The sequence below is a fragment of the Thermobia domestica genome, chromosome 8 (genome assembly GCF_964235325.1).
Source record: "Thermobia domestica chromosome 8, izTheDome1.hap1.1, whole genome shotgun sequence".
Classification (NCBI taxonomy): Eukaryota; Metazoa; Arthropoda; class Insecta; order Zygentoma; family Lepismatidae; genus Thermobia; species Thermobia domestica.
In genome coordinates this window covers 79,329,844-79,401,932 of record NC_137461.1, presented here as the reverse complement: position 1 = coordinate 79,401,932, position 72,089 = coordinate 79,329,844, and the positions used below count along the sequence as shown (strand labels likewise).

The 72,089-nt window shown below is 34.1% G+C and overlaps 1 long non-coding RNA gene across 1 annotated transcript; it reads right to left on the bottom strand.

Annotated features, from left to right (window-relative positions):
• Positions 1-25,237: 25,237 nt before the first annotated feature.
• LOC145692999 (uncharacterized) lies at positions 25,238-63,971 on the bottom strand. The gene is made up of 4 exons (XR_014132678.1): positions 63,862-63,971; positions 40,792-40,887; positions 27,855-27,939; positions 25,238-25,399 (listed from the first exon to the last, which is right to left on the bottom strand). It is a non-coding gene; the product is annotated as an uncharacterized LOC145692999 (long non-coding RNA).
• Positions 63,972-72,089: the final 8,118 nt, after the last annotated feature.

Here is a 72,089-nt window from a genome sequence, read left to right as displayed (position 1 = left end):
CGGCCTGTCCTTCCGCCACAGTAGGCCGGGTAGGCGAGAGTTTACTGTAAGTACTCTACCGTATATGAAGTTGTTGATGTACGTATTTGCATCAACTCCAGGCTCTCTTCTTTCCCTTCAGTCTTACCATTATTATTATATTAGCTGAAATCCGTTCCCCGCTCAAAGATAATAGGGCTATGGAGGGATGAATAGGGCCTCAAACGGTATCGAGGTTATCACTATTCATCTCAAGGACACCGAAAACTATAAATTTGTACACTAATATCGGTCATTTTTGATTATCCTTTACATGGCACCCCTTTCTACTCCTCGCCCCTATGCCAATATGTATGAGTTTGGAATTCACCTCTCAGTCTCCATAAACTATGAATTAGACACAGATTATTTTTACATATCAACCCCTTCACACTCCCCATCCCTCACTCCCATGCCGATGGGAATGAAATCGGACTTACATTTCTGCGAGAGTATCACCATTCATCTCAGTGACCCGAAAACTATGGATTGGGCACTAATGTCGGTCGTTTACGATTATTTTTACATGTCACCCTGCATCTTCTTTCCCCTTATTGGAAATGTGCTTGAAACCTAAGTTGGAACAGGATCCACTCATGTACCAAAAGTCACCAAAATTGGTGTAACGGTCTAGGAGTAGTTTATGCACAAACATCGTTACATTATTTTTTTTATTTATATACATCATTTACAAATGTTCATTATTCTTCTTTCAGTTGTCTGTCCACAATAATTCCTGTACTGTTTTATTACTACCACTTTTCTCGTTACCTGAGAAAAATATGCTATAAGTGTATTCTTCTATTCGTAATTCTCCATTACTTTTCCATCTAACTTCACAATATTACCAAATCTGGATTATTTTATTTCTTTTATCTTAAAACGTGTACATTATTTTTTACTTTCGGATTGCCTTTTCTTAATAACTTTTTTTTAAATACATACAATACAATACAATACATAACAAACATTTATAAAGTACTGGCCTAGGATGTCAGAAAATATGAATAAGAGTAGTTTTTGATATAAATATTGTGTTTTGGTATAAATGGGACAGAAAGTAAGAACATTAACATTATTTTATTACTTTTATTTTTAATAATTTTTTGAAGTGGGAGGGCGGGGGACTTCTCTTTTGAAAGTTGTTTGAGCTGTTTGTTTTGTTTCCTAGATGCAGAATTTTAGATGTTTTACTCGAAGTGATCCAATTTTTATTGCGTTATCTTTATAGCCATAATTACCTTATTCTTAATATCCATAATTACCTAGGTAATGTACCAGCTCTGGATTTATAAATGATAATTTTAACAACATTCAAACTTTCAACTACTTTCTTTTTGTAATGATTCATGTTAAAAGTAGGGCAGTACAAAATGGATTACAAAATTAGAATAGAAAATCCCAATAAAGCACTTAAACTCCTGCATCTAGGAGACAAAACACACACAACTGAAGTAACTAGTAACAATATCTCTAATTACTTTGCTAATGTTAATGCACAAACCTTACACGTTCTTTTGCTAATGAATTTCGAACAAGGTAATTAACTGGAAAACTGTGTTCAGTATTGTGTACTTTCTACATCAAAGAAGACTAAGTTGGGTCATTTCTTTCAGAAGTTATTGACAAAAGATATCTAGGTTGTCTATTGTCTGAGTTAGGTCATCTCGTTTGAAAGTTACTGACAAAAACAATATATAGGGTATTTGTAGTTCTTATGACTATATATGAGCATTATTATTACTGTTAGAAGAACTATAAACTTGAGCTACGATAGCAGATTCTTGTGCAAGTTTGCAAACTGAACCACACATTTAATGTGATAATTGTTAACTCTAATAACAGAACATACTAATATTATATATATATATATTTATTGATTTATATGACTTTCAATAGATTATGCAACTGCAATGCAGGCTTAGTCGTGCAAAATCTACAACATGCAATAAATATATTCTCTATAGTTCCTTGAGTATATGTATGTATCATTATATCCTGATACAGCTATAAAGGTTACACATTTGAGATTTTGGAAACGTGGCACATTATTATTATTATTATTATTATTATTAATAATAATAATAATAATAATAATAATAATAATAATAATAATAATAATAATAATAATAATAATAATAATAATAATAATAATAATTTAAAAATGAATTCTTGAATGGGAATTAGTCTATAATTTTAACATTTCTCACTTTTGTAATACAATACACCAATCACTTATTTACCAGTAACTCCATACAATAAAATCATACTTTTTCAATTTCCCGATCGCCACATTTGAGGCAGTTACCATATACGTATAATTGATAAACTTAGCATCACGGGTTTTGAGCAAAGAAATCCTGAATCAGGCATGTAGAAGATATCATTTATCAGAAAATATTGAAAATATACTAGTCTTAAAAGGATGTATTAAAGGTGCTTTCGTTAAATACTTCATCAGATAGTAGACATACTAGTAGAAGTAAAAAATTAAAGAATTGAAAAGTAACTGTGAAGTAGCTAGTTGGACTCCATATTGGAATGAAACTATGTCGCCTACCTAGACTCTTCACAACTATTTTTCCGCTCTTTAACTACTTGCTATGTTTTTTCTTCCCTATCTCGAGAATTCGACTCCCGGTGGGAACTCATATGGTTTGGATCCCACGTTAAGCAGTAGGTCCCCTTCTCATATAGCTTCGATGTTGGAAAGGACGCTACGCTCTAATCTAATGTAAAAATAAATCTTATCTTGAGAGGTCCGAGTTCGATTCCCGGTGTTAGTTCGTGTCATTCGAATTCCATATTAAGGTAGGTCCACGTCCCATATAACCACGTTGCTGAAATGAACGCTAAACTCTAACCCATCCAACCGCTCCTATCTGATGAAGTATTTTAGCGAAAATGCTAAGAACTTATCTTTTTTTATGGTTGTAAAAATGTAATATTTTCTAGTAACTAGTGGATGTTAACTCCCAGTTACCATTTTGAACATTATTACAAGAATATGCAAAACTGTCTCCGGCTATCCATAGCAATAACTAAGGAATCAATAATCAACAATGCCACAATCAGATGCTCTCCTTATGTCCTCGTTGACTATCATTGCTAGTCATCTAATATCTCCTTTGAATTCCTATAGCGTGGTTGTTTTCATCCATCGAGCTTTCGGCTTTCCTCTGTAATTTTGATCTCGACAGAGAAAAATAAAAGAAAGGAAAACACAATATAACAAGTAGAGTGTTACGTGTACAGCACGTGAAAAAGTTTGGTTTGTATGTTTTTTTTATATTTCCCCTTTTTAGTAGATGCATTAGAGTGGAGATAGAGTATATTCTTGGGACGGTTGATTGATTGTAGAAAACAGCTTCTCGCTCTTTATCACCGTTTTACTTTAAAGCGACCAACCGGAAGTGGTTGATTTATGTCACTTCCGGTTTGAATTCAGGATTATGAGATAGGGTTGTATCACTCTTAAAACGCTTAAATCGATTCCAAATAAAGAGCTTTTAGCTATTTCTTATCGCTTTTTTACTCTATGCAGAGCAATATTGAAACCAGAAGTTACACTGGATTTCTGGTTTTAGTACAGAATTAAGGATGGAGATTACATATATGCTTGGGATGTTTATTCGATTGCAGAAAAGCGCTTCTCGCTGTCCTTTACCGTTTTTGGTCTATAGTGATCAACATTAAAAACTTGATTGTTAACTTTTCACTCTTTACATTTTGGCCAAATTGATGATGCACCAAGTGGCTCTTGAGATTTTGTGTCTTCCGGACGGGCGAACGGACATATATGGTAAACATATGAAAGAGATTCGGTAAACCAAACTGCTTAGAAAGAAATGATTTTACGTGGAAAGGACAAGGCAATAACTCCTCGTCGTACTACTTGTAGAAATCCTGTCCGTCAAGTAACCGTAACTCAGTATGAATAACGGCAGTGGATTCTTTTCTTTGACAATCCTGTTGTTTTCTTAGGTTGCCAATTCCTGTTCGTGTTTTTGTTATGTTACTATTGATGATATTTTAAAAGGATTGTAGGTTTACCAGATTGGACTAACGGTAAGCCCGGAGACCAATGGCATTTGTGTAATTGGGAACCACATTTTTAAACTAAAAGTTTCTGCACGTTATTACAACCGTTGCTTTTAACATTTATAAACAATATTTTTCATCACTACTATAATTACTAACCAAACGTATATTGTATTGAACTAACTGAAAATAACCCAAAACATTAGTGATTATAGACCCCTATTTTGTTATTAATTTTTTTCAGCTCCTCGTAGCTGAAGAAGAATCCTATTTCTCAGAACCATTTTGCAGAAAATTTGACAGATCATTTTCAGGTTCACCTGAACACAAATTTTGGCCATCTCAAGTTGTGTTTCTATCATATGATAATAAATCTTCCGTTTCACGAAACACTCATTAAACTTGTCTACTGACTAATATAGCGAGAATATATTTCACTATTTTCAACAGGTTTGGTGCATCTTCTTTCTAGAGAAACGCACACCATAATTTACAACAACTATTAGATCTTTCCTATTAAGTGCAGATATTAATAGACTTCAAAACAGAGACCTCATTCTACAGTTCATTTCCATCGAAGCTAATTTTAAGTTTCATCTCCACCTCTGTAAAATTATTAAACGAAAACAGTGTTGTTACCGCGCAATACTACGGGCACAACAATGAAAAATAAACAAATAAATAGATAAATCTAGCCAATAAACATATAATCCTTCTAAGTAACTAACAAATAAGTACAACCTATATTATAAGGCACAAATAGCATAGACACGTAATTAATTACTGGTAGTTTAATACTTAAACTTGTAAGTTTAATTCTTTGGTCCGTAGAACTGAAGAATGTGTTTGAAACTCGGGGACTCCAGACGGTGCCAAAAGATCTAGCTACCCTAAATCAATGTCTCCTATTTATTATTTATCCAGCTTTAGCCAAAGTTTTTTTTTTAGCTGTTTTAAGAAAATAAGATATTTTTAAAAGTCTGCTCTGAGTTTTTGTTCTCCAAATAAAATTTTGAATTTCTGATAATGTGTTTGAAATGTGACAGAGACTTCTTGACAACTACATTTTATCTTGTAGGGCCCTGATATTTCATTCAAATGTGTAGTAAATTCTTTTGAATTAGGTAATACTTTTCTCCAAAGTCTCGTGGAGATTCATAAAAGTATCCATTAAACTGTAACTGTTCCGTTGATATTAATTTGCTGTGATTGTATATACAGAAATAAGTAATATTCCAGAGAACAAAACTGGTTTAAAGGATTTTGTCGTTACTATAAATTTAAAGTCATTGAAATTAAAATCAGGATTACATTTTTGTTCACCAAGACTTTTTCATTCTAAGATATTAATAATTTAAACACGTAAAATGTGCAGTGCTCGGAAATACAGTCATTTTACTCTGTGGAAGGAGAGATTAAAACAAAACTAGCCGCAAATCATGTTAATTGGCGTTGCCATCCTTTCAAAATCTCAACTTCTGCTTCCAGTAAAAATAATTTGAACTGTAATGCTAAAACTGCCAAAACGTTATTTTTAATTTTAAGTTAATTTTGAAGAATTCTCTAAGCCAAAATAAGGGTTCAGCTTACGGTAATGATCAGCAAGCAAATTAAGCATGATGAAATGAAAGAAACTTTTTCCTCATAAGATATTTTTTCCAAATTATTTAATTGAATAGGTTTTCTTCAGCTAATTTAGTTTAATACCTCTTTCTGAGCTTTATTAATTACACTTTATTCAGGCACGTAGCCAGGATTTCGTGGAGGGGGGGGGGGGAATCCGTGACATGAAATACTGTGGTCATCAAACCAGGGGCTCGATTATTCTAAACTATTTTACTGCAACATATATTGGTTCGTTTAGCCAGGATTTTGTAACCGGCGGGGGAGGGGGGAGGGGAGAGGCGTGACAAAATTCTAAAGGCTCAGGAGCTTGGTCAATCTAAACTACTTTACTATCAACATATATTAGTTTGTTAGGACAATAAAATGAGGATATGTTGGCAAGTATTTTAATAACAAACTATGAAGAAATCTCGAGTAAAATACAAATAAATAAATAAATAAATAAATAAATAAATAAATAAATAAATAAATAAAAATAAAATAAAATAAAAAATAAAATAAAATAAAAAAATAAAGGTTTGAAGAACATTTTACAATATTTACATCCTTCCTCTGTTTATTCAAATATATCAATTTTCCTTTCATTATGACCTCAACTATTATAAAAAAGTACATAATCAATATTATAAAAAGTATATACTCAATAATGTCTTATAAAATATTTTACAATATCTGCTTTCCTTTCTCTGTTGAATCAAATGTTAAGAGAACTTTCTTTCAACATTTTTTTTTTTTTTTTTGTTTTTATTGTTCCGTCAACTACTATCTGTTCCAAATGACAGGTTAAAGGAGCAGTAGTAAATTATATTTGAAATAACATGTTTGATACTGCAAGGATCGATGACGAAAAATTATGATAAAAAATGTCCACGCAGTTACACAACGGCACTATGCTTTCGGAAGCTTGAAATCACCCTGACTAGTAGCAGAAATTTTGAGAAATTCTCTGACTCTTTCCAGGATATCTTGCTCTCCTAGCCACCATGTATTGTAACTAATACAAATCTCCTCATAAGAAAGAGTAACCAAAAACTTCCTGCAGTTTTTTAATATTATTTTTAACACTGATCCATCTTTTTCTCATTTCATTTTGTTTTTTCCTTCCTCAATTTTTTTCATTTCTGGTTTCGAAGGGGGGGGGGGTCCGGACCCTCGGACCCCCCCACTTGGCTACGTGCCTGCTTTATTTGTCAAATGTACCTTACTTTTGATGAGATTTGCAAAACTGATAAATCTATTCCATAATGGGCTTTAAACACGATGGTTGTCCGTTTACAAACTTCAACTATTCTAATCTCAACCCCAGACGTTCCTCTAATCAGGAGTTCACACATCTGTTTCCATGGTAACCTTACATTAAAACATATGGGAATGTAAACATATACAAAATTATAAATATAATCCCCCTAAACTCATTAAGAATAAGTATGAACTTAAATCACACAAACATTCTACTTCGATATCGCACACCTTAATTTTAATTCTATAAGACATGAAATGTAATTTTGCATTAACGAAATGATCAACGCAATCGATATCGCATTCTCAATCGCTTCTAGCTGAATCTTTCTGTTTACTTTTGCATACATAAGCATGCGCGATAAAATAATATTGAATTGAGTCTATGTTGAAGTTTTGATCATTGACTATCCCTTGACCCACAAAGAAGTAGTTATATGTTTTATGGATTACCCTGATTATTGGACCTATGTTTATTTGAGCTGCTAAATCTATCATTTTCGTTATTGTAATGTTACGGATTTTGTGAATTATTTCGATTTTGCCTATTTTATCTAGAATTCATTTTGTATCACAAACTTTTATTGTTTGGTGTTGACTGACTGTTAGAATTCTGAGGGTCGTTTTCCTGATTATTCCTCTTCATATAGTTATGAGATTCTGAACGTGACTGCCTGTTTTTATTGTTCTGTCGATTTCTATTGTTTGGTCTAGTAGGTTGGTTTCCGTTACGCTTTAATTCACTCTCTGGTTGTAATATTGATTGTTTTGATAATATGATAATTGTAGTTACTACCATTAGAACGAAAATAATTCTGATTGGATTTGACTGATTTTGTTTATTACCATACCTTGTACATTTCGACTTTCACTATCACCAGTTTGTCGCAAGTAAATCATCTCGACTCGATATATATACACAAGGAATTCTGAGTATTGCTATGTCCTGTAAGAAGTACATTCTCTTGTAACCTATGCGGTAACATTGGTATGATGTAATTTATACGTCTCTTTTCCGGTAATTGTGGAGTCAATTCTCCTAGTAAGTTGAGTTCAGAAACTACAAAATCTGCAAAGAAGTATGTACTTTAAGGTTAAAATGAGTGTTCTTACAAGCACCTAATCTATGTTCTTAAAAACATTAGCTTCACTAGTCAGGGGTAGAGCGTTCACCTCTGGTGCTTGGGGTCCCGGGTTCGATCCCAGCCCCCGCCAAGTGAACTTTGTGGTGGACAAACACCGAGTGCGTGGGTTTTCTCAGGGTTCTCCCGTTTCCTCCCACTTTCTTCATTCCACCATTTCATTCATCACTCATCATCACCGTCTCCTTTAGCCTAACCGGCATAACCGTGGGACGTAAAACTCAAAGATTTCATTTCATTTCATTAGCTTCACTAGTGAAAGCGTTAATTAGTACTTCTTCAATTTCTTGAAAATTTTGAAATTTCTCATCCGTGGCCTGAAGCGAATCTAATACTACATCTCGCGGTATCGCTTGGAATAAAGCCTTATCGGAAAGATGTGCTTTTCCTACAGTATTTTTCATATTTCGTAAGTATTTGTATATAGTTACATCTGTAGTAGTACCTGAAAATTTCAGAAGAAATTGTAAATCACTAGGATTTATCTCGTCTCTTAACTTTGTCTCGTTCCGATTTCTATCATTGCTGTCGGCATGTTTTCGCATTTACTCCTCTATTTTCGAATTTATTTTTATAAGATCTCTTTCTCTCGTTTCATTATCACTAGTTCCCACATACCTACTATCCGGGCTTGAATAAATCGTGTTTTCGTAATTCCGGTTCTGAAAAGATGTACTAGTAATACGTGTAGGTCTGTATTTGAGAGAGTTGGTTTCTAATTTACCAATTTTATCATTAAGACTATCCACTTCCCACTCAAGGGTTTTTCTTTTTACCTTACATTTGAGTGTTTTTTCCTTCAATCTGATTGTGTTGGAGATCATCTACTTTCGAAAAACATACCCCAATTAAATCTTTGTTACTACATCGTTCATTCCTATGCTCTATCAAATTCGTTTTCCATCCATCTTTCGTATTGACATAATTTGTTTTGGATGCCCTGATTCATTTGAAGCTCACTTTGTTGAGTCACTTGTGATGAATGCTCGTGATATTCCCTTGCAATACTTGAACTTATTCGTTAGTACGAGCTATCTGAATTGCTGCATTCATCTACTTTGTAACAAAGCTAGTCTAATTTTCCCCCTATTATATTATGCATTATATTATGCATTAAAGACGACTGTAGATGTAAATCTTAAGTATGGACAGACCAAGATTCTTTTCCCTCTAAACTGATAAATGTCGCACATGCAACGATGTAGAAGGTTCATAAAATGCTAACAACCATATAAAAGAAATTCGAATACGTTACCTGGATACGGAATATTTATTGTATATTTCCAGAAAACGATATATGAAAAGATAACACATAAACACGGATTAAGCGCGATCTTAAGATATATGAACACTTAAAATTTCATCACTGTTATTATGCCCTTTCGTTGCTATTCTCACACTTCGAATTAGTATCACTTAAACGCACTGGGCATTATGCAGAGTCGTTCTGATATGTGATTAGTGCCATACTAAAGAGTTCGACTAGCATATGTTTCCTGCAATAGTCAGGCCTTTAGTAAGATGCTAATCATACGTCAAAACGACTGCATAAGGCCCCATGTGCTTCGTTTCACTGGTGGAAGGGAGTATAACTCAGGGGATCACTGACGTGGGAAATTGGCGATTATCTAAGACTATGATGAAATCCACTGTTTGCCATGATGATTCTACTGGCCCTCCAAGCAGCTTGAAAATAGCTGGACTGCACTACTACTTTTGAACAGCCTGACAACGATTTTGCGCCATGAAACTGGTGAACAACGCAGTAAACGATTCAACTTCCTCCGCAATTGAAAAATATTAACTATCGCTTTGGCGAGTTTTCACTATATTGTCTGTATAAAATATAAACGTCGAACACTACTGCGCTGTATGCAGTATGTGAAGTACATCCCAACCTGGCTTATATACTGGAGTACACCGATGGACAATTTTGAGATATACAAAGTTTCTTTGGGTGTTATCACTAAAACTGGAAATTTCGGTGTTGGTAGTAGCCTCCTTAAGATGTTAATAGTAAACTTATGAAATTAAGAGTATTATCTGTATCATATTACAACCCGCTAGTCAGGAAAAACAAATAAATATTACTTTTTTGCTGATATGTTGACTTCTATAAAGTACAAAAGTAATTATGTGAAAAGTATGTTATAATGAAAACATAATCTTTAGTTTTTTATGCGATACTTTGGCCTTACAACAATTGAACTTCTTTCTATTTTCAGTCGCCTCTTTTGAGCTCAGAATTTGTAAGTGGAATCTCCTCATCTCCAGTATTGATGAGCCATGGAGAATCTCCAGTATTTGGTTCCAGTGCTAGTGTCTCGGCCACTGATACCTTATTGCCGATTGTTCAGGCACAGAGGGAAAGATTTAAGTGAGTATTCAATTTGCGCACACTCACATTTTTGTTAATTTTGTTTATTGTTTCCGATTAAAGATTAAAGGTAGAGATTAAAGATTAAAAGATATCTTCAATGAAAACTTCAGGATTTCAATATAAACAAAAATAGAATGACAGTCATAGTACTTTGAAAAATACATTAAAATGGACACTAGTTTACTCTATACAAAAAATTTATTGATAACTCAAATTAAATTCTTCTTTTTTCCAAAAAGAATAAGCTATTAAGAGATTCTAGATATGGACCGTGAGTGAGACAACAGAAAACAGTTTCACTTTCTTAGAGTTTTACACACACACACACACACACACACACACACACACACACACACACACATATATATATATATATATATATATATATATATATATATATATATATATATATATATATATATATATATATATATATATATATATATATATATCTATTGTATGTATTTTATTCAGTTTGAGCGGATAACGCATTCGGTTTTCTCAATTATCACTATCACAGTATCAAAGTTTATTTAACGATTGGTTTTAAATCAAAGTTTATTTAACGATTGGTTTTAAAACATATAAAATCAAAGGTTGTTTTTCCTTCTCAAACTACATTATTCTTCGCAGAGTTTCAACTTGTTTCGTATTCCATTTATTTTTCATAAATTTGTATATGAATTGATTTTGAAGAGGTAAGCAATTAACAATATAAATAATACTAAATTAATCATCGCAACACGAATCCAGTTAATCTTCATTAGATAAAAAAAACTTTTATTACATAGTCTAAGTATGCCTTACTAGAAGATGAACTAAAAGTGGAGAGGAAATCGTAGAATAGACCATTGTACACTTCGTCACTAGGTGCCCCTTCCTCAAATTACAAATTTACTATGGTGCTTAAAGAGTTGAAGTCATATGCTTACATTTTAGAAGTTCTTGTAATACTTGTTACTTGAAAACTCTACAGGAACTTGTAACTAGTAGTTTATTTTCATAAATTGGGCAATGAAATTTACAATTTAGCTCGCAGTCTGTATTTGTATATATTAGAGCATGGCCGGCGAAGTAATCCTCCTGGAGCGACTCTTCGCTCCCGAGTTTATTGCTACCTCCTTATTCAGAGCCGGACTTAGGAGTTGCGAGGCCCGATTGGGAACAATTTTCTGGGGTTTTATATGTTCCTAATCAACCTGCATCAAGGTCTGTAGAATCACACACACACATATCTATATCTATATCTATATCTATCTATCAATATATATCTATCAATATATATCTATCTCTATCAATATATATATATATCTATATCTATCAATATATATCTATTCTTGACATCAAGATAAGACAAAAAGTATAGACCAACCTGGGTGCACAAATGCTTCGTTTTGGTGTTATAGGCTGCCGAAAACATGGAAAAATTAACTTTAAAGGTCTATAGCTCCAAAACTATGGGAACTACCGTAATCGGGTCAAAACTTCACTTAGGAACAAGTATGTCACCTATCCAAAAATACATGTTTCAGAATCCTGCGGTACTTTGTAACAATTTTTATAGAGGCAGATTTCTGCAGACATGTAAACTACTCACCAACTACCCGCATAAAATTATTGTGCAAGTACCGCAGGATACTGTACTCTCTTAATTTTCCCTCGGCAGATAGTTTTATTTGCTGGGTAAGAAGCTGAAAAGCGAAAACTCGCCTTTCAAAACGCATATTTTAAATATACACATCCCACTGTCCTTCAGCTCTCTGGATGGTCTAGATAATGACTTTCTCATTGGTATTCACCGCTTGTACTCAAAATGCACTTAAATTGTGATCTTAATGTAATCATTAGAGGAAATTGACGTATAGCAACCCTTTTTCTGTACTTTAAGCTATAAGTACTTATCTTACACTAGGTATAAATGTTAGTAATAATAAAAAAATCGTAAATAAAGCAATTAATTCCTTATGAAAACATGATAGTAGAAGAAATCAGCTACCTCTCTACTCACTGCTGCCATCTGGTAGACAGGAAAGGTTGATGTCATATGTTAAGAGTACAACTCGCGGATAGTACATTATTTTCACAAATAAACAGATAAACACGCATGAAAAATTACAACAAGTGTATATAATAGGTCTATTAGTACCTAAAACAAAAGATATACATGAAATATTATATAACAACCTAAATTAATTGAATAAAAGTCATATATTCCGCCTGGTCAGCAAAAACAACAAATAGCTGTTCCAGGAATCGTTCTCACCGCTACAAAAGAATCAGTCTTAAAGATTACTATTTAATTTTGATAAAAAATAATGAATTTTTAGTTACTCCTTCGGAGGAAGACGCGATAAGATATAATTAATTCTAAGTGGATGTTGTCCGAGAATTTGTTTTTCCAATTGTAGTCTTATATATGTGAATGTATCTTATCTTTGTTCCAACATTTCAATCTCTCTCTCTCTCTCTCTCTTTCTCTCTCTCTATCTATCTCCCAATGTCGTCCACCACGACATGCGATCAAATCTCCGACTATGTACCAGGTAAAAGCGTTCTGTCAATGGGCAATCGTCTCCCCCCTATAGGATTGTCGTTAGTAGGCTGCATAAATTTAGACACTTAAAACAGCAAAAAGAAAAAAGGCATGTAAAACAGCTAAAATAGGAATAACATACATAAAAGTACTCAAGAACTATATGAATATATACATGTAGATACTAAGAGAGAAAGGAAATCAATTATTGAAGAACATTCATTTCTCTCAGCAGTTTGTAAGTAAATGAATCTTGGTGAATTTCTCTCTGAACGGAAGGAGTATATAACCTCACAGCAGCAATGAGTTGACAGTGGCTGCTTTAAACAATGTATATCTTTATCGAAATAAAATTATAAGATGTAGCACAGTTCTTTAAAAAAAAAAATCACTCATCTTCGCGGCGAAATATCTTACGTCTGTTTTTAAGAATTTCAACACTTTTTGCACATCTACTAGTTTTAACTATCAGCTGTTAATGATATTAGACCGGGCCCACTGCAAGTGATATACCTTGCGATTTGAGACACTAACGCCATCTCATGCGCGAAACGCTAACTACATTTTAGACTACGTGATATTTTGTTGCGGTTTTCACTAATGTAATTAGCTATTCTCAAGGAAAAGTGTTATTTATGATAGAACAATATATATATATTTCAATAATTTGATAGTTGATCTTTACCCATTTTCTTACATATGTTTTGTAGAGTGGCCCATTTTATGGGGAGTTTGTCTTACCTTAATTTAGATGTTTAACTAAACTACCGAGTAAGGAAAAATAAAAGAAAAATTAAAAATAAGAAAAAAACTTAGAAGAAATATAACTGACATCAGAAACGCACTAAAGCACAGAATATATATATATTTAAAAAATATAACCAGCTTCAAAATTGGCACTAGAAGGCAAAAAATAATAAAAGCACTAAAACCAGACGATAGTAATAATAATAAGGCGCTTGAAAGGAGAGATTAATTTATTACTATTATCTATAATAAATTTTTGAAGTTGTACCAAGACAAACATATTAATGCCTCTTAAAATACCATCAAAATAATTTTATATTAGACATTAATTTGTTGGATTTGGCATGACTTAAAAATTATTATAAATAGTAAACTATTTTATGCTTCGGAGGGCTTGATTATTATTATCGTCTGCATTTTAGTGCTTTTATTATTTTTTGCCTTTAGTGTCTTTTTTTAAAGTCTGTTCATATTTTTTTTTTTTAACAAAAGGTTTTTACCTCCAGTAATTTTATTCGATGTCTTCAAGTATCTGACTTATGAAAGTAATAATTTTTGTTAAAGAAGAGAGAAACAATGCGGTAATCGCTTTTATTTTTTTGACTGTGGTGGTTGAACATTTGGTTGGATAGTTTTCTGCTTGAATCTTTTAAATCAGAATGTGTTACAGCCCGAAAGTTTAGCAGCGACATTTAGCCTTAAGTTTTATTTCCATATTAATGTTTGCACTATAAGGAAGAATTGTGTAATAATAATAATAATAATAATAATAATAATAATAATAATAATAATAATAATAATAATAATAATAATCGTTCTCTAGGAAAACGAATATATCGTATTTTTCATACTCAATAAATCAGCATACAATTCAACCTGTTTCAATCAACAAAGACTTGAGTGTTGTGATGGATTCTAAGTTACTATTTGATCATCATGTTTCTACCATGGTTTCCAAGGCTAGAAGGAATCTGGGACTCATCAAATGGGTTGCTAGAGATTTTAAAATATTGCAACATGTAAAATCTTATATTGTGCATATGTTCGATCCCATTTGGAATTTGCTAGTTTAATCTGGAACCCAATCTTACTAGTATCACTCAAGCTCTGGAGTCAGTTCAGATTTCTTTCTTGGCTTGGTTAAAATATAAATTTAAATTATACAATATGACTAATAGGGAGATTCTTGCTAAACTGGATTTACTTGTTCTTGAAGTTCGGCGAAATTTAAGGCAAATCAAATTTATTCATGATATAATACATGCTAGAGTTAATTTAATTGAATATTTATATACCAAAGTTCCCCTGTATAAGTCTAGGGTTTACCGTTCCATATTATGTAATACTCGATTGGTTGGTTCTCCACTTTTTATTAGTGTTGACAATATAAATAAAAAATCTCTTAAAATTGATTTCTTTGATCCGAATTTTACAATACTCAAAAAACAATATTTGAAATGTTTTATTTAATAAATATACATAATTCAATCTTGGTATGGTATATTGTCTATTGAATTTTCATTGTCTTTCTTTTACCTATATTGTTTATATTTGTCCATGTGTATTATTAGAAATCTTTTTCTAATTTGTTTATTTCTATTACGTTTAATATATTTAAATTCTTAATAATACATCTAGTTTAATTTAATTTTTATTGAATCGAGTTTATGTTGTAATTTTATTTTATTATTCAGTTTGTATCAAATTTGTGTAAAATTTTTATTTACTTTTTCTTTGTATTTGGTCGTGATGGCTTGATGTATTTCTAATTTCTTTTTGTTTTGTTTGTATTTTTCTTGTAATATTTTATTGTATATCATTGTATACATGACCATTTTGGCTTCGGCTGTGGTCTTTATCATCTATAATAAATAAATAAATAAATATTATTATTATTATTATTATTATTATTATTATTATTATTATTATTATTATTATTAGAGATCGTTAAAAGTTTCGTTCACGATCCATCTCAGTTTCCAAATTCAGGACAAAAACCTGCTTGAACATTTTAATGTTTAAAAGTTAAGTGTTTAATACGTCAATATTTAGCAATGTATATACTTTGCAAATACTTTCAAATATTTTGTTCGTCCAAAGAAATAGGTGAAAATTGAAATAAATATGAAGAAAATAGTAAGAATGTCAGTTATGAATATGCTTTCTTAATGTTAAGACAAATTGCCTTGTTATTATTGATAAATGATAGTTGATGAATTATACAGTTTATTTTTATAGTTATAAATTATTATTATTATTACTAAGAACAGTATTTTCTTCTTATGAACAGGCAAAGAAATTTCGAATTAGAGGCCCTAAATCATCAGCAGCAACAGCAGATCAGTCTCCTTCAGTCAGAGCTCGAACAAATTCGCAATGACAATGTGAAACTTTATGAGAAAATCAGATTTCTTCAAAGTTATCCTAAACAGGTAAGAAATGTTAAAAAATAATAATAATAATAAAAGTGAAGAGACTCGTAGATTTGAGTTCTTTTTTGATTAAAGTTTAACGTCTGTTTTTAGTAGCAAAGCTATATGAGAAATGGACGTGGGTTTCACTTTAAAGTAGGATCCCAACCAAATGTCCTTCTATTGGTGTGACTATGCCAGCTTCAAGGTGGAAAATCAATAGGAAATTTCCCTATGTAGTATAACGTGTACTCTGTAATGAATAAAAATTATCTCTTTGGGATAATTCCCTCCGATATTACGCAATCATCGTTTTGGAGTTATATTATTTATTTTTTCTATCTCTTGGTAATAACGTTCAGGTGATGTTCAAGAATAACAGTTATAACATAGTACGCTTGTAGGAACTACGCTTAACTGCTTTAAATTAAAATATCTGGAATACATAACTGCATAATTGTTGATAGAAAATAATTTTCTTTATGTCATATAGGTCCATAAAATAATTAAAATATTAAATAATAAAAAAAAACAATGAAATTAATCACCTAAAGCAACGAAAAAGAAAAAAAAAATAAATTACGATCCGTCGATGGAAATAGCATCATGTTGGCTAACTTCTGTTTAAGAATGAAAATTTTTGAAATTATTTTTTTATTTTTTGTTTGAAAGTTTAAGTGTTTAAAAGTTTCTGTTCTGCGATGCTAACATACAAATTAACATATACTGTACAACCTTAGAGGAGTTCAGGACTATATAATGGAGTATATATATACTAATTTTCTCATTTTATTACATATCCTTCGTTCATTGAGAATGTAACTGTGTGAAGAGCTGCCTCATATATAAATTTAATGGAAGAACTCACTTCAATCCGTACAAATTTAACTTTACTACTGTACATATCACGCAACATTTGCCTTCAGAATTAACATATCATGACACTATCTATGGCTTTGGATTGGATATTATGAGAAAAGAAATACCGACCAAAGCTTCCACACACACTGTACTTTAAACTATAATGTGTTACAATTTCGGATATCTACTATATCCTTCATCAGACACTATATAGACCCTATCATCAGAACTGTCTACATTGAAAGTATGTATAGTGATGAAGGATATGGTAGCTATCCGAAACTGTAACACATTATTGTTTAAAATACAGTGTGTGTGGAAGCTTTGATCAGTATTTCTTTTGTTACTATAGCATATCATTTAACTTCCTTATTATAATTTTATTTTTATATCCATATTGACTGTTTTTATAACACAAACATTGGTTCATATATAAAATTCTGATTACAGTGTTAATTTCTTCTACATTTGAAATTATTTAGCTACAGCCAGTGGCGGATTAAGCTTCCCCGACGCCCCTAGCAGAAACTTAAGGAGGGTTCTTCTAAAAATAAATAAATAAATAAATAAGTAAAAATAAAAATAAAAAAGTTGCAGTATTGTCACAGGGTAATCTGAGATTTGTAAACATATTGAATCAAAAAAGTGAAGGAGAAAACCAATAATGAAAAAAGTAGTACAAATAATTCACTTTCTGTTCAGTGTAGGCGTCATATCTAAAATCATGTAATAATTATACTGAGAAACAAATTCCCCCCTTTAGAAGTCATAAATGAAGTTACTCCCGCCTCACTTTGTTTGGCACAAACTCATGTATAAGTTCTTCAAAGCTGATATATCTATCAGTCAAGAGATCTGCGTTGACGTGAAGAATATACAACTTATTCAGTCTTTTATTACACATGATTGAATGAGGATAAAAATCAAAAACAAACGTCCCGCTGAGCAGTTTGGTACAGCAGTGTAATGCACAAAGAGGAATGTCCACAATTGGAAACACAGATTACAGGTTTTCTTTTTGTAGAAATTTTAAACATTTCTGTTGGTCAACTACTGGTTTTTCTGATCTTTAGAAACCCCGCAAAATTTACGCATTCATCTGGAAAGGTTCATTAAAAATCAGCTTCATATGCAGCCTGAAGGTTAGGTGCGGACTCAGCAATAGCACCAAAAGAACTTTGTTTGTAGGAATTTACTGAAAACCATGAAGTTGTCACACATTAATGGATAGCTTTTCTTTTCCCTAATTAATTCAGCATGTAATTTATGAAGAATAGGGGGAAACGCCTCAACTTTAAATTGTATTCTTTCTTTTAGAAAAATCTGATTGCCTCTTATTTTCATTAGCTTGAATGTTACGTTTTCTGTCTTTTATAATTACATTCATAATCCATATCAATTTCCAGGAATTTCTGACCAGGAACTTCTGCTCATAAGAGTTGAAATATGTCACGAAGAACATAATGAAGTTCACAAGTAATTCAAGTAAATCATGCGCTATTATTAAATCTGGTGACATACTGGAATTTTTGCAGTATGCCCCTCCAAATAGTGATAAAAGTTTCAGCTTGTTCAATTGATTGAAGACTATATTTTACACTAGTGGTTTCTCAAAAGGATCATCGTTCACATGAGTGACAGCTTGCATTATGTTATCTCAGTTTTCATATACATTGTCCATATTCGTCTTCTTTTAGTGATCAGTATGTCTGTGATAAATATGCTATTGTTCAGCTTCCTAGATTCAGATAGATGATAGGAGATTGTAGAATTTGAAAAAGGGTTAGAAATATTTTGAAGCATAGTGAAAATGGAACACACTTCCCCACAACTGCTTGCTGCACTACTTCCAACCAAATTCAGTTAGCTGCGTAGGACGCACACTATACTTTAGAACTTATTTCTTTAATTTGAGCCTGTAAAGCGGCGAACTTCCAGTCATATTACTTGAATTGTCATGAGAGAGATCTCCATACTTAGTAAAGTCAACAGAATCCTTTGTCAATCCATTACTATTTCCAATACTATTTCATGAATCTATTACTATTTCAGCTTCCTCGCTTCTTGTCAATATTTTCTTTTACGACAGAAAAAAATATGCTTAATACATTGGCTCAGTACGTAAATTTCATCAGAACATGTGACTGAATTTAGTCCTAAGTCCCAACATATTCCTGTCTTGTTGAAAGTGCCAGCTCACAATTTTGTGCTCTTCAGAATTTTCGTGAGATGATAGAATGTTTGAAATGTTTTTCCAGTCCAAAATGACATGAGTTGTGAACTTTATTTTGCCCTTGAACAACCTACATGACGCACAATAAACGCATCAATGCCGTACAAATATACCAATTCTTCTTGCACCGAAGGATGAACATTATGATCATTTTGCGTATCACAGGGTTTGCCCCGATGTAGCCATTTTTACTTCATTTTATGAACCATAAACACCACTTTCGGTTTTTTTTTTTTTTTTTTCAACAGCAGCGACATTTCAGATTTCATGTGTTGGGAGAGAGGAGGGAATTTGTACTGACAAGAAAATTTCACTGTTTTTACTGGGTATTAGCATACAATTGATGTATTTAGTATGCAATTGATGTATAGAACATGTATTTCGCAAATCTCAGGAGGACGGATTTGCCCTTGCTGCCATCCCCAATGATACTCCTGCATGTCAGATCTAGGAACACTTTTTCTATAAGGTTGTTTCCCTTTCTCGCTTTTCGTTTGTAAGTTTATGATAAGCCGCTCTGCTTAATTTTGTTCGCTTTATGTGTCTGGATTAACTAAGAACCCACCAAGTCACAAACTCAGTAATGCTTGCAAACGTGGAAAAGAACTTCAAATTAACAGGATAATCGTTAATATTACTCAACCAATACCGAAAGCTGCATTCATTTGTCAACAGACCCCACAATAATATACTGTATTTTCTTTTGCTCTTCTTTTTTAATTATTATTTTTTAAGATAGATATTGTGATTGTCAAGCGGAAACTTCAATATCTGCAACTCATGTTTTTCATCTGCACATTTGCTGTGTCTTTCTTTCGTTCAAATTCTACGTTCTTTATATAAAAAATAAAATGCTTCCTTAAAGGTTTTATGAACAAGGTTTGGAGATAAGACCTTTCAGTAGCTATGAAACTTTTACAATAAAGAGCAGCATTGCAAATTTGAATATGTCTTAACAAGAACATTCCTTTCTATTGTTAAAAAAAGTCAGGGTATCATTATTGATATCCTGGAAAAAGCATTGGCCGCCCCCTAGGAATTGCTACTGGGTACAGCATCAGCATTTCTCTTCACAAAATCAGCTTTCATTAATCAAGATAAAGCTAAATTCAAACTTTATCTTCTTCTTCAATAATGCCACACGATTAGTTTAAACATTTTCTACCTACTTATAATGTCGTACCATTTTAGGTAATTACAATTATATTATTTCTAACGATATTTGTGCAATTTTTTGAGACTTTTAACCTTCGATAATAATTCTTGATACAATTTAAGAAAATCAGTATTCCTGAAATTGTATCCGGCCATATTTTATCCTGACTTTTTTAAAACTTTAAATTTATATATGACTGTAACTGTTTACTCAGAATGACGCATCCTGCATCTGCAATTTTTTTTTTAAACTTTAGTTCGCAGTGCGCTTGTCTTTTGATAAGTTACTATCCACGAGCTAAGATTGTTTGTTATATTTTCTTTGTTTACAAAACTCTCTTTTATATTTGTTGAAGTGAAAGGAAATTTATATAAGGGAACGTGAGAACATACCCAGGGACATATTTTTAAAATCTATTTTTTCTCTATCATAAACCAAATTTTGTTGAAGTACGGTTCTGGTTGGTACGTGTTTTACGAAAACTATGACTAACGAGCAGGCCAGTAGTTTTAAAAGCAAATTAATAAATTTCTATTTAGCAAATGAATGTTATGTGTCCCAAAGTACGTGATGGTGATTACCAGTGGACACATACTGAATTACATATTTATGTTCAAAATTATTTATAAAGATCAAAGTAAATGTGGATTACATTTTATACTTGTTTTAATTATAAATTATACAAATGATAATTGTACAAAATTACGTCTATATGAAATATCAACTTATATAATTTCATAAACTAATATTGTATAATTCAATTCTCACAAATGTATTTATTGAACTTATTTTTTTTTTTAAAAAAAACGGAAAAATATATACCTTATATTTATCAAAGTATGTAAGTGATAAATCTAAAACAAATATGGCCACCTAAGCATACAAATGAAGGCTGTGAAAAAGGATATATATATAAAGATTTCAGATTTTATAATCATTGTAAAAACTATTTCTCACATATTTATGAATTCAAATTATTTATAAAGTTGGAGAGACTCTAGAATACATCTTACGTTTCTGTTTATTAAAATATACAAATAATGATGGTAAAAAAAAATATGACTCCCTATATAACTTATGTAAGATTCTTACTTTCGTGATTTCCTAAATAATGTAAAAATCGTTTCGCACACATGTGTGAACTTAGTTTATACACAGGGCCGGTCATAAGCAATTTATCGCCCAGTGCAATGGCATCATTTGCCGTTTCTCTCTTTCTCCAGAAAAACAAATCTTAAAAGCTATAATTTTAAGTATGCTACTCCATCATGAACAGCGAAAGGGGAGGAAAATAGCACTCATACTCAGAAAGGCCTAAACACTACAAATACAATCTTGTTGTGTCTGTTTTCTTTCTTTAAATATTAATCTATTATGTCAGGGAAAGATAAAGGAAAGATACATGATGAGGTAAGATGGAAATCCTTTTTTCTAGAATTCAATATCGAGCTTCAATTTCAATGTATCAGTTTGCAATTCCAGTGCAACTAGGTCTTTTATTTTTATTCTCGATTTTCCTTCTACGTCTGTTAAAAATTAAAAGAAACTTGTTTCCTACTTCAATGATAAGGAACTTATTTGTGACAAAGACAAGACTAGTTTTTATATCAAAACTGTGATAAATAACTAAATGGAACAGGTGTTCGCTACTATTCCAGAATTGAGTTCTTGTATTTGATAACAATCAAGCAATTCATATTGGGATTTGTTTGACCATTTGCTTTAGTATTGTTCGTGTGACCTTATACTAATGTGACCTAAACATGATTTATAAATGTAGTTTCCAAATAGAAGATCAATTTAGTAACTTTGACTACCGTCACCATGAAGTCTGTTTTTGTTTCCAACAAGAAATATTTATTTCAAATAATATAGTTATGACAGATACTGTCGCCCCTCGAAACTTTCCACTTCGTGCAAATTCACGTGTTGCACATATGGTAGAGCTGGCCCTGTCTATACACGATGGTCAATAAAAGCTAGCCTAAATTGTAACGGTGTAAAGAAATAAGGAATATATATTTCGTTACTTTTCTACTAGACGAACTCCCTAGATACAATGTCCATAGGAACATCACCAGTCAATCACTTTTCGAAGGTAAGGCCTCAGGCAATTTCCTGTTAGATACGTAACTAGAACTCGGATATTGATGTTAGTAAGTAAATATTTCAACACATGCGTAGCAATTCTAAATGAAATATGTTTATGGAAGTAATTAAAAACAAAATCTGTCTACTACGTTACCTATTTACTCTCAAAGTTGCCAAAAATGAAGAAATCCAAATGTTTTTGCTTTGCTTTCTAGTCACGACAAAGTCAAGATTTTCGCTAGTTAATTGCCAACTAGAGAATATAATTACCTAAAGTTTCTCTATAAATTGTAAGAAAATATCATCACTGTTCGTAGGTACAATTGTTCATAGGCACTATATTTCCCCTAATGAAAAGATGTCAATATCACTATATAGAAATTGGAGTGTGGCAAAATAAGCCAATGGGAAAAAGAAGACAATACTGTAGATACGTATTTTTTACCTTAGTTTACCGTAGCCGATTTTATGCATGTATATTGATTGTTATTATTTGAACGATTTTAGTGCATATTTTTGATAATGTTTCAATTTAATGGTTTCAAGAAGTGTTAATTAGATGCTCAAGTAAGTTCATTAAAGAAATATCAAAATATGTTCTAATCTTGTATCTGGATCTAATAGCCGTACCTATCATGAGAAACCTACCTTAGTTGGCTTTGTGAATTGGGTGTGCAATAGACGTTACCATGGCTACACCAATATTGGTTTCAAACAAGAATTTACAATATTGTTCTTATTTGCTAAAGGACGCTATAAGATATGTATGAATGATTAAAATAAGCATTAATTTTGTATCGCAAAAATTTTCTCTTCTTTTATTTATATGACTTCGACCCCCTCTGGGGTCTTTTGAAGTAACTCCTCTCTTGTTGCAATACATTTTCTTGAATATTTATCCACGAGGACATTCTTGAATCACGAAATCTATGAATCTGACGAAACATCACCTAATTTTTTGTAGTTTGTAGAACGTCACTTTTGAGTTTCTGTTCTTGAAAATTAAATTATAAGATGTAAATGATAAAAATAATTATTTACAAAAGTGTACCACTAATAATGGTGAAAAACTATATACAATTGCTTGAAGACATATTTTCTCCCAACGCTATTATTCAAAATGAATCATATTTATATAAAAACATTTTCACATTTATTCATAATCTGCATGATTAGATGAACATTATAGTAACATTATCTATTTTGCTGCCTTAAATACTAGAATACATAGGGTTACATTGCATATATCTATGCCTATATCTATATCTATATCTATATCTATATCTATATCTATCTATCTATCTATCTATCTATCTATCTATCTATCTATCTATCTATCTATATATATATCAGTTTATTTAAAATCTTTCTTAAAGACGAAGATCAAACAAATTTTTGCGAAAGATGATCAGTTATTCTTCCTAAACTCAGCCTTCAATGATGTGGTCCAAAAGAGTATCTTGAGTTTTGATGTTGGAAATTAGTTGAAAATTATTTTTTTTTTTACGTGGACTTCTATTTAGATTTCAAAATACTATAATCAAAAGCATAGCTTAATGGACCAAACACACAGCATATATATATATATATCCAATCTTAATATGGCATTTCAAAATGGCGCTGAGTTAGATGTGAGGTGACCATACAGAATATAACCAAATTTCGACTGTTCCGCTGAACTAGAATAACAACTTCTAGTTCATGTCGCGGCTTATAAATTTAATAGTTCTAATCCAACTATTTGTGTTGAAGACATTTTCAAAATCACAACTTGTTCTTTAAAATACACGAAAGCTTCAAAACGTAGGCGGTCGTCCTAATACAACTTCTCACAAACTACGCCAAAAGATGATGGTAATTTTGGAAGCCAGATAGCTTTACGGGGAAAGTGAGGGTTAAATTTTCGTTCAAAACAGGGTTATACGGAGATTAGTTGTCAAAAACAATTTAAATTTTCACACAAAACCCGATGAGATTAGAGAAATAAGTGTTGATAGTAAATGAAGATGAAACTGGTCATTTGGTGGATAATTTCGAGAATTGGAAGGGGTAAAACTAGCTGAAACTCTTCTTACAAGGGGAGGGATTAGAAAGGAAAATTATTATAAAAATGTGTTTCTCCTTTATTCGAAAGGACAAAGTAAGAGGGAAAATAATTTAGAAGTTTGTGAAATGTAAGACTTATGAACAAAAAGGAAGGGGAATTTACTGTCATCTATTTAAACTAGAAACAATGAAATGGTTTTCTGTTGAGAATTTTCTACCTAAGAACCTAAATGTATGTTGAATAAAATTTGAAGAAACCCATGTTTATCCCAAAATAACAATGTATATATATATATATATATATATATATATATATATATAAGACCTCTAATGATACCGAAATAAAACAGAATTCAGAAAATTACAACAAAAATGTTGAAAATTTACAATGTAGAATCGTGCAAATAAATAAATGTAAGTAGCCTGAAATAGGGTAGGGTACACATATGTTCTTACACAATGCAATGCATGCCAAAGCCACAAGAAACTGCAAACGTGTTCATATGCGCTAATAGTGTTAATTTTAGAGATTTATTACGTAACTGCGAATTGACTTAAGTGGCGTATTATGTTAATCGTGGGATTACTGTACTGAGTTTTCTTCATTTCGGGTGAGTCGTAGGTGTTTAAGAAATTGAAAAGGATTTCAACACAGAAGAAACTTTATTTGTACCAAAAAATAATTAACTATTACGTTTTCATTGACAGGCCTCAGCATCAAGTCAGCTGGAAGGTAGTGCAGAACAGCGTTACCAATCTCAATACGAAGCTCGCCTGGATCCTTTCTCTTCATTTTCACGTCGAGAAAGACAAAGAAGATATGCACAGCTGTCAACATTTGATAAGATCACTTTGTCCATGGTATGTACCTTCAACTACAAAGGGAAATTTCTGCATATAAAATCATTTCTAGAAGTATTAGAAACAAAAGTGTCATTAAGTGACTTAATTAAATGAAAGAAAACGAAAAGAAATGCAAATATTACATTTGACATAAATTTAGTGATAAAATTTATCTTTTTTTTGTATTTTAAAGATATTTATTTTACCACTACAAAGAGGGAGGAGCAGTTTACAACTTTTCCCAGTTTGGAACACACCAAATAATTAGTTTAAAATACTGCGAAATATATGATAAAGTACAAAGGTCTACATTACTCACAAATAATACCAACATATTTATTTATTTATTTATTTTCCTTTTCTAACAGAAATGTAATTAATTTATATCAATGTAATACTTTCGGTTATGTATTTGTAATTATGATCTATCAATACTGTACTGTAATATACATGCTATAATAGTTTGTCGATTTAATAATTGACAAAGGCATTTCATATTGTTTACTGGATATTATAACCGTGACCTCTTATGTTGATGTTAGACAAATGAAGATTGTATATTCGTACTTTCAATACGCACAGTGAATGTTCAACTACTTTTCTTAAGAGTGTCCCATTAAACTTAACAACACAACACAATGAATCATAAACAACTTTTAAAAAAATTAAATGAAAACTTTGAGTTTTACGTCCCACGCTTATGCTGGTTAGGCTAAAGGAGACGGTGATGATGAGTAATGAATGAAATGGTGGAATGAAGAAAGTGAGAGGAAACGGGAGAACCCCGAAAAAACCCACGCACACGGTGTTTGTCCATCACAAAGTTCACTTGGCGGAATCTGGGTACGAACCCGGGACCCCTAACACCAGAGGTGAACGCTCTACCACTGAGCTACCGCGGCCCCAAACAACTTACATGGACCCAGGCAAACTATACGATAACACCATTTTGTTTCTTTCAATTTTTGGTTTAGTAGTGATTTTTTGGGTAGATTGGGGCGTAAATAATGACAAAATATTAAAGGACCACAGCATGATAACTACAGAAATGTCTAAGAAAGAAAAATACACTAAATGCTCACTGAATTGCGACCACCTATCTAATACTTCGTTGGTCCCCTTTTGCTCAAAGAACGGCCTGGACACGGTATGGCATGGATTCTGCAAGCTATTGATGTGTTTTTACAAGGATCTGACACCATATATTCCTGACAGGACTCCACAGTGAGATGTCAATGCAGGAATCATGGCGCGAAAGGCTCGCTTCACAACATCCTGTAGATGGTCTATAGGAATAAGATCCAATGAGTTAGGTGGGCAATTCATATGCTGTAGTTCTGTGGAATGTTCCTCAAGTCAAGTAAGTACAGTTTTGGCTCGGTGGCACCGTGCATCGTCGCCCTGGAAAATGCCGCATCCGTATGGGTTGTAATGTTGCATTCTAGCGTGTACGTGATCCCGTAACACCTGCAGATACGCAACGAATGTTACACTATGGTACATACATACCAACGATCCCAGTCTATGCCAACAGAAGCATCCAAAAACCATGCAGCCGCCCCCAACTGCCTGTGCAGTACGCACCTTGCACGAGGGGTCTATAGATTCGAGCTGTTGGCGCCACACATGCACGCGGCCGTGCGAGTGGTGTAACACAAACCGTGATTCATCGGACCAACACACTCTTTTCCAATTATCCGCTCCTGTCCCCTAGCGCGACAAAATTGGCAGTGACGAGTCTTGAGGTGTCGGTGAAGAGTAGGTCGTCAATTGTGGAAATGGCCTAACATTAACAGCTGATAGTTAAGGCTAGTAGAAGTACAAAGTGTAGGAATTCTTAGAATCAGACGAAAGGTACTGCGTCCTGAAGATGAAAGAACTTGCCACAAAACTGCGCTACATTTTATAATTTTATTTTGGTAAAGATGCAAATTGTCTAAAGGAGCCATCGTCAAGTCGTTGTTGCTGTGACGTAATATACTCCTTCCGTTCAGAGATAAATTCATCTGGACCCATTTACTTATAAACTACTGAAAGAAACGAGTGTTCTTCAATGATTAATTTCCTTTCTTTCTCAGTAACTACATGCAAATATTCTTATACAGTATATTTTGAGTACTTTTGTTGTATGTTATGTCTATTTTGGCTATTTTATATGTCTATTTTTAGTTCTTATTGTACTAATTTCTTGCCTATATTTCCTGTTTGAAGGACTTAAATGTTCTATTTCAATTTCTTCTTTACTTAGCCAATGCTCCGATATCCATAACACATCAGTTTTAGATAATTTCTTTACCAAAGGAACTTTTAATTCAGTTAATTTATTTCCTAACCCTTGCATATGTTTTAGGATTTGGAGATTCATTTCTTTCAGCTTACTTACATCAACTACTTTTTGATTAGGAACATTAATTTACAAATTACGTTATCATCTACATCATGTAAGTTTGGAGTGCTAGAAGATAAACCAGAATAAATATAACCTACTTTACTTTTACTTTTATGTCGGAACATTCTTCAGGTTCGCATAGGACAAGAGGAAGATCCTTTTTTACCCTGCAGAAGTGGTAACCTAAAAAAAAAAAAAAAAAAAAAAAAAGCCTCCATAATCCAGTTACAGACCTTATTTTTACCATATACATTTAAGTGCAAGCCATGGCTAGTGAAATCTTGTCTACGTAGTGAAGCTAAACTAACAAAACTAGTATGACTGTACTTTTCAGAAATTAGATGTTTCACCTGCATGTTGAATTCAAAAATTGTTTTGTTTACTACACCATTCGGCGGAAAGTCATATCTATAAGGTGTTGACAATTTTATTGTTTTATACTAATATTGAAGACTGAGAGAGCCAGAGTGAGTCATTTATGTCTGCGACTGATATTGAGATTATATTCAATACCACTATATTCTGACATGCATTTTACACTAAAAGTTTCACATGTCGAGGAACACTTTCTGGATATATAGTAAAATATGAAATATTTAGACAATGGAGATGATTCACTCTCGTTACAATATTCACATAGTGGTTAAAAGTAATAATTGTTGATAATGACATACACAATACTAAATAGTGTTATATTTTCTTTTTACAGGGTCAGTTCTTCCTGTCAAGTCCCGTGGCTAGGACCTTTACTCTCATCTACTTCCTAATGCTACATTGCTTGGTCTTCTTAGCGCTGTATCAAGTAGCTCACACGGAATCCTGCCACCGTGATATGGCTGCAGAGTGTGCTGAAAAGTATGTTTATTATTATTATTATTATTATTATTATTATTATTATTATTATTATTATTATTATTATTATTATTATTATTATTATTATTATTATTATTATTATTATTGTTATTATTATTATTTAGGGGGGAGGCTTCAGATGTGTTGCTCAGACAATAAAAGTTACAAATTGAAAGATTGTACATCGTACATGGCAGTGGAATAGCAAAAGGAAGAAGTGTTATTTCCCTTTGTTTAGAGATACTTATTTGAAATGGTTAATCTTGGGCGAATATAATTTACTCTTTCGCTTCTCAGTAACTTTTCTTGGAATTAGCCACTGTAAGGTCGTTTATTTATCTCGAAACACTATTCGCACATGGCATAATCGGCCAACTTGTTACCACAAACATTTATAATTAGTGCTTTCTATTTCTTTCTCACTTTTTCTTTGCGCTCGATAATGATATGTCAATCAAGAACATTACATATTAATATATAATATGTTTTTCAATACAGAATTATGTAAAGATATAGTTCACTTGTAATATGTATTGAGTTTGAATATTATTCCAACTGCAACATTTCCACAAAGTGTTCTTGGGTTTAGTATTGGTAGCAATTGTATTGTATACGCGATAATAAAACAATGTTACTTTTGATTTAATCAAACTTTACATCTCAAATCTGATAAGAAGTTAAATTTGGAAAAGGGGAACAGTTAAACTGTTACTTACTTAGTTATTTGCGCAGAGCCTTAGTTACTTTCGAATGATTAAAATAAGTATTAATTCGAGCTTATACTCAATTATGGAACAAAGTGATCAATTATTTTCATAATATTGCTTAGCATAAAGATATTTCTACTTTCTTTCAGTCATCTTAAAAATACTCTTTTAACTTGTCTGAGCATTCTGTAGGAATTTGGGCCTTAACGGAATTGTCTAAGACAATATGGCGAGACAGTAAGCCAGTAAGACAGGAATAGGGAGGCCAATTTTTGTACCATACTTCAAATATTAGTAGCTATTCTTAGTGATACGCACTGCTAACACTCAAATATTCCATAGGAGTATCATACAGATGTGCGGATGATATCAATGTAATATTGACTACAAATGAAATGGAAGTGTAATGAGAAATGGATAACATCCAGTGTTCGAATTATAGAATGGGAAATACTGTCAATCGTTTCTTTCGAATTCGATCAATTAAATGTGTCTTCCGAATTAGACAAATTATGTAAGGGAAAGATTTCTTAGTTTCGTGTCTTCCATCAGAATTTTGAAAGAGGAAATTTAGTCATGAAAAATTTCGATGCACTACGAGAATTTCCTTACACCAAAATTTTTAAAAGGAATTTCTTCATAATGCTTTTGAGTAAGACAATCATACTTTTTTTTTGCTAATCTCAAGTTATTACTGTTTTAGTTATATAATTTTGCTTCCTAAATACGTAATCCCATTTACCCGATATTTTGTTAATAACTGAAACTAGTAAGGAAGATAATAATGAAATATAAACTGGGCTTGTTAGGGCCTACGAGAAAGAAGTGAATATCGTAGCAAGTGAAAAAAGAAATGACCAATATTGGCGTTCAGGTACAGCTGAACATGACATACCATATTTGGTAAAGTTATGTCATTATTGCCTCAGATGACAATGGATTGCATTTTATTTATTTATTTATTTAACAATCTAACTCCAACAGAGGCGATCATCCCCAATTATAGGAGCTTTTACTACAGTTGATTTACAATTGTAACTTAAACAAAAAGAAAATACACATAATATACATATAAAGAATTTTACAAAAGAATATGAAAAAATAATATTCATAAATATATAAATATAATTTTACACACACACATTTATATATTGTTTGATAAATAGTTTATATATAAAACCTACACCTTCACACATATAAACATACGTTCCACACTATTTACATATTTAAATGTCATATAGATTCATAAATTTGCAGCTATGCATTAGAATTAATTTATATTTTTAATACGTTTTGCATAATAATATTGTATTTGTTAACATTGAAACTGAAGTCCAAATCATGATTTCTTACCATGTTATTGTACTTGCTTAATATTCTAAACAGTGGTGAATTTTTATAACGGTTCGTATTAGGTATTTTATTTACGAAAAAGTTCCATGTTTTTAAGTTACATTGACCTGCATTAAAGTAAATCTTTTTTTAAGATGTCCCTACTTTCAATGTTCCCATTCATAAATTTATAAAGAAACATTTGTTCATGTAATGTGCGCCTTTTATGTAACGGGATAAACTGAAATTCCTGTAATATTTCATTATAAGAAATTCCCATTCTATACGATGACAAATTATATTTCTTATGAAAAAGGAAACGTAAAAATTTTTTCTGAATATTTTCTATTTGTCTCTGATAAGAAGTGTAATTCGGTGATCATATTATTGACCCATACTCCAGTTTAGTTCTAACAAGATTATAATACAATAGTTTAATAGCCTCCAAATTTGTAAAGTTTCTTGTGTTTCTAATAACGAAATCTTGTTTTTTATAAGCTTCTACCATAATAATTTGAATATGATCATTAAACGGCATCTTACTATTAAAAACAATACCAAGATCTTTAACTTGATCTTTCTTTTCGAGTTCAACATTGTTCAAATAATACTTGTAGTTCTGTACGTTTTTATAAGTTCCAAACCTTACATAATGACATTTCTTTACATTTAATTCTAAATAGTTATCTTTACTCCATTCAAATATGGCATTTATATCTTTTTGTAATTTTTTCATATCACTTTCTTTTAAAGCTATTTTGTATAATTTTATATCATCAGCATACATTGTACATGTAGAATATTTTATTTTTGCTGGAAGATCATTTACATATATAATAAATAATAGTCGTCCTAAATTTGACCCTTGCGGTACACCTGAATTCATATTATAATAGAATGATGAAGCTTGTCTATATGTAACATATTGTTTTCTTTCTGATTGATACGAGGCAATTAAGCGTAGGAAAGACCGATAAAGTGCAAAGCTAGATAATTTGTTTAATAAAACATCATGATTTATTTTATCAAATGCTTTGGTGAAATCAAAATATATGCTATCTATACATTTCTGGAGATCTAAAGCCTCATATATATCTTGAGTAAAATTTATAAGGTTGGTAATTGTCGACCTATCTGGTATAAAATCATGCTGATTTACACTTATATAACTTCGCACATGATTAAATATTGTTGCATATATTATATGTTCCAGAATTTTAGCTGGGGCAGAAATAATGGAAATAGGTTTATAATTTTCAATCACCGTATCATTTACTTTTTTAAATATGGGTGTAACTCTTGATGTCTTCCTTATATTCGGAAATGACTCTTTCTTAATAATCAAATTGTATATGTAACATAAGAGATATCCAAAAATATCTACACATGCTTTAAGTATATAAGGAGGAATACCATCAATACCGCAGGATTTCTTTGGTTTCAATTTCTTTATTGCTGCTTGGTATTCATCTACTGTAGTTAATTCTAAAGTAAGTACCTTATTTGCTTGCATATTATTATTATTGTTATCGCAGTTATAGCTAGGTTTAACATTTGAAAAAACAGACTTAAAATAATTGGAAAATTCGTTAGCTATTATCTTATTATCTGCTAATTCCTTTCCATTCACAGTCATAAGTTGCGGGTATGATTTTTTATTTTTATTGTATTTAATAAAGTTCCAAAATGTGCTAACATCATCTTTAATATGCATCTCTGAATTCTCTACAAATTTTTTATATGCTTTGGAGATCATATCTTTCAAATTTTTCCTAATTTCTTTAAATTTTCTTAAGTTATAGACCGAATTCTTTTTGTGTTTTCTGTGGTACTCCTTTAATTTTATCATCCTAATTATATCATTAGAAAACCAGCATGGATACAAATTTGAGGAACTACAATTCTTTTTTGGAACTTCTTTTTCGAAAATATTATATATGGTTGTATTGAAAAAGTCTACTGCTTCGTTTACATCATCTATATTTTCTATCATTGACCAATTAATATTTTTTAATAATTTATAAATTTCATAAAAATTAGCTTTCTTAAAATTTAAAATTCTAATTGTAATTTTATTAATATTTTTTTAAAACAATTGTATTCATAATTTTAATGTGAAGAACAGGGTGATGAACATCAAGATTCACAAGACAATTTTCTTCATTGTACACTTGTACACATGGTAAATTAGTTATTATTAAGTCAAGAGTCCGATTATTACAATTCTGAATATTATTTATAGATTTTAAATTCTTTAAATTTATAAAGTGTTGCAGTGCTCTATAGCTTGGACTCCCTTTCATTAAGTCATAATTTGAATTAGTTATTAGCGGCAAATTGAAGTCGCCTACAATAAATAAGTTGCCATGGTATAAGTTACCGAAATCTTTGAATATTCTGAAAAAAATGTTACAGGTATTAACACTAGACGATAGAGTAAAATATACACAAATAAACCAATATACTTTCCCATTAATTAATAACTTTATCAATAAATGATCAAAGTCATTTGTTTCTACAAGTCTTTCCTCTTTTGACATTATATTTGCATTTATTACAATGATAACTCCCCCTCCTCTTTTCATACCAGGTCTATCACATCGATATACCTTATATTGTGCAGTAAATAGTTCAGAGTCAAATACACCATCTTTTAACCATGTTTCTGTTAATATAATTACATCATATTCATGTAAACTAGCTATAAGATTAACCCTAAATTCGTCACATTTCGTATTTAGGCCCCTAACATTTTGATAGTAAATAGATAAAATATCAGAACTATCCATTTTACATCAGAGTCAATATATCCTCCTTTGATTTAATTACAACAATTTTTCTATCTTCTGCAAATTTTCTGTTTAATATTTCCCGAGTAATCTACCCATAAAAATGCATAATTTTTTTTTCTTTCTGTAGTTTCCTGGCTTGTCCAAATAAGCGCTTTCGATATGCTGTTAAACTATGATTAATATAGACTGGGAGATTATTTTGAAATCCTATGTCATTCGTGTTTAAATTTCTCTTAATTTTCCGTTTTTGCATAATTTTGTCTTTTATATTACGATTTAGAAATTTTACAATTATATGTATGTCTCGTTTGGATGTTTCTTTAATCTATGACACGCATCCATGTATTCTAGTTTCACTTCAACGTCAAGCGCTTTTCCCACATTTTTTACAACTTCACGTGGATCTTCGTTCAATTTGTCCAGAACACCATAAATTTCTAGTGTATTTCTTCGCCCATACTGATCGAGTTCGTTCAGTTGTAACTGAGTATCCTTTAGTTGCTTTTCCAATAAGTGCACTTTTACATTCAAAGCTTCTACTTTATGAACACACTCATTCATTACATCAGCTTGTTGTTTTATTAATCTAGAATTCTCATCCAGTTTTTCGTGTGCAAGGTCTAGTGACTTTCCTAATTCACGCTCAGTCTCAATACTTTTTTTCTTTATTTCCGAGATCTCAAATTTGAATTCTTGTAAGAGTTTATAAACATCTAATATAGTAGGACAATTTTCCCCATCTCCTAAACTACTTTCACCTGCCATACTGTTACGCCTTGATTTTGCACAGTTTTTATACCTCCATATCTGATTTTGGTCCTTCAGAAATTGTATATCTTCTTCCTTTAATTATAAATATTTTATATGCCAGAAATTATTACAATCCTCGCATTTAACTTTAGTAGACACATCTTGCCTCGGAACACTTTTCATACACTCTCCACAGGTGCTTATTTTTATTTTTATATTTTGCACGAGTTTCAATGCTTTTTATTTGTATTCACTAAAAAAATGCTTACACTTCACTCAAAGAAATTGTGACAAGAGATTAAGAAAAAGAAGAAAAAAGCGACTTCGATATGCTCCTTACATATTTATCTGGCAACAGTTCTATTATCGAACGTGTATTGTTTATTTACATCGATAGCTCCTTATCTAACGAGATATTATGCAAAAATAATGTATTTCAGCATTTATATCATAGAAATATATAATGTTTTATATCACTAATCAAGTCTAGTACTTACTGTGTTTCCACAGTCCACTTAATTTTCACTAGGAGCCTTCATTCCATAATGGTTAATAAATATTACGGAGCCGAAGTCGCTCACCACTTCACTCCTTCAGGGTTTCCAACTATGTTGTTTCAATATAGTCGGTATTTTAGATAGCCTAATAGGAAACAATTGAGCAATAGGTAATCTGGGGATCGTAGAAGCTGAAGTCCCTTCAAAATAAATATGATGTCATTGGAAAAGATTCTTTCAACCACTGTTAGTATTATATGTCGCTCTATCCTGCTATAAATATTCAATGAATAATCATTTCATTTACCCTCCGTTCTGATTACTAAAAAACTCAAGATTTAGGCTTTCGCTCTGTAGTTTATTTACGGAGATTAATAATAGGAATAAAAGTAATCCCACCAAAAATGTGAAAATGTGAAAAATAGAGCCAAGTTGTCGTATATTTATTACTTTGTTGGATCAGAGAAAGAATAGAGATCTCATACAATGCCAAGTTCTATTGGAATTCAGAAATGGGAATATGAAATTTGTAATTTTAGTGCTGAGAAGAATTTACAAAGCAAAAAACCTCGCGAGGCGACACTATGAGAACTTGTTTATACAAATAAAGTTGGAAATTTAGTTTTCCGATTTTCGAATATGCATAGAACTTGGCTTCGTTTCGGATGTTTTTTGTGATATTTAGAAATTCAGTTTTTTTTTTAAAAAATCGGCGAAGTGAAAACCTTTCTACAATCCTTTGTAAAATTCTGAGTTTAAAAGCTTCGTATACGTATTCTGAAACGATGTATTATTTCGTTGTTCTAGTCGCAGAGAATTGTATCTTATATCGTTCCCACGGTTTTAATGTATTGTTCTCACACTAGAGGTGATGACGTTGCTTTAGTCATTTGATCAGTTTTGAACAGTCAAATATTTTCTATTGTGATCTAGCAAAACGCCATATATTGTCTACAGTTGATGGCATGGTTAGCTTACTGTCAACAGTTCGTTTCTCAGCACACTGGCTAAAAGTATAGTTATATATATATATATATATATATATATATATATATATTAGTGTATGTTACATCAGCTATCAATGATGCGTGTATAAATATTCAACGAATAGTTATATTTAAGGATTAATTTTGCAAATGAGAGCTTTTTCAAAAGAACATTCTTTCGAAAATATATTATTTATTCAAACTTCTTCGTCGATGAATACTGTTTTCTTAATTAAATCAACGAGTGGAATTTCTACATCTTTGTTGTAAGAAAACGATAGCAGGAAACTCAGGAAGCCGCCAGTATTAGTGAACATGAAATTGTTTCATATTGACGAGCATTAAATACTTTATGAGAAAAAGTAGAAGAAGAAAGAAAATAGAATGTTGATTTTACATTCAGATCAAATGCTATTCCACTTTTAAAATAGTGAAATTATAAGGATATGGGCGTGATATATTTTCTTCTGAGAAAGAGGCGCCAATATCTTTCTTGTTAAAATTTTTATAATACATATATGTCTCATAACTTACGTCAGTTGCTCAATAATTGGTACTCGTACAGTTCATGTATTCTTTTTTAATTAATTTAGTCCATTAAAATTCACATTAGATAGAAATACGGTATTTTCTTGTCATAATTCTAGCGAATAATTTCAGGATCGATTGTTTCATTTTGCTAAAAGGTGAAATTTGTTTTTTTCATAATAATATTATTACATCTTCCTTTACAGTATGGTTCGAAGGTCAAGCACAGCAGTCTTATGATTCTTTGTACTGCATGAAGTAAAGTTAATAGTTGAGTGCTGTTGAGCCACTCTCATGTTTTTGATATGAAGCTATTACGGTGACATATGATTTGGTTTTTTTCGTGTAAGGTTAAGTCATTCAATGAGCAAAGATCTCAGCTGATGGCTTTAATTTCATGTAAATAACTGTAAAGTTGGCTGTGTAATATCAGGAGACGAGAAACAGTCGCGACATACTAAGGATGGTACTTCTGTCCAGTTTCATCGAACATGGCTTGCATTTGTAACCTTCTTCAATTTGAACCGTTTATACTGTATGCATCTGTTGTGGGTATGTTTACGCATAATTGCAACATAGGTGCACCGATTTTGATAGTTTTTTTGTTTGTTTGTTTGAAACAGTATATCTTCGCGGTGGTTCCGTATAAATTTTATCGATATACAATTATAGTTTTCATTGTTAGAGCATGAAACCTCATCAAGTGCAATGTGAAAATCGTAATTAATCGCATAATATCCATATAATTTCTTATCTTTCATATACATCAAAGTAAGTTATTTTAAATTTCGTTACAATAGCTTTAATTATTATTCAAGTTATTAACTAAATGTTGGGTAGAAAAATCTACATATTGGAACAAATTGGTCACACTAATATTTTCACAATAAAATGTTATATATTTGAAGTCAAAGCTACAGAATGACTGACATTTAAAAATGCTAGGTTATAACCAGGGGTAAAATTAGATCTGAAAAGGTAGGGGGATGGTAAGTAGCGGTATGATCTCACGCCGTCCCCCTGCCTATCTTTGTCCATTGTAATTTTTTAGGAACTGGAGGACGCCATACATATTTTTTGGAGGTGAGAAGACGGCGCCCCCCACGTTCCCCCTCACTTTTACCTCTGGTTGTAACAAAATACAAATCTGTTTCTATTGGTCGAATTCAGAAAGAACGAATCAATAAATTTTTCACTATATATATTCTTAAAATTGATGATATGTCGTTACACTCATTTGATCTGCACTTCCTATTAAGTAATGCCACTTATAAATCTTTCCTATGCTCACCCTCCAAATAAATATTAAACATCTGGTTTTCTCTTCGTGGATACATACTATAAATCATATAGTAAATAATAATAATAATAATAATAATAATAATAATAATAATAATAATAATAATAATAATAATAATAATAATAATAATAATAATAATGTACAGTATATGCGCTTTCGCTAAACTGCTTCATCAAATACAAAGGAAAAAATAGGGGTGGAAGACGCGGAAAATTAGAAAACAAATCAAAGCTGTGAAACGTTCAGATAGGTGCCATGTTGGAATTCAATGTAATGTGATAGTATTGTAAGGCTGAAACTAGATGGGGTTTAGTCATGGAAGGTAAAAAAGTAATAGTTTCTATAGGGAATGGTGGCTAGGGTGGCATTAGGTTAAAAGTTCTGAGAAGAAAATCCTACTGATTCACGATTTGATTCACCGTGATACACGTCAAAGGACCCAGGAAGTAGTTACGGAGATGACCAGTTGGCAGGAAACTGTTCGAAACTTTCAACGTATGGGCAAGGTTCAAAAACGGGTTTGTGGGTGTTTCATTTAGACAAGTGCCAACAAGTTTCCATGTGGTTCCTCACTTACCAGCCACCGTGAATCCTGTTACCAACATCAGCCCTTTCTTTCAGGTATTGTTACCGACGATGAGAAATGACTTGTACGTGAATTTTAAGCAAAGGGAACAATGTGTCAGCCCAAATAGAAAGGCAATACCACGTTCAAAACAGAATTTGCATCCCAATAAGACAGTGTTGTTTGTCTGTTGGGACATGAAAGAGATTATCTACAGTGAAATTCTACCCCGTAATGGTACCATTACTACTGCTGAATAAAGTAATATACTCCAATGTGTTCACGAGGCACTTCAAGAAAAAATGCCGGATAACGAACTTGTTCGTGACAAAGAAGAGACTAATTTCCATATCAAAACTCTGATAACTAACTAAATGGAGCGGGTGTTCGCCACTGTTCGAGAATTGAATTCTTGTATTTGACAACAATCAAGCAATTCATGCTAGGATTTGTTCGACCATTTGCTTTAGCACTGTCCATATAACCTTAAACTAATGCTACCTAAATATGATTTATGAATGTAGTATTCAAATAGAAGGTCAGCTTAGTAAATTTAACTACCATCATCATGAAATATGTTTCCAACAAGAAATATTTATTTAAAATAATATAGTTATGACAAATTTTGCCGCTCCTCGAAACTTGCGGCCTCGTGCAAATTCACGTGTTGCACATATGGCGAAGCCGGCATTGCCCTCAGTAAACTTTTGGTTATGACCGTAGCAAGACAATAGCACACAATGTATGGTTAATGAGGTACAAGATTGACACACACATACATCAAATGATGGACCATATTGAGCTGAAGAAAATGAAATTCTTGAAGGTAAATTCTCATGCGTAGTTTTTGAGAAAAATGAATTTTTATGGAAGTAAAAGGTCTGTCGTTTGTTGCCAATGATAACTGACAGTTTTTATATTGCTGAAACAGATTGTTTGTGTATTTATTTGCTGTATATGTAAGAAAAAAATCTACTGTTGTAGCAGTTATTCCATATAATATTGTTCACCTTCTCCTAATGTCACACATGATCCTAACAGTAACGCAAATACTCCTAACAGTCACAAATATAACCTAACCGTAACGCACATACTTCTTGTAAAAAATAAATAAATAAATAAATAAGTAAAATAAAATAAAATAAACTGTATATAGTTTTTGAATTGATGCTTATTTTTACACTAATTTTTCTTTCTTTCAGATTTGCCCAACATATGTTGGATGTACATGGAGAAAAATACAATCAATAAATCGAAAGAAGAAACGGAAGATTTCATTATTATTATTCATTATAAATTTTAAAAATAGAATAAGAAAAAGTGGTGTTGGAAAAAGTAAAAATTATATTCTTTTTTTATTTGCCTTTTCTTTTGGGTACTCATATAAAGAAAGATAAAATGGTTAGTTACACGATTAAAGTTTGATATTTGTGAACTGAGATAAAGGTATTGCGAGTTGTTAAAAGTATTTTCTTCTATCTAGGTGGGCAGGCTCTATTCAATTTATAGTATGATGCCATCTTTAAGAGATTGCAATATAGGATCTTGTCCTAATAGTTCTTTGTTCTTTTTTGGTTAAAAGTTACTGTTTTATTCTCAGTATTATTGTATACACATATTGTATTACAATAGTTTATCAAATAAACACAAATGAATAAAAATACTTTTATTACTTGCTTCCTATCATTACCTCTTTAATCGTATAGCACACTTTTGCTGACATGCACTTTTACTGAATAAGTATAGTGCGTTGATGTAATATTTCCTAACGATTTCAACATGGTTTAAAGACATCGTTCTATAAAGTTTTTTTGAGGGGTGGGGTGAGAATTCTCGTATTTTACGTGTAAAACATCAATATTGCAGGCTGTTGCAGTCCTGGCAATGTCATAATATATATGTGAATGGGTTCGGAAAGTAACCTCCGATTGCTTAAGAAAAAACACCAAAGTAAATAAGAAGAATTTATTATATACACATCTGAAAACTACTTGTTTGCTCTACTTCTCAACATGGTTTCCCTAAGCATTCAAGCACTTATCATATTTCTGCACTAGCTTAGAAATTCCATCAGCATAAAAATCTCCCGCCTGTGCCTTGAGCCAGCCTGTGACCGCATCTTTCAGCTCCTCATCATCACCAAAGCGCTGAGATCCTGGAAATTTGTGGAAATTCATCGGAAACTACGAGATTGTGAAACGTCGATTTTCAGGAACTTTTCCACGAATAGCGCTCATCAGTGATTATTGATGACCTGCCACTTCTCTCTTCGTCATGAATGTTTGTTTGTCCACTTTTAAATGAACGAACCCATTCACGAAGAACTCCTTCACTTATCACACTTGCTCTATACACGGCACAAAGTTCCCGATGAATAGCTGCTGCCGAATATTGTTTCGCTGTAAGAAAACGCATAACAGCTCGCACCTCACACTTGGCGGGGTTTTCTATTGCAGCACACATTTTGAGACGCTACAAAAGTGAAACTAGTGATCAGACAACCTTTACTCTAGCACGGCTGGACGCAAACTGATCTACCGCGCACGTCCGTAGAAAGATGGTAGCGCTGCTCCCACTAGGCCCACTTCACGCACAGTGATCAATCGGATGTTACTTTCCGAACGCGCCTCATAATTACTATTCCTGTGCTATGTGTTCTTTCTTCTTCAGATTGAAAACTAAACGAAACAGGAGTTATAATGTGTTTATGTTGTCAGATACTCAACCTCTTCGTAGCATAGAATGTTCAGTGACAAACCAAGAAACACAGCTTTGCCTTGTCATTCTTATTTCAGATTCTGCTTACACCTTTGATTCGTGTCCTGTAAATACAAATAGAACAATATTATTCTTATTACCAAAAGGAAAGTAAATTGCATACTGCTTAGAATGAAATCAAAACACATACTAATAAAATAAACCGGAACAATACGTTTGAATTCCTTACTTCTGTGGTAATTAATAAAGTAAAGAATATTTATAGAAGTTGGCTGATTCTAAATAATGCAAATAAATAAATTAATAAGTATCAAAAATAAAACCTCCTTTCAATTGCATAAGAAAAGTTCTACTATGTGATTAGTTTCAATCTCTTAACAAAAAATAACATTTTGGGTTGCCATATCTCTGTGAGGCTCCAAGAGTGCAGGCTTTGAAAAACATTCTACTGGTTTACGGGCGTAAATATTTAATTAGGGGCCTACCTGTCTTTACACTTTATAATATACATATGTTCAATGATGTAATGCTAATTTTTTAGGTGAGTATACGCTCCCTTCCTTGTTACAAACACACACACACACACACACACATATATATATATATATATATATATATATATATATATATATATATAGGGTGTTTCATAATTACTATTACAGCGCTTCGGGTTGAAAGTAGGAAAATATGCAAAAACAAGTTTACTACACCGAAGTCGAAAGCGGCGTCCTTTCCGAGTTATGAGCCCGGGAAAGTGCTGAAAACTAACTTTGAGCTCATTAATATTGCAAGAACTAATAGGGTTAGAAGAAGCAGTATGGTGAATTTAAGAGGAAACCTTACTTGTATTTTCGAAAAGTGCTACATTCAAGGTGTTTGGGAAATAATACAAGATTTCATTAAACCTTGCTCCCTTCAATCCACAATTATCTATGAGACCTTACTTAATTTGTGAAATTCTGTATCTACTGGGGCCATTCACACAATTGTAAATTCCAATAATAATAATAATAATAATAATAATAATAATAATAATAATAATAATAATAATAATAATAATAATAATAATAATAATAATAATAAATCACTCAAGAAGGTGTGAAAAAGCCTTTGCAAATCAGCTATCCTAAGAGAGGTTTCTCTTCATTCGCATCAGGCAAATGTCGGAATTTCGCAAGTGAAGGTCGTCTTTCACTGCTTTGAGCAATGATCTGATGTTGGCTGGAGGTTTATGAATAACTCTTATACGATGTCTGACAAGGCAAGTATTCTGCTGAGTTTGCCAGAGGTGTGACCTTTGGATGAGGATTGCGTTTGATACAGGGAGTGGGGCGTCCTGTGGTTCTTGAGTTCTCAACTCATTATCTGTGATATCCGATGTAAATCCCATTTGTGATTAGATGATTTAGTTTCAGGATCCTTACAAAATATCTGAAGTAAAATAATGGGACACTTGTCAGACATTCATTCGGATTACATTAGTAAAGTTTATGTTTTGTTCTTTTAAGTCTTGTTTGATTCCTTCAATGCCTTCAGATGTCGGGACTCCTTTGACAATACATATAAATGCTGCCTGTCTGGATTGGTTGTTTGGTAACTTCATTTTGTAATAGTCATTCGTGTTCCATTGCATGGGCGGCGATTAGGGGGGGCAAAGGGGGGCAGTTGCCCCCCACTTTTCTGAAATGACCTATTAATGTATATAGTTTCATTTGGAAATATAAAGTTTTTGTATGTATGTAGAAAAAAATGGTGCCGTAGTTTCAATAATATTTGCCGTTGCGTGAGTACATATTGCTTGTCTTCCCGTGGAGTTAAGCTACAAGAATTGCGTTTTAATTGCCACAAAAAATGGCCCAAAACGTTACCTATTGGAGCGCAACATTTTGAACATACTTTCATTTCCTCTTACAAGAGCTCGATATAAGTCCAATATGAGTTAATCAGCCATTTTTTGGAACTAATTGAGATATAATTTCGAAAAAAAAAAAAAAAAAAAAAAAAAACGAAACCTTCACAAGTCATTCTTTATTGGCACAAAAATTGACAGTTCGTAAAATGTATTTTCTTCTTTATATTAGTAAGGAATATTTTGATTTTATTTGATTGTTTTTTTGAGTTTAACATCCCGTTCAGCAGCAAAATTATAGGAGACGTAGACCTGCTGATTAACGTGGAATCCGATGATCTTCCGCTGGGAATCGAACCCGGGTCTCCCATGCCAAAGGCGCGTACGCTAACCGCTTAGTCAAGAAGGAGCTCAGTAAGGAATATTAATTAAAAAGAGAATAAAAACAAACAACTTCTACCTTTTTCTTTTCCATTGTTTTCCATCCTTTTGTAATAAACGAGCGAAGTGGTGCGTTTAGGGACGTACGAGAACGAACATGTTTCCGGATTTCTTTAAATGTCGTAGGATATGCTTGTGGTATTGACTGTCTTTCTAAGAGTAATAACATACACATAATAGCATGCGTGAAATGAACCCTTTATCGTTTTTTTTTTTTCAATTGAGTGGAGAGAAAATTACGAAAATATGTCTGTGGGGTACTCAGGACACATAGCAGCAATAGGCACATACTCGACGACACATTGCAGGAACGTAACAAATCACCATAGCGGTAAATTTGCCAGCGAAAACAGAATAACACCGCTATCTTTAAAGGGTTAAAAATATAAGTTGTTCATTAACCCTTTTAAATTCCGGCTTTTTAAAAAGGTAAATTATAGGCTTTCAGTCAAGCGTCTACAGCATCTTCCCTATTTATCCTAGGATCATGGTTCATACCTCCACTTTCAATATAACTTATGGAAAACAAGTCTCATTATTCATTACTGTGATTAATATTTTCCTTTCTATTTATACGTTTTGCAAATTTGTTATTAAATAATCTGATCACACAATTTTCCAGATAGAATTTAAAATGTTCGTGAGCAAGGAATCAAATCTTAGATCTTCGTTTAAGAGTACAAAGGACTAGTACCTACTTGCGTTGCTCTTGCCAATTTATTTAATAAAATTTGAAATACGATAGGCCTATACGGTATTTTAACTGAAAAAGATGGTATCCTATTAGTTATACAACCTTTAGTCAAAAAAAGTGTTAGAAGCAACCAGGGAAATTTGTATATTAACATTGATATACAAATATTCAGATCATGTCTTGCCGCCCCCACTTTTACGTCCAATCGCCGCCACTGTTCTATTGCACATGCTGTCGGAAGTCTGACACTCAAAGTCCATCAAGAAATCGTAGTTTGTCCTTCTTATTTTGAAAAATGATTTTAATACCATTGTTTCGAATTAATTATAGATGCTATTACATTAGGTATTCTGTAATTAATTTCCCAATGGCCTAGTCTTTTGTGGATCTATATTAAATATTGTGATTGAGTAGACTTTTGGTTCTTGTTTGTGAGAGTGTTTGCTGCTTTCTTCATGCTGGTTTTTGTTTGCTTCAGGTATCCTAAGTTTAGAAGGTTGTTTGGTTTCTCTAGATTGTGTATGTGGTTTCTGCGTATTGTGGCCTTTTCGGTCTCCTGTGTGGCTGAGGTTTCTATTTATATTGTCGTTGATTTCTTCCGAGTGTTGCGGGTCTGTCGCTCTGTTTTTCCTTGGCGTCCCCCATATCCTTTCTGAGTGGGATTCTGGTATTTATTTGGTTTGTCGCTAAGGTCAAGAATTCCGGGTGTGAGTGTTTGCACTGTATGTCTATCTCAGGGCCGGTATTGAACCAGCCCCCTCGGGCATTACCTGGGGCCCCAGATTGGGTTGAACTCTGCCACCTGTGGTCAAACTGTGGGATTCTGTAGCCCATGGGAACCAATTCCAGGAATCCGGTAACGGTGAGCATGGGCGGGAGGTGAGCTTGGCTTATAACGCTTGGGCGTCATGCCTGCAGAGCATGGTAGGACTATATCGCTAGCAGTCTAGTAGGTTAACTGGTAGGCACTCAGGACTTCGCTGTGACCGCGCAGTAGGCGCATCCCACTCCCTCAGAGAATGGGGTTACATCGCTTAGGCGAATCAGAATTAGGGGACAAATCCTGGCGGTGCACTTCGTGCACGAGGACTAAGATCCAGTATTGAGCAACTACGAGCGGGGTGTATTGATCGGTACCCGTCCATTAAAGAGACCGATCGGTCGCGGGCATGCTCTCCATGCATGTAATTAAACGTGGAAGTAGTAAACCACTAGCATCAACGTGTATCTCTATCTTTGCTTCTTTCCTCGTGTTGGTATTTGTCTGTTTCCGGTATTCTTCGTGTGGGAATCGTGATTCGGATTACTACGAAGGAACATCGACTCTTGTTGCTTGAGTTTTATCTTTTGCTTTCAGGGTGTTTCAAAATAACACCGACAACGTTTGGGAGATGATTCCTGACACCAAAATAAGACGAAAAATATAGACCAACCTGGGTACACAAATGCTTCCTTTCGGAGTTATAGGCTGCCGAAAACATGAAAAAAAAAAGAACTTTAAAGGTCCATAGCTTCAAAACTATGAGACCTACCGTAGTCTGGTCAAGACTTTACTTAGGAACTAATATGTGCTCTATCCAAAAATACATATTTTAGAATCCTAAGGTACTCACGCAACAATTTTTGTACAAGCAATTTGGTTACGGGCATATAATCTGAAGTACTCACTAACTACCTCTATAAAAATTGTTGCGGGAGTACTTCAGGAATCACCTCCCAAACGTTGTCGGTGTTGTTTTTAAACACCATGTATATGGCATGTGTTTGAGATTTTGTTGCGTCAGCATAGCTGTTGATGAAGAATCTGAGTTAGGTGGAAATGAAGCCTCTGGTGGTATCTTTTCATCAAAAAAGGTGCTCTGTGGTGGTTGTCCTCTCAGGCGATAACTGTAGCAGTCTCCGTTGTTTTCTCTTGTTTTTAGGTAGAGGTCTCCTGATGTGGTTTCTCTTGGTTTGTCTGGTCTATGAGACTTCTGCTCCTAGTACTTCGTGTAGTCTTCTTGATGGTTTATCTACCACTGTTAGGGAGAAGGTTGTAGTGTGTATGATTTGCATGTGTAAGCAACTCCTTGGTATAACACCGCTAGGTATCCAGAATTGCGATATTGGATTTGTGTCTGTGTTCTTGTGTGCAACAGATGAATCGTCCCGTCGGGATAAGCTTATCCTACTTGCACTCCGAGTGTCGGTAATGCCTGTATATACATGAGTGCCTACTCTGTGCTCTGTCACTCAAGAGGGACAGCACTGCAAATAGTTTAAACTCCTCCTTTCGGTTTGTCAAACTTCAACATTGTCGGGGAGGGAAGAAATACGTTAGCCCTTGGCTCTAAAAAGAGCCGGATAAGTACTATTCTTAGAAGAACAGAACGATCCCTTGTTCAAGTCTTAATAAAGACCGACAAAGTCTGTAGTCTTTGTCATATAACCTAACCGAACGTTGGTAATTAACAGTGTTTCTTGGCTCTAAAAAGAGCCGGATAAATAAAATACGCTGTAGATTATAATTATTCTACGATCGCGTGGACTGCAGCTTGCCTCTCTCGGTCCAAGCAAGCAAGCAAGCAAAAGAGTCGGTTTTTCTTTCCGCTGGAAAGGATGGGCATCCAGCCATAGGCTGCTTTACCCTTTAGAAGTAATATTTTTGACGTTTGTTTGTCTGTCTTCGATTTTTGTTTTGAGGCTAGTTTTCTTTGCAGTGATGATAGCGCTTTTTGAGTTTTCCTTCAATCGTGAGTGGAGGCGTGGTTCTCAAGCGTTAGATCTTCATTTTATTATCTATTTGTGTGTGTGTGTGAGTGCTCGCCGAGGGATTTTATTATTGCTTCTCATCGTAGAGTGAATTGTCTTCTCTCTCCTTCAAATTTTTTCGTTGGAGCAAGCTTGTTTTTTATGTGTTGAGAAACGTTTGGCTATGGATGTTTGTGTGTTGTGTTCTTTCTTGTTGTGTATTGATTTATTTGTTTTATGACTTCTACGGTTGGAGGTTATTTGCGTTTTTTGTGCGTGTATTTTTTACTGGTTGTGTTGTTATGTATTTGTTTGTTGTTTGCCTTTGTTTTGGCGTTTGTGTGTGGTCTGAGTGATGTAAACATCACCTTTTGTTGATGTGACAATGTTGATGTTTTTGACCAGAAGGCGTCTTGGTGCCTTTTGGATGGCTTTGTCCAGAATGGTGATCTTGGGTGGTTCAGCGCACTTTGTTAGTGTGTATGTCACCTTCTCTCGGTCCGTGGAGTACTTCCATTGTGATGAGACCTCTCTCTCTCTCTTGTATCCAACGGTTTACATGTAGGGAGTACCGGGTTAACTTTTGTTCCCTTGCCTCCTATTTGTGCTGTAAAAGCAATTCAAGTATACAGCATATGAGTGCATATCGAAGCGCAACTGTCGCAGCTTCTACTAAGTATGTGTGATGAGGCCATTCATTCAATCAATCAATCAATAATAATAACTTTTCTCTGCCAAGCAGGCAGAGACGGGCCTCTAGCATATGTTGCTATTTTGCCCATGGCTTCTTCTCACTTTCATGGCAGGTTGAATTTCGATGAAACCGAAACAAGTCACACTGGAATTCTGTTCTTGATGTTGTTTGACTGTGTTGTCGATGTTGTGTGATGCCGATATTCGTGAGTCCTCTTCTTGTGAAGTGGTCCTGTACCTGGGCTGATGATGTCTTCTGCCGTTGATCTGATTGTGATCCCCTACATCCAAGGAGAGTACCAAAGAAGGAAGCACTTGGTATTCAGTTCAAAAACATTGAGTGTGAATTGTGTTAATGCTCAATGTGTTATTTGCTTGTTGGGATTTATGATGTAATGGTAGGTGTAGAGTGATCACAAGTGTTAGGTGCTGTAGTGTTCTTCTTTTTATTGTTGGTGGGAGTGAAATTAGAATAATTGATGTGAAGGTTGCCTTTGGTTGTGGTTAGAATGTTGAGCTGCTTTCGGAAGATCTGGCGGGTGACTTTAGTGATAGTTTGGTGAAGGGTTTTCTGATTGTGGGAATCAGTGATTGTAGAAAGGATAGATGCTGCCCATATGAGAATGTATTCAGTGGCGTTGTAGATGGCTTCGGAGATCTTGGCATCTATTTCTGCGTCATGGATTTCGGATGATTCTGTTTCCTCTTCTTTTCTTGTTTCTTCATTTTCTTTTCCTTCCGTGAATCCTGTTGCCTGAGTCTGACAAGGGCCGGAATCTGGGAGCGGTGGAAATTCAAACTGGTTGAGAAGGTTAGGAATGGTCTGCCTGAGTTGGTTTGTGCGAGGCCGCTGAGGACAATCGCTGCTACCCGTTCGATGTCCGACACTTTTGTAGGTGGCACAGAACCATCGGTTAATTGGTTTGTTGCAGGGCGTGCTGTGACTATCTCCACAAACTCTTGGACGTGTGCAGGTCTGAGCAGGTATTATCGTAATCATAACAATTATGACATGGCGTCAGCGATGAGCTTGTTGACCATGGCAAAAATGGTTGTGAAGAGCCGAATCAGGGGTAGTGGTCCTGTAGAATTCTTGATGCGAGTGATATTGCAGAAGTTCACATTTTGATTGTCAAGATCCTCTTCAATGGTTGTGATATCTAGGTTCCTGTCAACGCCCTTGATCACACATGTATAGGTATGTCTTCTATTATGTATGTTCGATTGCTTTCCGAGAGGAGGTAGCTATCCATCAGCTCTGTCTATGTCTTCTTGAGTTTGGATGGTACTTAATCTAACTTTCGGTCCAAAATCTCGTGGTGAGAATTTCTTAGTGAAAGCTTCTAAGGCTTTTTGAGTTTGATTGAGTTAAGTTGATTTTAGTTTTAGCGTCCCTTTCAGCAGCGAGGCTATATGAGACGTGGACCTACTGATTAACGTGGAATCCGAACCACATGAGCTCCCGCCGGGAATCGAACCCGGGTCTCCCACGCCAAAGGCGTGTACGCTAACCGCTTAGCCACGGAGGAGCTCCTTTTTGAGTTTGAATAATGATATGAAAGCCTTCTCCGTTGTGTGTTGGTCGGCCACGCAGATATCGGCGATATTCAGGTATGCCATTCTTGATATGATTAAAGAAAGCATCTAGTTCGTAGAAGTGGGTAGCAAAGTTAGTGAGGACATAGTGACAAGTGGGTGAAGCGGGAGGTTCAGAGGAGTTGGTGCAGGAGTCTGTCTTGGAATTAGGGGTGCAAGTAGAGGTTGTGTCTGTGGAGGTGCAACAAGTATTCTTCTCTGTATCTGAAGGTAGAGAACATGGAACTGGTTCTGTGTTTGCTGTGTTACTGTCAGTTTTCTTGTGTGTGTCAGTTTCCTTGTTCGCTTACGAAGCACATTGATGGCTAAGTTCACACACGTTCACTGTACGCGGTCTTCTTCTCGAATGAATGAATTGAATTGATGAGGCCATTTAATTTAGATGGCTATTAATACAGGATTGGTCATCACTAGCTGAACGAGTGTCGTGATTGGTTCTTGGGAAGACGAATAAGAAGAGGTCTGGAGTGGCCCTGATTAACTGTATGCTAATTTAAATGAAGTCAGCAAGAATTTCGATGAGAATCATAGATTTCATAAATATATCATTGGCTTGAAGAATTTCTGGCAATTTCTTCTTAACTGCTTGGAAAAATACTGTTAGCTTTTGATCTCTAATTAGTTGGAACAGTTCCTTTAGAGTTGAACTGGAATCTTCAGTGGTAGGCTCCGGAGGCCGGACGCTGGGCCTGGCTGGGAGGTTCTTAGATGTAAGTTGCTTCGCATATGTAGATTCCTTTAATGGAGTCGATGGTACAGATGGTTGTTGAGAAGGATTTAATGGTGGAAAATCTTCTTCTGTTAGCTGGTTTGGCTTTGATATGCCTTGCTATACAACGTTGAATGACTGGACAAACATGAAAGTTGGCCCGGTGATTTTGACCACAATTAGAACATTGATAGTGTTAATTTCCTTTACTAGTTGAACATGGATAAGTAAGATGGTCTTGGGCACATTTCATGCATTTTGGAGCGGCATGACAGAAGGAGTGGGTATGTCCGAGTCGTTGACACTGGAAGAACTGAATAAAGGCCTTCGGTTTGTATGGCTCTACAATAACTTTGTAGAATTCAAGGTACGTTAGTTTGAAAATGTCCTTGGACGTCTTGGGCTTGGTGAGTGCTATAAGAAATAACGGACTAAGTTTATAAGCTTTGTCCTTGAGGTATAGAAAGTCTTGATTTGTCTGCGTGATGATTCCTTATGAGGTTCTTTAGTAAATGGAGAATTTTCCACTATATCCATGGTTGTCTCTTCTTGAGTGGAACTTGAGAGGGCTGCAAATTTATTGGTAGTGGATACAGGATCCGGCGTTGGCGGAGTAGTGGTCATCTAGTGCGTTTCGGAGATATGGGCATGTATATATGGTGAGTATTTAGGGCGGAGGTATGAATGGGTGCTTGTGATTGGCTGAGGGAAATGCTGCCTTCTGGTTGGCTGAAGGATGCTGGCTTCTCATTGGCTATTGTTGTGGCTACGAGAAATAGCTTTGTGGAATGTCTTTTCTGTTCCTAAAAAGGGCCGACCAGATAGGGCAGGGCTGAAACCCATTGTCTCAATTGAGACTGTTCCTTTTACATGAGATAGCTATGGCTTTTTTATTGTTCTGTCCCAAAAAATTGCTGCACTTGACTACTATGGTAGCATTTGTAAAATCAATTTTATGTTCTTTGCAGCATTGTTCTATTTTATGTCCAGTTTGTCCTATGTATGATCTGCCACACATGATATACGATATACATCAGGAGTGCGCACGTGCAGGTTGTCTTTCAATGATTTGAGTAATGATCTGATGTTGGCTGGAGGTTTATGAGTAACTTTTATACTATGTTTGGCAAGGCAAGTATTCTGCTGAATTTGTCAGAGATGCGGCCTATGAAAGATAACACTTTAGTAGAGAAATAATCCTCAATCTTAACTTTTCGATCACTTTGTGTTTTAATGTAACGGTCCTTTTTATGACCATGTTGATAACTGTAAGGCTGTGGCCATTCTCTTGTAGCATCGAGCGAAGATGGTTGAATTAAAGGTTCCCCAGAAAGGTTTAAGCAATCGCCGCACTCGAGTCGCAAACTGATGGCTATCGTCTTTTGGGACGACAAGGACGTCCTGTTGGTTCATTTCTTGGGACGTTGGACAACAGCTACAGCTTACGTATACTGCGACACGCTTAACAAAGTGCGACGTGCGATTCAAAATCGACGCCGCGGGAAACTGTCGTCCGGAATCATCCTCGTTCACTACAACGCGCGTCCTCATACCTCTGCCGTCGTCGAGGAGATTTAAGACTTTCGTTAGAACCTGTTTGAACACCCTCCATACAGTCCAGACCTTGCCCTAACGATTGCTTCCTCTTCTTGCATTTGAAACGGTGGCTTGATGAACAACGGTTTGAAAAGACTCAAGACTGCCTTTGCCAACTGGTTCCAATCCCAGGCGGCAAATTTCTATTCAGAGAGTTTACGGAAGATGGTACAGGGTTACGAAAAGTATTTGGAAGGGCATGGTGATTATTTGGAAAAGCGAAGTAGCTCCGGAGGCACCTATCTCTGGCAACAAATCCAATTTCGGCAAACGGCCCTTACTTTTGGAATACGCCTCGTATAGGCCTATATATGGTGTCCCATCCGGAAAGGATTGACAGTATGGGTTATGGAAAGCAATCGTTCGACACATTGAAGAAAAGACCAATATTTCGTACACATTGCTTCAAAGACACATATCTCCGGAACTGATGAAGACATCGGAAACATACACAAACAAATAGTTAGCACACGTAATAGGCATTATATACGTATCACATTCATTACAGTCACAGATTCCAGCGTTCCGGACGAAATTCTGGAATTCGTATTCAAATTTGTCTGCCCATTGAATTGAAATAATTCAAACTGCTTTCACAATGCAAGCGAGCGGGAAAATAAAGAGGTGTTTTCACTAATTTGTTTGGCTTCTTTCATTCACTCTTGGTTAAGTCTTGCGTGTGTGTGTGTGTGTTTATGTGTGGGTATAACAAACGGTTCTACGACCTCGAAATATTTTAACAACCGGTTCTCGCGAACCGGTGCAAACCGGCTGGATAGTACCACTGTCTATAATGTAATAATAAATAGAATAGTACCGTGTGAAAATATGTGCCCCTCCGAATACTAATTGTGCCCCCCGGAACATTTTTTTCTGAAAGAAACACTGTATACATGTGTAAATTTATTACATGAGGTGGATTTTATTCCCTTTTATACCTCCCATTATACATGAGAGGTTGTAATCCCAAGCAATAGGGTTATTTCTGCAAGTGAAAGGAAGTCACATACTAAGTTTAACAAAATCAGATTACGATTGTTATTGTGAAACGAACAGATAGACAGATGGACAGACACACAAATGCCAATCGAGTCGAATAGTAAGAAGCTTCACTAACACGTCAATAATAAAGCATTGTTATATATATACTCAGGGCCGGATTTAGGGGGATGCAAAGGTGCACGTGCACCCCTTCTTTGTAAATATACGCTACCTAAAACGAGAAGCTAGGAGTGAAAATAACATTTTCCGAAAATTTCTGCTGTCATGTTTCCGTTTGGGCTTAAAAGAAAGCTAGGTTTTGCAACACAAATAGTTTAAGTTTCAGAAACCAATAATTTTCTGAAGGTTGAAGGAAAAGAATTTACCGAGAGCAGACAGCATTTCTAGGGACAATTCTTCATTCACATCACAGATATCTAAAGGCATTTTAAAAATTTCAAATATACCTGTAGTTATCGGTGCACCCCCTCAGAAAATCCTGGATACGGCCCTATATATACTTGTTACTAAATCGCTCTCTTCGGGGCCGCGTTGGCTCAGTGGTATGAGGTCTCCGGTGTATGGGGTCCCTGGTTCGATCCCAGCTCGCACCAAGTGAACTTTATGGTGGACAAACACCGTGTGCGTGGGTTTCTTCAGGTTCTCTCGTTTCCTCCCACTTTCTTCATTCTACCATTTCATTCATTTCTCATCATCACCGTTTTCTTTAGCCTAGCCTTCATAAAAGTCGGACGTAAAACTTAAAGATTCCATTTTTATAAATCGCGGACTTCTTTGTGTTCTGGAATCTATTTATCCTTAGCATATGCCTATTTATTTCATAAACTGTTCATTGTTTAGTTTAGCCTGAATAATCAGAAGCTAATACTAACATAAACTGCTGTTTTAATTTAGAAATATATTATTATGATATTTTCTTTCATTTTGGTCGCAGAGACAATGAACGCAAAATACGGGATGTAAAGAGTGCTGAGGTGCTTAAAAAGTTTGGGAGCACCTGGTTAGAATCTTGAGAAAAAAATCCACTGAAAATATAACGTATTTCACAGGTATTTAAAGCTTTCTTCATTAACGCGTCCTTGAAACTGTTGAGTACATGTTCAGAAAGAAAGGTCATTACTAGAGCAACCCAAAAGCATAAAAAGCATAGAAAGCATAATAGCAATTTAGACATAGGGTTGGAACCTTGAACATGGTTGTGGTTATTTAAGAGTCCAGAAGAAACTATTTTTAAAAGCATAATAAAGCATAATCTAAAATATATAGCACAATACGTGGAAAATTCTGTTTAACTGCAAGTTTAACATACATACTATATTAATAATTTTTAAAACCAATATTTACAAAGCAAAATCATTGAGAACATAACAATGCAACAATAAAAAGCTAATTTTTATTTCTGTAAATTTTTCGGTGTAATTCTTTGATGTGGAGAAAAAAGGAAATGAATAAAACTTTCACCAACAACGAATAGTACACAAGAACGGGGACGCGGCAGAAGTCCTAAACGGCAGAAGTCCTAAAAGGCACAAGACCTAAACGGCATTAGACCTAAAATGCACAAGTCCTAAAATTATTTCGCGGCACAAGTACTAAATGGCAGAAGTCCTAAAAGGCACAAGTCCTAAAAATCATATCGCAGCACAAGTCCTAAAAATCATTCCGCGGCACAAGTTCTAAAATTACAGAAGTCCTAAAAATCTCTTGTGGCGCTACCATCGCGTCCGTAAGAAGAATACTGTCAATCTGTTAGTCAAAGTTTTAGATATACTGTTTCATATTACAGAACCTTAGTTCTTACAAGTTATTTGTATAAATACATATTCTATCGTTCTGAAATAATAAATAAATGAAGCCTATTGTCCTTTCTTGCTCTTTCCATGATATATTTATATGTTGACAAAATTTTAACTTTCTGTAGCAAATAATTGTCATACTCGTAATTAACTACTCCTCACTCGTTATCATTATTAATAATAATTGTAGTGTTACAACATAGTTGTTACCGTTGGAATTAAATACGTTCATATTTGTATTGTGGCAACTATTTACTACTGAAATGCTTTATCGAATATTTAAGTCTGTAGTTTGTAGCAGGGTGGCCATAGAAGTTAATGGCTTATAGCCTATAGTGCATCACTGAAATTTTAGAGGATCTCGACAAAAACTTTCAACATAGATTAGGTTCGGGCCTGAGATGGTTTTATCATTTCACTTTGAAAGTGCAACTTGGAGGAAGGAAGTGCGGGTATATATTAAAAATTATCGATCTTAGTGTCGAACCCATAGTTTTGGGGTTGCTGAGATGAACACTGACATTTCCGATGAAGCTTAAATTCTAATTCAGCACTGCAACTTGGGGGAAGGAGAGAAAGATGTATAAAATGATCGAAAATGACCGCTATAAGTGTCGAATCCATAGTTTTTTGCGGTCGCTGACGTGAACAGTTATACTTTCGATGCCGTTTAAATTCAAATTTACTCCCGCAAATTGAGGGAGGTACATAAAAATGATGCAAAATAATTGATATTAGTGTAAATCCATAGATTTTGGGGTCGCTGAGGTGAACAGTGACACTTTCGATGCCGTTTAAATTCAAATTTTCTCCCGCAAATTGAGGGAGGTATATAAAAATGATGAAAAATAATCGATATTAGTGTGAATCCATAGTTTTCGAGGTCGCTGAGGTGAACAGTAACACTTTCGATCCGTTTAAAAATTTAAATTTATTCCCGCAAATTGAGGGAGGGGGAGGTATATTAAAATGATGCAAAATAATCGATATTAGTGTAAATCCATAGTTTTCAGGGCAACTGAGATGAACAGTAACATTTCCGAAGAAGTTTAAACCCAAATTCAACGTCGAAACTTTAGGGAGGGGAAGGGGGTGATATATAAAAAATGATCGAAAATGACTGATATTAGTGTTGAATCTATAGTTTTTGGGGTTGCTGAGATGAGCAGTGACGCTTCTAGTGCCGTTTAATCCCAAATTCAGCGCCGTAACCTGGGGACAGAGGAGAGGGGGATATATATATATATATATATATATATATATATATATATATATATATATATATATATATATATATATATATATATATATATAACCGATATTATAGTCGAATACATCGTTTTTGGGGCTGCTATGATGAACAGTAACACTTCCAATGTCGTTTACATCCAAATTCAGGCCCGCAACTTGGGTAGGAAGAGATATATAAAAATGGGTGGAAATGGTCGATATTGATGTCAAATCAATAGTTTTCGGGGTCGCTGAGATGAGCAGTGACATTTCTGATGCAGTTTAAATCCAAATTCATCTCCGCAACTTGGAGGCGGAGAGATGTATAAAAATGATCGAAAATGACCGATATTAGTGTCGAATTCATAGTTTTTAGAGTCGCTGAAATGAACAGTAACACTTCCAATGCAGTTTAAATCCAAATGCATCCCCGCAACTTGGAGGCGGATATATACATATGATCCAAAATGACCGATACTAGTGTTGAATTAATGGTTTTTGGGGTCCTGAGATGAACAGTGACACTTCCGATGACATTTAAATCCAAATTCAGCACCGCAACTTGTGGGGGGAGAAGATGTGGGTATATAAAAATGGTCGAAAATAGTCGATATCAGTGTCGAATCTATACTTTTCTGGGTGGCTGAGATGAACACTGACACTTCCGATGCCGTTTAAATCCAAATTCAGCCCCCATTACGTTACTACTACGATACTACTACTACTACTACTACTACTACTACTACTAATAATAATAATATGTACTTCTGAAATACGTATGTATCTATGTGTTATTAATTCTTTCATAATCTTGAAAGAAACTTTTGATTTGTTTTTAGTTCGTAAAAATCAAGGTCCTCTAGAATAACTTGCTGGCTACTCCCTGAATGACTATGTATTGGTTTCTGTACACGTATTGTGTTATCACTTAGTAGTCTAGTGTTATTTGTAGAACAAGACAATGGTTCTTGTCTTGGAATGTTACTAGTTTGGTGTGGTAGTACAGTGATAGAGTGTGACCTATAATTTCGTTCGTTATTCTTAAAGACTAGTAAAATACCCGTTCTTCACACGGGGAGAATAGCTTCATTTTCGGTATAAGGAGCATGAAAACTGTCACCAGTGAACTGAGGAACCCCAAAACTATGAGTTTGACACTAGTATCAGTCATTTTCACTTACTATTACATGTCATCCTCTCCCTTTAATAGTAGTAGTAGTAGTAGTAGTATATTTCATATATGCTACATTTCTGAGACTTGAGTCTTGATAGTACGTGAAGTTAAAATCAAAGGTTATGTTACGGACGGCAAATGATGGCTTAACACCAAAAACACATTCCTGGCCGGGACCGGGGGTTAGTCTGTTTTATGTTTATTAAACGTGTTTAATAATTGCAGCAAATGAAGGATGTTTATAATAGAATGTGAAAGAATACAGTTTTAAAAGAATTAAACTAGGTCAACATGTTAAAATAATTAAAAAAAAAACCTAATTAATCAGCCACTTTGTACTCTCGTTTACTTAACTGGATGAACCAAGGCCTAAAGAAAAGAGTTTTCTGCCCAAATCTCATAAGCAGTGGGATATTTTAATATTATAGAAATTGACCCTTCTTCCCCTTAGAAGTGTAATTTTCAAGACGCTAAAACATATAGTATTTTATTACATTTAGATAAAAGTTCAAATACCGAGTTTGACGCATCTAGCTTAAACAAATCCTTCCTTAATTTATTTACATATTTTCTGAGTAAGTAATTGGGAATTGGAATATTTAAAAAGTGCTCCCTTTGCTCTTTCCCTTTTATGTGTTCAATTTTCATTTTTTCTAGCAGGAAAGTTTATATGCAGTTTCATTTTACTAGCTTCAGAAACTTGCGAGATACACTACCCTTTAAAAAATCTTGCCCCACCCTTTTTACGATACTTATTTCCAAAAATTTTTTCTTATGTCCTGCTTTCATAAGAAAATTATATTTTATAATTAAAATTTAACGACTCCACTTGTAGTAAGTAGTATGTCCAAAATATCACTCATCTTTACTCTTTTATATAAGAGTGCAGAAGATAAATACAATCAAACAAATGGCCTTCCATGAACAATTTCCGATTTCTTATAACTAACTTACGCGTATTCGTACATTTCCCACAAGCTGTGGTTTTAAATTTACGATCTGTCAAGGTCCAGGTTTCAAAAAGGAACTAACTGGAAATATAATAATATTATGTATTTATGTACATGTGTAATGTGTATAAATGTATTGTCTCATTGAATCTTTCGTAGTCTGGAAAGAAACTTTTGATTTGCTTTTAATATATAAAAAGCCTGCCCCCCCCCCTAGAAAAAATTGCAGGCTACACCCCTAAATGACTATAGTATAGTATGACTATAGTTAAAAGTTCAAATACCGAGTTTCACGCATCTAGCTTAAACAAATCCTTCCTTAATTTATTTACATATTTTCTGAGTAAGTAATTGGGAATTGGAATATTTAAAAAGTGCTTCCTTTGCTCTTTCCCTTTTATGTGTTCAATTTTCATTTTTTCTAACAGGAAAGTTTATATGCAAAGTTTCATTTTACTAGCTTCAGAAACTTGAGAGATACACTACCCTTTAAAAAATCTTGCCCCACCCTTTTTACGATACTTATTTCCAAAAATTATTGCAAAAATGGTACAGGACCTAAAATTTAGGTCTAGTGCCTATATTTTTAGGACTTGTGCCGTTTAGGACTTATGAATGTCACCCACTGTATTGCATAATAAATGTTCTTTGTTCAATTTTAAATTTACTGCGTTCTTTATGTATACAGTTGGTATTTAATGTTCACTCGTGAAATGTCTAGTGAGATTTTGTCCTAATTAAGTAAACTTTGGTGGATTTTTGTCCTACTCCTAATAATACGCTCCGCACAGTATATATTGCAATTCTGAATCTTTGCTTGGTTTCAGAAGTCTGGTAAAATTTGCTTTTTAAACATTTTTTATTATTTATTTATTTATTTTTGTTTTAGGAATTTCTCTTGGGATTCCCGTATCTCCATTCGAAAGAAACGAATTTCTTAACTAATTATGTAATTAATTCTTAGAATGAAATAGGTTGTATTATGTAATTCTTGTATAAGTGCAGAACAGATAGTGATAATAATAATCTTAGTAGTACAAATATAGCTGTTACTGTTGGAATTAGCTACGTTCGTAACATTATTGCCAACTAGTTGCTGTATCGTCCCAATTTCGTGTGGTGGTGGCGAATTTCAGAACTAAAGCAAGTGAATGAAAAAGGCACAAGACCTAAACGGCACAATTCCTAAAAGGCAGAAGTCCTAAATTCGTATCGCGGCACAAGCCCTAAATGGCAGAAGTCCTAAACTGCAGAAGTCCTAAACGGTACAAGTCCTAAACGGCAGAAGTCCTAAACTGCAGAAGTTCTAAAATTTAGGTCTAGTGCCTATATTTTTAGGACTTCTGGATGTCACCCCACAAGAACTCCCACACTATATTGTTATGCGTACCTCTTGAACTTGAGCACTTTCTGTATTTTTTGGAAGCATCCCTTACTTTCCCTTTCTGTATATATGCACCTCTAAGGCGCACACAAGTGAAACAAAAACTGACTCGAGTAAAGCATATCTCTTTACAATACATTAAGTAGAAATTTCATTAAATATGAAAGAAACTGGTCGCACAAAATATTGATAAATAGATCAAGATATTTAGAATATTTAACAGTAACGTAGCGTGGTATTCCGAAATGGGGATGCCAAAGTTAGTCACTTGTGCGATACAATACTGCTGCAATCAGCAATACGAGGGGAAATATATGATACCGAGGAAATATGGGATTATAAAAAAAATTACGGGGCCAGGCCACCCTAATTGGTGGCCTAGTGGGGCATACAGAAGCAAATGCGTGGATTACGTTAGAATTTAACAAGCAATTGTCTCAGCTCCTTCTTGCCACTACCGTTGTGACGAGAAAACTTGTCCCATTGTTGAATGAACATTGTTTTCAGTATACTTAGTTCCCTTCATTTTTTCATGGGAAGCTTCTTTCTCTTTCTTCACATAACATCCCTCATATATATAATGTCGCCTCTAGAAATTTGTCATCTTGGATCCGGAACTCAGTGTATACGTATATCATTTGAAGATGTAGAAAGCATTTAAAACAACTCAGGGGGCCTGTTTCTGTGTGTCTATTTTGCTGTCAGATATCCAGACTCGAAGGGTCCAAGCAATCTTTGCGAGGAGCGGGGAGTGCTGGCTCTCTTGGCCTACCAGATCGGTGACCGTGATTCTACATAATGCTTTATATCTATGCTTGTGTGTGAGCTCCCTCAGAGTTTCTTGCTACGCCACTGAGCATACTATGTATTTGTGATGAAGATTAAAACTTTGCGTTTAATTACGATTACAATTACGATGCATTTAATTAGGACAAAAGCATAACTCTTTTTATACTATTATTTACATAACCGACGTGCTTCAAAAAGGCATTGAACTAGCCATTTCTGTTTTGTTCTATTTCCTTGCAGTTCGCACTCGTACGTTCTGTATAGCTTAGTTCAAAATAGATAGAGTTGGAAATACTTGAGAATATGCCAGCTTATATGTAGAGTTGCGAGGGGTGAAGAGGAGTGAGAAAGCAAGCAGTTGAGCATGCGCATTCGACAGAAAGCAGACGAAAACCCCGATGCTTGTAGTAGGCCTGGATGCCCAAGGAACATAGCATACAAGAGGAAAGAATACGCTGGTGAAGAAAACGTCATTTCCGCTTCCTGTTCAGCTAGCTGGTTACAAACAAACCAGCTTTGAGCGGGTTATATGAAGAAGTTTATATGGTACTCGCCTCTGAAAATGATTTGTTTCGTTTCCGGATATAAATATAACAGTTTCAGAGGTACATGCATTTTTTTTTGTTTTGTTTTGTTTTCCTAAGAATTAAATTAGAAATATTTTACTATATAATACATTAAAGAGAAACAATAACAAAGCCGCACTGTACAACAAGCGATATAATGATTAGTTATTTATTGGGCGAACAGATATATCTCAATCTTTTTGAAGGACACTTTCTCTCCTTTCATATTCTGCCAGAAATTAAAATACACATATTTTTTAGCAAAAGGTTCCTTACTTTTTTTCTTTTTTTTGCTTGTTTGTTACATTTTTAAGCTAATATATATTAATACTCAGAACACTGTAAAATCGTTTCTAAGTAAACTGTGAATCACACATTTAAAGGCATACTATAATCTTCGAACAATGCCTGCCCTAGCATGGAGTATGATTCTCGCCTACCTCCGCTATTTCCGACCCTCACCAGCGTAAGTTTGATAACAATTTTACCCTTGTAGTTACATATACTATATGTGATATGTGTAAAAAATTGAAACTCTTGTTACAATTGAGATTTGTAGGCAATGGATGATTTAAAAATTGGTAAATCGGCGTTACACATATATGTAAAACACAAGTAAACCAAGTAAACACAAGCTAACCTAACCGTACCTTACCGCATATGAATGTTGGTAAGAGTATAGTACAGGAAATATAGTTCATCTCGTTTGACAAACTATATCCATCTACGCTAAGTACGCATGAAAAATAGGGATATTTCTTTTATATTTATGTTTAATATACGAAAACAGTTCTTGTGCAAGAAAATTATTTATGTAGAGGGAGAACAGAAACAGCGTTAAAAATGTGTCATGGTTACTAAGAAATTGAAATGCAAACCCACTTGTAGTGATTACTAGCCTAGGCTAGTGTACGCTTTTCGTACCTGTCTTTCTTCACATACATACCCACCTTCACTGATCAGCCTCCTCCCTCCAGATGAGTCCTTACATGCGCTCGAGCTTCAAGCTGCCCTTAATCATCATAGATGTAGTGTTAACGTGAAGTGACCACCGAGCGTAAGTTGGTACGTGTTTCCTTATGACTTTTAATGCATGTATATGCTGGCATATTACAAATCTGTACGCCGTTTGTGGTAAACGCAAAGAAAATAATTCAGATAACATTAGGATATTAAGATATATAGGATAGTTAGAGAGTTATACCTTTAAAATAATTATTTCTGGTGACGCATTTCAACTTTACCAGTGCCAAGCAGGGAATGGACACCCGCTAACAAAAGAATGAAGAATAAATTAAGAAATTATTTCCACGAAGGGATGATAAGTTTTTAAGATCAAGTATTCGTAATTGTATATTCTAAAATGCATTCATTATTTTAGCACTGTAGTGCTCGAAATATCTTACCACTAATTTTAAATAAAATCAAGTTTCTCTTCCATAGTAAACAATTGCACTGAAGCTAAAAAAACAAATGTCAAAAGTATATAGCATAACTATTTTCAATAATTTTAATTAAACTCAATTTAAAATTATTACTAATGGGTGCTCATATACGTGCTTGGGATTCTAACTCACTTGTGTCCAGCAAATTATTGGCGATCGCAGTAATTAAAATTTAGAGTAATTTTATTTCATATTATGATAAATATAGGCCTCCTCTACTCATAGAGTAAATATATTCACTACTATTTGTGAAAAATGTTGCCTTTTTTCATAATTTTAAGTTCGTCTTTCACAAGACACACAGGTGATACATACAACGCCATTGAAACTGCCTTAACAACCACCCTAGCAACCTTGCTGGCAACAGATTGTTTGTAACCAATATGGCTGCGCCCAGTAAAATTCACAGCAGACGACTTCACCAGCATTATCGAACTATCTCGAGGTTTTCGTTCGGAACTAACACTACTTCCTGCGTTTTCATTACCAGTATGTGTCGAAGTTTTCGTTGCTGGCAAGAAAATTGTATCTATTTTCTTTAGTCTTTCATTAGCAGTTTCTTTTTCCTGTTGAATTTTGCGTTTCTTAGCACGGCTTACATATTTACGCTTGTCAGACATTGTATGTGGAAACATTCAATTCCTTTCACAAAGAAAAGTAAAAGAACCCTGAGAATATAACAATCGTCCACTTTTTGAAAGTACAAACATTGACCACTGCGGAATCTATCGACTTCACTCAAACACAAGACTACGCGTTTGAACGAAGGGAGGCGCTACAGAAAAAAAGTCTCTTCGTGCAGGGTCTCAACGTAGGCCCCTACTCGACTGGTAGCGGCAAATGTGAGAGAGAAAAAAATATAGAGAATGAGGGAAGTCTCTGCAGTAGATTCCCGCACTGCACTTGAACAATTATAACTTTCTTGACAGTACGGTATCAGATGTTCTCTTCTGACCCCATCTCAACCCTTGTCAGACTTCACGCGTGATAATACGATAAACTATCCATAGACGGTACCAAATATACACCGGAACAATGCACTGAATATGAACGTAAACAAAACAAACTACCTACTTCCCCCCTGACAAAAGTGAAAATTTCCGAGTGTCCGTGATCCTAGAATAAATTCCAGCAGTTCAATGACCTCGCAAATACATCCCTCAGCTGCAAGAAACGGTTTGGCCAGTCAGCCCCCTGAGGAAAGAGAAGAGGATGAACGAAGACGACTTTTCCCAATCCATATACGACCCAGAAGAAAGACAAAACAAATATTGCCAAAACAACATATACTATGATGCATAACATCCTAGGTTGTCCCTCAGTCTCTTATGGGGGCCCCCCGCATCTCGGGGTCTGCGGGGCCGTTATCGCCGCCACTGGTTCAAAATTTGATCGAGATCGGTCGAGTGATGAAGTCACATAGTTACTTTCATTCTTATATAGATTGATTTTTAGATTTCCCCCTGCTTCCCCTCCCCCAAGTTCTACCATCAAAATGAAGAGATAAAAGCTATCCCGGATTCAAACCTCATTCATGTTGAAAATTTAATGAAGATCGGTCGGTTGTTTCAAACATGTATTTTCACGAAAAGTACTGACTTTTACGTGTAAATCTCTGAAAATGTGGTTGCAGCAAAAATGCACTAGCACCATCTGGTATCGTTTAAGTATATGCCCACCAACGCTGATGCGCCTGCTCCCTGTGGGAGCACTCCTCGCTGCCGTTTCATCCCTCCTGCTGCACTCCAGCCCTGACTCAATTAGATAACATTCGTGCTCTTTAGAGGACACCTAGCACAGATTGATTTGTGTTTTATGCACACGTCCACACCGTTCAAACTACAATACCAGAAACTTATATCAAACGACTTCAAAATTCAAACACCAGAGGGCGTTAACTACCCACATTACACACGTTATCCAATGCTATAAAATTCATCAATGACTACATTACAGTTACAAATAACGAACCATACTTACTACAAACTGAGCCAGAGCCACAGCAAAGTGATTTGGGAAAGAACCTAAATAATACCCCATCTTTATTCTACCTTACGAAAAAAAAAAAAAAACTGAATATCAAAGTTGCACTATCGTATAGTAAAACACGAAAGAAGTTTATTCACCTGTGATCGCGGTTAATGGCAATAGTGGTTACTGCATGTGAAGCAGACCCAATTACATTCGACTACATAATAGTCTTCCTCACGGTGAAAAAGAGAAAGACTGTTGTAAAGTACAAAGAGTTCTTAAATCTAACATACAGGTATTCACCTTCAAGTATGTGATGTACAAATCATCACTAATGAATAAGTTTTATAATTGTGACACACTTCCACATCTTATGAATACTTTAAAGGTTCCGAGAATGCCATAATGTCACGTGGTATTTAGTCCACACACGACTTGATTAATAAAAAAGTGATTTACTTACGTTACGAAACAGCTGAGCAAGCAAAAGGGTTTAGTTGCTCCATATAGGTCTGCTTTTGTCCCACCTTGATTCCCATATGATAATACAGCGGCATACATATCCTAAGTTAGTTAACACAGTGGGTTTGAAACACTGTCAGATTATGCTCTACTCTACTACCCCAATAATCTCATTTGAAAAGTGCTTGCTGGGCAAGATGACCATAATTTTTACTTGCAGAAACGGGACGCATACGAATCGGAGACGGAGGGAGGGGGCTATATATATATATATATATATATATATATATATATATATATATATATATATATATATATATATATATATATATCTGACTTTCAGTTGCATTTTGGGACTGAGTAGTGTTTTTAATTTACAAAATACACATGTAAAAGTGATAACACAGCGTTTCTAACTTAAGTACTATCCAACAATATTTTTAACTACTTGAACACAGAATTCCCACTCAATTCCTATTTGAACCACAGAACACTCAATCAATTCCCACTTGAACATTCAGAAGTTCCAGACACGACTGAACCTTCTCAATGAGTGTTGGTATGGAAGAATGTAGAATTTGCATTGACCATTTATATTTAAAATAATAATTACGGGACACTTGGATCAATTTTGCCTAAAAACGGGAGATTTAGGCGTTCCGTTTGAGAATCAGAAAAAACGGGACAACGATTCAAAAAAAGGGACTGTCCCGGCTAAAACGGGACGTCTGGTCAACTTGTTGCTGGGGGTAAATGTAATGATTTGCGTCCGACTGCCACAAAAGAGAGATGAAATTGATTTCTCTTGGCTTGTCCATTTCACCTTAATGATGTAAAGGTTTGGTTTGAAACTTCATTATATTCAATTTGTTATTAATTATTGTTAGTCTATTTTCAACTATTTGTTTAATTCCTATAATGCTATTAAGCCTCATCATTTTGCACAAGTAAGAGTAGTGTTGCATCATACATAATTGATTTTCTTTCTTCATAGTTTTGAGGAAGGCATTATTTATATTGTTATAAAACAATTGTACTAAAGTTTTAATGTGGAACATTGTGGATGCCTAAGTAGAAACATACCGTAAGACAGGGTTACTTAGCACCAGATATAAGGAATTTTAAAGAAAATCGCATGTAACTTACAAACATAATGATTTAGAACACTGCATTTTATACATATAAACGCTAAGGAAAACATCCACGCAAGTGCGTTAGTAAACATTCAGTATGACCATGGTTATTGAAATATAAATTTTGGTGCAAAGTAACCCTACACGTGAGGATACTTTGCATCGCATGTATGTTCAACGTAAGAACATAATGTTTCTGTGTAATGTTTTCCGTCCAGTGTTTGTACATTTCAATTCCTTCACAAAACTGCACACAGTGTAGAAATATTAATATTAGAATGATGATACTGGTATCGATACTTAGTATGAATTACCGATATTTGTAAAGAAAATTAGGTCTGTGTATTTTCTGGTACATCTGGTACAGGAACTACATTCTGATAGTTTATCACATATCCCACGAAAATGTCAACTCAGGAACAGAAAAAAAAATCCCCGTGAACTGATTTGCATTGGTTGCTCTTTATGTCCAAGAATATCATCCCAATCGTAACCAGTGGAAGATTTAGTGAGTTGAGCCTTTTAGGCTGAAGCCCACTCTAATTGCAAGATTTCTTTATAAAAATCTAATGTTAGTCGTTCCTATGCGTATAAGCTTCAAGCCCCCCTCCCCCCTTTCCAAAAGTCTAGTGATTTCTAAAAAAAAAAAAAAAAAAAAAGAAGCCTTTCTGAGTGAAGTCCCTCTCAAACTATTTTCCTAGATCCGCCAGTGTTCGTAATTTATTTTACAAGGAGAAATCCATTCCGGCATCTATTTAAATAGGAAATTTACCTAAAATCAGACGGAGGAGGTATCAGCAGTAATAATTTCCTATCTAAGGGATTACTTTGGACCGGTGAATTAGAGGCTAAAACCGCGTTTTTTCAGTTTTATTTTCACTATTACTTTAAAACGTTTCACACTTCAATTTCAACTATTGCTTCAAAGTTCCATTATACACAATAGTATTCCACGGTACTGACTTAACTTTGACGGAAATTCTTGTAGGCGACATCTTTCAAATTTTGTCGGCCTTTACAGTGACTGGTTTTCATAGCTCTCTTTAAAACTTATGTTAACCCCCAACATCACAGAAAAATACAGTTAGATGTTATATCTTACAGTGGCAGTTGAAAATTTCTCTTTACAGTTCATGATTTACCGACAGAGCACTGTACAATTTTTTGGTGTCTTTTTTTTTGGCGTGGGAGGCCCGGGTTTGATTCCAAGCGGGAGCTCAAGTGGTTCGGATTCTACGTTAATCAGTAGGTCCACGTCTCATATAGCTTCACTGCTGAAAAGGTATGTTAAACTCAAAATCAACTCAACACTTTTGAGTTTTGGTAAAAGTTACCAAGAGTGTTCCAAAAATGCGCGCGGACCACAAAACACTATTCTACAAGTCAAAATGAATCAATATATATATATATATATATATATATATATATATATATATATATATATATATATATATATATATTTATAAACTTTTCGGGTTCTCGTCTGCAGACGCGAATTGCACTATGTGACAACGTCGCAAATAAAGAACCATAGATTAGATTTACAATTCCATCAAATAACAATTAGATCGATTCTTGTCAGATAACAATTAAGGTCAATAGCGTTGATACTAGCACCACTTATTACCATAATAATCGATGTAACTGTTTGATGGAAGTAGTAATTGCATGACTTGAGGCAAATTTGGACTTTGACCCCGACCTTTATGACGTCATAGGTCAAAGGTCAATGACCTTGGCCCGGGGTCAATGACCTAAAGGTACATAGGAACACCCCCTCTAAATTTTGGCAGGGGTACCTTGGCCCACCCCCTAAATTTTGGCAGGGGTACATAGGACCACCCCCTTAAATTTTGGAAATTGCCAAATCTAAAAAAAATTGGTATGGTAGCCTAGGACCATAGTATGTACCCCTATCAGTATTGGTGGTCTATGTCGTTCCCTTTTATGGGTAAAAAATTGCCAAAAATTCAAATTTCGGGGGTTTTTGACCTAATTTATTCCCTTTGATGAGGTGTTATTACCCTATATGATTACATGGGCGTATACATGGGTCCATTACCTTTTATAACATATGGGTATATTAATGCACCCCTTGAAAAATTTGGGAGGGGTACCTTGGCCCACCCCTTAAATTTTGGAAATTGCCAAATCTAAAAATTTGCTATGGTAGCCTAGGACCCTAGTATGTACCTCTATTAGTATTGGGTGTCTATGTCGTTCCCTTTCATGGGTAAAAAAATTGCCAAAAATTTAAATTTCGGGGGTTTTTTGACCTAATTTATCCCCTTTGATGAGGTATTATTACCCTATATAGTTATATGGGCGTATACAGGGGTCCATTACCTTTCATAAGATATGGGTACATTAATGCAACCCTTTAAATTTTTGGGAGGGGTACCTTGGCCCACCCCTTAAATTTTGGAAATTGACCAACTTAAACATTGGTTATTATAGTACAGGACCCTAATATGTATTATGATAAATTTGGGTGGTCCACCTCGTTCCCTTCTAGGGGTGCAAAATTGCCAAAAATATAAACGTAAGCAATACGTTATACCACGTGTTTGGTTTTTGGTCGATTTTATCCCCTTTGATGAGGCGTTATTATCCTATATAGTTATATGGTCATGTATAGGGGTCCATTCCCTTTCATAAGATATGGGTATATTTGTACACCCCTTTAAAAATTTGGGAGGGTACCTTGGCCCACCCCTTAAATTTTGGAAATTGACCAATTTAAACATTGGGTATTATAGTACTGGATTCTAACATGTATTATGATAAATTTGGGTGGTCCACCTCGTTCCCTTCTAGGGGTACGAAATTGCCAAATTTTTAGTACAACCACGTGTTTCGTTTTGACCTAATTTATTCCCTTGGGTGAGGTCCTATTACCTTATATGGTTGTATGTTTATGTATAGGGGTCCATTACCTATCATAAGACATAGGTACATTTGTGCACCCATTTAAATTTTTGGGAGGGGTATCTTGGCCCACCCCTTTAATTTTGGAAATTGCCCCCTTTTACATGTTTGGTATTATAGTATAGGACCCTAATAGAGATTAGTATAAATTTGGGTGATTCACCTCGTTTCCTTTCATGGGTACGAAATTGCCAAATTTTAGTACAACCACGTGTTTGTTTTGGCTCAATTTTTCCCCTTGGATGAGGTCCTATTACCTTATATGATTATATGGTTATGTATATTGGTCCATTCCCTATTATAAGACATGGGCATATTAATGCACCCCCCGGGAGGGGTACTTTGGCCCACCTCTTTATTTTTGGAAATTGCCCAATTTAAACATTTGGTATAATAGTATAAGACCCTAATATATATTACTATAAATTTGGATGGTTCACCTCGTTCCGTTGTAGGGGTACGATATTGCCAAATTTTAGTACAACCACGTGTTTCGTTTTGACCTAATTTATCCCCTTGGATGAGGTCCTATTACCTTATATGATTATATGGTTATGTATATTGGTCCATTCCTTATTATAAGACATGAGTACATTGATGCACCCTTTAAAATTTGGGAGGGGTATCTTGACTCATCCACTCAGTTTTAGAAATTGTTTAATATAAGCATTTGGTATCTTCGTACAGGTCTTCAATATGTACCACTATAAATTTGGATGGTCATGGGTAAAGAACTACCAAAAATCAAATTTCGGAGGTTATAGACACCTATTTAGTACGTTATATGGTTTATTACCTCTATATGTTTATGTTCTCTTTTAAATTTGGGAACAAAATTCGGTAAACGTTTTCTAGGACCCATTGATATTCCTCTTATGGCCAAATATTCAAAATTTAAAGGTTATTGACCGGCTTTATTATTGAATAAGTACAGGATTTATTACTTTTTTCATAAGACACAGGTGTGTTTGTGTACCAATCTTAAATTTTGGGAGGGGTACATTTCTTATTGTCATATCAATAATTGGTAATTGTTCTTAGAATTGGGTGGTATCTCTTTCTTTGGGTAAATCATTGTCAAATATGAGTATGATCACGTGATCAGTTATTGACCTATGATGCGATTAGGAGTCCAGGACATTGGTACATTTAAACTTTCTAGGATAATTTGAGAATGCGTCATTGGTTTTGATTATTACAGCCAAATATAAACGTAAGCAATACGATGTACCATGTGATTGACCTTGATGAGGTAGTGTACAGGGATACATAGCTAACCTTATTGAATCTTATGACTCATAGTCTTAAGGAAATACATGCTACAACACTGGCAAAGTTATTGTTGATGCAATTTGATTGGTTGATCACTATCTTTCGTGCAATCTGATTGGCTGATCACTATATTTCTTGCAATCTGATTGGTTGCTGATGTTCAAATCTTTGCTGCATTGAGTTTTAAGTTTTGTTTAACATTTAAAAATCTTGGTTTCGTTCAACATTTTGCACTCACTGATAAATATGATCAAAACCGTTTATTTGTTAATCGAATAGTTAAAAACCGGATAAAGTTTGACGGTTAACCGTGAAACGTAAAATTTTTTTAGTTTGAAAGTTTTTGTTTGAAAACTCTTGTTTCAAAATTTTTTTGTTTCAGAATTTTGTTTGAAATTTATGTCTCAAAATTGTTTGTTTGAAAATTTTTTTGTTTGAAAATTTTTAATTTTTTTGTTGCAAAATTTTGTTTCAAAATTTTTTGTTTGAACATTTTTGTTTCGAAATTTTTGTTTGAAAATTTTTCGTTTCAAAATTTTGTTTGAATATTTCGTTTCCAAATTTTTTTCGTTTCAAAAAATTTTGTTTCAAAGTTTGGTTTGACATTTTTAAAAGTTTGTGCACTCATTAGTAAAGAACCGGAACTGTTTAGAACAAGAACCTTTGACAACATTGTGATGACAACAATAGTACACGTCAGAACATGGGATTGTACTTGAAATGAAAAGACACAAATCATTGAAATGGATCATTTTATTACACTCCACATACATCCATACCAGATAGTGGTTCTGGATATTGTCGATACAATGTATTTGGAACTTCTTGCACTAGTTTGTCTTTAGTATATAATTTTAATTCCAATTGAAGTCTTTTAAGGTCTATTGCAATATCAATTGGTGGAAACTCAATGTCCATTTGATCACAAATAAACTGTTTATCAATACAGGTGTGCACCCACGAACGATGTTGACAACCATCACAATATCTAGATACATGTTGTACAATATGCATAACACATTTTTCAAAATAGTACTTTTTCAGGAATATACTTGTTTTGTTGCACACTTCCACTGCATGTCTCACACACTGAAATACGCTGATGAATTTGTTCCATTCCGTTTGCGTTAAATACACCATGTTGCGAGGGACATGCAATGTACTCGTTTTACGTAACAGCAGCATCTTCTCTTCGAGGACTGTACGCATCACCACTTCATGATTTGAGCCTAATGATTTGACTATGGTCACATTTAGCTCATCATGAAAATAATCGTTCATTTGGTCGATTCGTGAACATAATATTTGCCATTCTTCACAGGTCAGTTGTACACCAAATTGTTCTGCTTTGCCCAATCGAATCACTGGTTCAAATGTTCTAGCACTGATACCAATCATCACATGTTTTGTTTGAAATATATTTATTGGATAATAGCTTGCGAAGATGAACTCTTTATCGTTAGATGTACACATCTTTCCTCCTGAAAAGCACTTGCTCAAATGATTTCGTGGGATGACAGTATATTGGTTGATTTATAGAACAACGGCTGACGTCATAGGAAAGGAATGTGCAGACGTTTGAATTCATGGTTTCATCACAGTTGCTGACGTCATGCTGACCAACCAAATTCATACAACTATGTCTGACGTCAAAGGAATGTGCTGACGTTTGAATTCATGATTTCATCACAATTGCTGTGTACTAAATTCAAATTGATGACTTCGACCCAAGAATCCTTTGTAACATAAAGATACAGATCCAGTATTTAGGAAGCGCAGCAGTTCTTCTTGTTTTGATGCTTCCATGGGTAAATATCTTGCTGGTAAAATTATATTCTTATCATTTTCAAGCTTCACTACGATTCTTAATCCAAACTTTGTAGGGATTTTTTGGCTAGCTAAGATTCCATAAGGTACATTCTGTTGTAAATCAGTAATCTTGGTAAATGATTTCATCACATCACGTGTGTTTAGAAACTGCAGACAAGTAGCCATGATGACGTTATCATGAATACTAACTCGAACGATACTTATATATGATGCAAAACTGATGATGTTGCATTATCATGTTCTGACGTGTACTATTGCACCACAATGATGCCAGATGTTTTTGTTCTAAACAGTTCCGGTTCTTTACTAATGAGTGCACAAACTTTTAAAAATGTCAAACCAAACTTTGAAACAAAATTTTTTGAAACGAAAAAATTTGGAAACGAAATATTCAAACAAAATTTTGAAACGAAAAATTTTCAAACAAAAATTTCGAAACAAAAATGTTCAAACAAAAAATTTTGAAACAAAATTTTGCAACAAAAAAATAAAAATTTTCAAACAAAAAAATTTTCAAACAAACAATTTTGAGATAAATTTCAAACAAAATTCTGAAACAAAAAAATTTTGAAACAAGAGTTTTCAAACAAAAACTTTCAAACTAAAAAATTTTACGTTTCACGGTTAACCGTCAAACTTTATCCGGTTTTTAACTATTCGATTAACAAATAAACGGTTTTGATCATATTTATCAGTGAGTGCAAAATGTTGAACGAAACCAAGATTTTTAAATGTTAAACAAAACTTAAAACTGAATGCAGCAAACATTTGAACATCAGCAACCAATCAGATTGCACGAAATATAGTGATCAGCCGATCAGATTGCACGAAAGATAGTGATCAACCAATCAAATTGCATCAACAATAACTTTGCCAGTGTTGTAGCATGTATTTCCTTAAGACTATGAGTCATAAGATTCAATAAGGTTAGCTATGTATCCCTGTACACTACCTCATCAAGGTCAATCACATGGTACATCGTATTGCTTACGTTTATATTTGGCTGTAATAATCAAAACCAATGACGCATTCTCAAATTATCCTAGAAAGTTTAAATGTACCAATG